The sequence below is a fragment of the Quercus suber genome, unplaced genomic scaffold, assembly GCF_002906115.3.
Source record: "Quercus suber isolate HL8 unplaced genomic scaffold, Cork oak 2.0 scaffold_262, whole genome shotgun sequence".
Taxonomy (NCBI): domain Eukaryota; kingdom Viridiplantae; phylum Streptophyta; class Magnoliopsida; order Fagales; family Fagaceae; genus Quercus; species Quercus suber.
The window spans coordinates 341,138-411,731 of record NW_027069718.1 but is presented as its reverse complement, the minus strand read 5'-3'; the positions used below and the strand labels follow the sequence as shown (position 1 = coordinate 411,731).

At 36.4% G+C, this 70,594-nt stretch overlaps 3 protein-coding genes across 5 annotated transcripts in view; all 3 read left to right on the top strand.

The window, feature by feature from the left end:
- Nucleotides 1-1,175: 1,175 nt before the first annotated feature.
- LOC112030414 (uncharacterized) lies at nt 1,176-7,536 on the top strand. 3 transcript variants are annotated; one of them, XM_065781289.1, is made up of 10 exons: nt 1,178-1,709; nt 2,656-2,753; nt 2,855-2,900; nt 3,460-3,542; nt 3,646-3,710; nt 3,886-3,947; nt 6,119-6,178; nt 6,396-6,428; nt 7,103-7,168; nt 7,261-7,536. In XM_065781289.1, the coding sequence occupies exons 1-10, from the start codon at nt 1,314-1,316 to the stop codon at nt 7,306-7,308; spliced, it is 957 nt and encodes a 318-aa protein (XP_065637361.1). In that variant the 5' UTR covers nt 1,178-1,313; the 3' UTR covers nt 7,309-7,536. The 3 variants fall into 3 exon arrangements, with proteins under 3 accessions (XP_065637360.1, XP_065637362.1, XP_065637361.1); XM_065781288.1 differs by lacking the exons at nt 7,103-7,168; nt 7,261-7,536 and adding an exon at nt 6,569-7,096 and having other exon boundaries at nt 1,176-1,709; XM_065781290.1 differs by lacking the exon at nt 6,396-6,428 and having other exon boundaries at nt 1,177-1,709.
- Nucleotides 7,537-21,146: 13,610 nt separating this feature from the next.
- Nucleotides 21,147-31,800, top strand: LOC111992850 (probable glucan 1,3-alpha-glucosidase). The gene is given in 7 exon segments (XM_065781287.1): nt 21,147-22,292; nt 22,295-22,953; nt 25,711-25,984; nt 26,196-26,331; nt 27,046-27,256; nt 28,586-28,792; nt 31,244-31,800. Coding segments are annotated over 7 exon segments (2,877 nt in total). The 5' UTR covers nt 21,147-21,271; the 3' UTR covers nt 31,613-31,800.
- Nucleotides 31,801-68,270: 36,470 nt separating this feature from the next.
- Nucleotides 68,271-70,594, top strand: part of LOC111992851 (amino acid permease 4) — a 7,251-nt gene continuing 4,927 nt past the window's right edge. Inside the window, exons 1-2 of the mRNA XM_065781286.1 lie at nt 68,271-68,409; nt 70,269-70,389. Of these exons, the coding sequence (XP_065637358.1) occupies nt 68,404-68,409; nt 70,269-70,389 (127 nt within the window). The 5' untranslated portion in view covers nt 68,271-68,403. The remainder of the gene's footprint in view (nt 68,410-70,268; nt 70,390-70,594) is intronic.

Here is a 70,594-nt window from a genome sequence, read left to right as displayed (position 1 = left end):
AATCCTGCTCTGCCAAAAGTAAGAAAAAGGGGTTTTTCTATGGGTACCAACCATTCAGATCCGCTTCCCTCAAAGTAATTAACTTCCACGGCAGGATCTTCCCTAGGAGGTTGATTGCGTTGAGAAGGAGCGTTCTTCCCTCTCTGGTCTTGGTCTTGTGGACTAGATTTGTTATAATTTCATTCTTCTCCTGATTAACCCATGAGTTGACCATTTATTAACTTATTGTCTTTATTAAAAATAATTATCATTATTGTGATTATCTCTTTTAAATTAAATATTAATTGTTCACTTTAGTTGAGAAGCCGAAGTACTCATTTTTTGTATTATTATCATGTTTGTCTGCCATAACTCATCTAAAATAGCTCTGCCTGCCGTAAGCATGTTCTTGGTAGACAAGACATAATTTGCGCACAAGCCGGACCAAGTTGAGTTGCAATTGGACCAATCTCAACTCCCTTACTCAGAACATTTAGGCCTAATACCGCAAGAGGCAGCCTAGCCCAACATAACAAAAAAGACCCCTACAAGCTGATTAGTGGGTGTCCCCCTAAGGTGATATTTGGTGTAAACGGCAATATAATTATTTATCACATTGAAGCTCACGTGAGATAATAAAAATTCCTCCTGGTAGGACATTTCCATTTTATAACAATCTTTTATATTAATTATTCTAATCCATATTATCATTTTAAAAACACCTTTTTTCTTTTAATTTAAAAATACTCAAACATAAGGAAAAAAAGAAAAGAAATTAACAATAATGTTAAAACCATAATTTTTGTTACAATTTATTAACGTGGTGAGTTGTGGGTAATGGAGTTGTGAACCTATCATTTTTATTTCACTGTTTACAACTTCCTAAGTGAACAAATTGCAGTAAAAATTGTGACAAAAATTATAATCATCTAATTTTCCTAAAATTAAATATAGAAGAAGAGAATCTTTAAGCATAAAAAACAAAAATAAAAATCTAAGGGGGTGTTAGGTAGAGTAGTTTGAAAATTGTTGTTTATTGTTTTTCGAAATACGTGTGGGTAAAAAAATATGTTGAAATGCGTGAAATGCTGTTTAAAAACTAAAAAATATTGTTTAAAATGGCAAGCCAAACGGGGCCTAATCCTCTGCACTTTGCAGTGTCTATCCAAATTTGCAGGCATATATATATATATATATATGTTCTTTGTGCCGCCAAACCCCAAACACAGCTTTATAGATTCATTCAGATTCTCACTCTCTCGTCAGATTCCAACCCCACAAAACACACACTGCAAAGCAACTAAGCTGAAGCTCAAACCAAACCAAACCAAACCATGTACTGTTCTTCCTCTTCTTCAATCTTCACCACACCATCTCCATCACCACGCTCTTCAAATCTCTCATTCTTCCCTTTCCCTCAATTCGCTCTCCAAATCCCAAGTCTCCAAACTCTCCGTCTCAGTCTCACTCCCTGCAACGCCGCCCCCAAGCCCCAAACGGGACCAAACAGCAAGACCAAGACGAAGGCGAAGACCAAGAAGAAGAAAAAGAGTAACAACAAGGGTTTGGATTTCTCCAATGTTGAGGTTGTGAATGATGATGATGATAATGGTGGAGGGGATTTGGGGTTAAGTGATGCTCCGCTGCCGAAACCGCCAGCTGGGTTTGTGGTGGACGATCATGGAAGACTTGTCATGGCTTCACCTCCTTCAAAGAGAATTACCACCATTGTAAGCTACTAACTTCTTGCTTTCCCACCATTTTCAATTGGGTTTTTGTTTATTGGTTAGTATAAAAAGGATGAATGGCTTTTTTTTTTTGGCATCAATGGAAGTTGGGTTGAGTGAAAATGGAACAAAATTTGTGTGTGTGTGTTTCCAATGCTCTTATTGTTTCATTATAGGAAATGAGTAATGGTGGTTGTAAAATATGAAGTTACTTGCAAATGAAATCTAGCTCAAATGGCAATCTTCCTTTTTTTTTTTTTTTTTTTTTTTTTCTCTTTTTTTTTTTTTTTGTTTAAGAACAAAACTTGTGTACAATTTCTTAATTGATTTGCATTAGGTGCCTCAATTAAATTCAAACACAAATTATATTTTAAGGAGGAGGATTCAAACCTTGGACTTTGAACAAATAATTCTTGCCTATGTTCCCCCCCCCCCCTTTTTTTTTTTACATTTTATGAATGGGGACTCGAATCTTGGAAATCAAACACATAATTTGTACTTAAGTTTCGCTCCCCTTTTAGTATACATTTTAAGAATGGGGACTTGAAACTGGACTTCGAACACATAATTCATACCTAAGTTCTCCCCCCCCCCCCCCCCCCCAACACCCCCCCATTTTTTTACATTTTAAGAAGCGGGGATTCGAACCTTGGACTTCTCTGTTAGGAACACTAGAAAATGCTATTTAATCTAATTATCTAAATATTATTATTAGCTAGCACTTTTCCCCTTGAAAGAAAAAAGTGAAGGGTGAGGTCATGCATTCAAGGTCCGCCAATTGCATGAGTATTTACTAATAAAGAAAACGTTACATCTTACAAAATTGGTTCTAAGGAGTGAATACATGCAGGGCGGGGGCTCTGGTTTATAAATTTAACTTTGGGTGTATTATGCTTTTCGCGAGTCTTCGGATTCATAAACTCAAAATTTCTAAAGAATTCATGATCAGGTTGATCCTATGAATAATCTTCCATTAGAGTGTGTTATAAGGAGAGTGTTCAGAAGTTCTCAAGGAGATGAATGCATGCTGCTTTGCCCAGTTGACACGTAAGAAATGTTCCTCCTATGTTTGTAGTATATCCATAAATGAATTCAAAGTTGTATACTTTTTTCTTTTATTATATTTAATAGATACATAATTGCTGCAGGCCTGTACAGATATTGAAGAGCACAAACATTGATGGGTGGTCAGCTGTATGTTTAATCTTCCAGCTTAAATTTTTAATTTAGTTTTGATTTATCCATGCTTGATCTGAAAATTTATCTTTTGAGTTTTGACAGTTGAACATCTAACATAGCTTAAATTTAGATATAGACAAGCTTTATATAATCAATAACCCTCAGATGTTGGAAATTCTCAACAACTGAATATGCCCTAAAATTTCTAAAAAAATAAAAATTCCCTAAAAGGATTCAGAAGAATATCTTCTTAAAGATTAAAATTTTAATAAAATTTCAAACTCATCGAGAATTAGTGAAAAGAAGAGATATAGGTGGTAATGTTGTATGATGTGGTAAGCATGGAAATTTTGCAATTCTTTTGGTAATAGAATATGTCCACTTTTCCTTTCTGTGTCATTGGCTCTATGTCCACCCCCCACCCCCCCCCCTCCCCCCCAAAAAAAAAAAAAAGGTTTTTATTAGTATTTTGCATTTGAGGTTTATTAATCAATGTTTTACTGAACACTTTCTTTCTTTTGCTTTCATGCTTCACTCTATACATTCTTATGATCAACATATTCTACAATTTTAGGTGAACGATGAAGAAGTTGAAGTCATTCTCCCATCTGCTGCTTATGCTCTTTCCAAGATAAATATGCATCTTGTACATAGTGGGTATGATGGTGTAGATCTGCTTATTTGGATTTTTAACGTTCATTTTATCTGCTTTTCCATATATCTTGATGTTATTTGTTTTTTCATTCTGTTTCTCCATCAGATTTTGTTATACAGCACGGGGAGGGTTTTGCTACTCAGAAGATGACATATTTGATTTCCGCACAGGCAGAGTCTTCTCTTTTTTTAATTAATTCATGCTCCGTGAAGCACTTTTATTTACACAATTGCCCCCCACCCTTTCCTCCCATCTCTCAGTATGAGATAATGAGATGTGAATAACAAAGTTCAGGTCTTTGAATGTTTGATTGGTTTTTAACATTTGATTCTTACTATTTTGCAGATGACGGTCAAGATGTAGATGGGTTGCCTACAGAAGGTGTAGAAATCACATTCTTCCATCTGGTAATGTGATTGCCATCTATTCTTTAAACATTGCTTCTTAAATTTTGTAAGAATTGTAGGCAAACATGTATCTTTTTTAATTTATATTTGAAAAATATAAAGTTACAGAAAACTGGCTTACGAATGTGCTGTGCTTGTTGCTTTAAAAAAAAAAAAAAAGTAATAAGAAGAATTAACATCAAAATAACAGATTATAACATTCTTTCGTATGGTTCTGTATATTTATGAAATCTACAATGTTGCTAGGTCTACCCTCATCTACTAATAGCCAATGAAATAGAGTTAGCCCTCATAATTGACAATTCCTGCCCTGAAAGTTCTTCTATTGCTTTCCTTCCACAAAATCCACATCAGACATGGGGGGGACTAAATTCCATCTTTGTTTCTGAAGGAGCTAGGTTTTCTTCTCCAGCTTTGCAGCATCATATGCTCGGATTTAGGTGTAACCCATCTAATGCCAAAATATCAATCTGCCATAGACATCTCCTGCTTAATAAACCTGCCTATTGTCAATATCTTCCCCTCAAAGCTTCTGTCCATACATAAAAATGTAACTTTGATCAGAGCCTTCACGTTCAATATGGCCTCCAAGGAAAATCCAAAGTGACAGTCCCTCTCAAAGCTTCATAGTAACATAGAAGTCTCCATTCCTATTCTTCTTATAGCACACTTTCTCTTCCATCTCAACCTGAATTCATACCAACTACAAAAAATTAAACTATTCATTGACAGACTCCTGTTCTCAATCTTGTATCTGCCTCACAAGTACAGGGTTCCAATGCACTACCCCCCTCCTGGCCTCCATATAGTCACTCGTCCTAGCATGTCTGTTGTTTACAATATAGAAGAGCTCAGGAAATAGCAAATTGGGTACAGAATCTGCACACCAAACATCATGTTGAAAGCTCACTCTCTTTCTATCCCCACTTTCAAATCTGACACAATTATAACAAGACTCCCATCCAGCTCCAATTCCTTTCCACGCTTCCAGGGTTCCACCCCATGTGTAGTTTTGACAACTCTTGAAGTCCAACTCACTTTTGCTCTCATATTTGACTGTCACTAGTTATCTCTACAAGTAATCTTTCTCCTGAGTGGAGTGCCATAATTATTTTTCCAACAACACATAACTGAACGTACTTCACTTTCTAATGCCTAGAACACCCACCTTCAATGGTAATGTCATCTTCCTCCAATCTACTAGATGTATCTTCGTTTCCTCGCCCATACTCCCCACAGTAAGTCTTGCCGCAATTTTTCCAACATGTTAGCTATAGATACTGGTAAAGTGAACTGTGACAAAATATATGGGCAAGCTTGATGTTGTGTTTTTTAGCAGTCTCAAGGATGAGAGTTTACTCAAGAAAAAAGTGCTTAGGCTCCAATGAGAGAAGTAAAATGTGAGGGCTTTGGTTATGGTGTTGGAATGCTGACTTTTCTCTCTTCCCTAGTTTCAGCAATGTCAAGGGGCATAGCTATTTATTGCACTTCTCACAACTTTAAATATTTATCTTTCTTGCCACCTTTTAATCCCAAATACATAACCCACTCTTTAGTCTTTACTACTTCAAAACCCTAAACCAACTTTAAGAGGTAGCACAATTGGTTGGGGATCACAACTCATAAAGTGGAGGTCATTAGTTTGAATTTCCCCTTCTCTCTTCCCTTAGACCAACAACAACAACAACAAAGTCTCAGTCCCCAAATTTTGGGGTCTCTCTCACCTTAAAAGCTTTAAAAAAATTCTTTAAAATCCTAAAACCCCCAATTTTTTTCTATCCTTTAGTCAAGTAGTCTTTAAACCCCAGCCTTTAAATCCTAATAGTTGCTACTTCCAGAAAATTCTTGCAGTCAGTATTCTTCAAATTTCAACACTATCTGTCTTTAAAGTTGATCCTTTCACATCCTTATTCAATCTAAAGGTCGTACCTAGGGCACAAAACTCTCAATTTTGCAGTTTTTTTTTTTTTTTTTTGGGAGAGGCTTATTGGTGGTCATTTATGTGGTAGTTTTGTAGCATTTTCTTGTCATTTTAAGGTTTGACAACATTTCAGACAAGAAAAGTTTTTACCGCCATATACACATGTATGCAATGACTGATGATATATACTAACGACCTTAAGTGGTTATTGATTCACTGCTTTTCTTTAACTTATTGCCTTTTCTTACAGGATGGTTCACAGTACATGATTTACACACCATCTGATCCCCTTCTTTTTGTTGTTGTTAAGGTACTTCTTGATTTTGACATCTACTCTTCCTTTCCTTTAAAAAATAAAAAATAAAATAAAAAAAAACCTAAGAAGAAGAAGGAAACCAAACCTATGGCAATTTACTATCCAAAATTGTTGACTTCCCAAAGATCTATAGTTCTGGCTTAAGAACTAGGAGTAGCTGGTGCATGAGCTGGAGGCAGAACTTAAAATAGGTTGTATTGTATTTTTGCAGAATCACACTGGAGTATTGCAAATTGCAGACGATGTAAGCAATCTCATTCTTTTCTTCTTTTGCTAATCATAAGAAATCTCATTTTGCAAGAGACCGTTACCCTTTCTACTATCTTATTCTATTTGTTGCATAAGCATTTTCCCATTTGAGTTTAACTTTTCTCTTTCATAAAGATTATAACAGTGTGTCATCTAACCAGTCTGGCCACAGGCACACACATTTTGCAGTATGGTTTATGCTGTGAAACCATTGAGGGAATTACTCCAATTCAAATGGAAATAATTTGTGAAAACCTGGGAAAGGTTGCCTAAAAACAGGATTTTTGAACTTCTCTGACTTGTGGACATGCAACTCTACATAGTCAATCCAGATATTTGCTGGGCCATGAGATGTTAATATGATGCAATTTTTTACTTGGTAGGCATCAGGCTAAAATGTTGGGATTTGTCCACCGGCCAAGCCTAGTAATAACTAATAAGTGATCAGTTCATCTATAAACGTTTGAGACTATACCTTGATAGTGTGTGGAATGATGTGTGTGATTTGTGAAATATTCTTGTCATTGCAGTTTACTATCCAAAAAAGGGAAGGGTGTTGGGTATTCTGAGTTCACAGATTTGAGTTTTGGAATCAGTAGACTGCATAATGTGTGTGCACATGATCTACATGAGGACTTGTGTTTACACTGGTTATATTCTTTGAAACAGGATCTACTTGAGGACCCTTCTATTATAAGCGCAATTGACGAGGAGACTGAATTTAATGCATTGGTGGTATATGTCACTGCCTTATGCCCAAACTTTTATTGCATTGGTGGTTATCTACAGCTAAATGGTTGCTTTGGTTTGTTTTATCATATGTGCAGGAGGAAGAGGCGGCTCTTCTTGAATCATTAAAGTTAGGGGAAAGCTAACTAGATGTTAGCTTATGTCAGCAGTTTTGTCAAATTGGCTTGTTTTGCATCATTGTAGGAGGACGCAAGAGTTCAATTTGGAAGGCACTTCACCAAGTGCATGGTTTTTTTTTAGGTGGGGAGGGAGGGTGTTTATAAGGATTATTGTTCCCCTTTTTGTGTATGTATTACAAATTTAGCCTGTATGTTCAATGTGTTGAGCAATGCACGATTGTAGGTTTGTTGGTCCATATTGTCATTTTTTTCCTACTCTGCTTTACCATCTCTTAAGAGTTTTTAATGTGGAGAAAAAGAGAAATTGCCTATGACAAAATAGTGCTATTTGAATGCAAGATAATGAAAATTTCCTCCTTTTAGAGAAGTAGTTTCATTAGCGATGTTGTCATGACTTATAAAGTTGGGTTTAAAATGACATAATTAAAAAGTCAGATTTAAATTTTCACAAGGGACAAATTTTTGGGTACCCCCACTCCCCCCTCCCTTTTATTTGGCTAGAATGTCCTCAAAATGGAAGCATGTATGAGGCAAGAAAATCTAGTCGAGGAGTGCAGATAAAGTAAGATAAGCATTCTCAAAGTTCACTTTACTTGTGTTGTTCCTAGTAGCAGACTATTCCTCTGCCAGGTTGATATACTCTTTACATGGACACGTTATAATTGGAGGTGTTAGGATGCAAGTTAAATTATTAGTGCAAGTCATAATATATCTTGGTTGGACACATTCATTCTCGGTGGATGTGTCATTTAGTAGGCATCACATGAACAGGTGTGTGTTTATCGCTCCACATTCTTTTGTGCGGCTTTTATTTTTCTTTTTTTGAAAACAAACGCATATAAGAGATAGGGAATTGAGTTCTAATAACAAAGTTTGGTTTCAAACTTGTTTGGGGTCTTAGGCTTCAAGTCCTAATAGGAAGATGACAAGTAAGTCATATGCATTGTACATGATAAGTAAGTCATTTGCATTGCACATAACAAGGACACGTCATCTTTCTATTGGGCGTTAAAGTCCAACTTTTTCCCTTTCGAGTTGAGGATGAGTTTCATTATTTTCCACTAGAAAAGATCAGGTCCAGTTCAGGTTAAGCACAAATCTGACTTGGACCGACCCATAGATACCCATACGAAGAAAAGAGAGATGTGGTGTAAACTTATGTTATGGCTATTAATGAGAGTTGGAAGATTGTAGAGAAACTATTTCAAAGGGGGGGTGCTACTTGGCAAAAGCTAATTAATGAGAGACTTGGAAGATTGTAGAGAATTTATTTTAAAGGGAGGCGTCACTTGACAAAAACTTAGACCATCACAAAATGATGTATTTGCTTTTATATATACTAGCTTTGTACTTGTAATATGCACTTCTTCATTCTTCTTTTTTTTTTTTTTTTTTTCTTTTTTGTATAATATAACAATGTTGCTATTGAAATTTTCTACATGCGTCCTCATAGTGACAAAAACTTAGACCATCACAAAATGATGTATTTGCTTTTATATATACTAGCTTTGTACTTGTAATATGCACTTCTTCATTCTTTTTTTTTTTTTTTTCTTTTTTGTATAATATAACAATGTTGCTATTGAAATTTTCTACATGCGTCCTCATTAGATAGCATTTCGTAAGACTTAGAAGCAGAGATGATGTTTAAATTAGCACAAATAGCTTGAAACAAAGACTCCTCATTTATATAATACTCTCAATTTATACAATGCTCTCAATAGATTATAACACTAACAATAAAATAAAAAATAAAAAATAAAAAAAATTTCAATACTAACGTTAAAGGTTTTTAAAATATAGTTTTAACTTATAAATGTCAACTTACCTTATTTGTTTATATATTGAGTCCCATACCCTTATAATTTTTCAATCACCTTATTCAATTTTCAAATCCAGGTAAATGAATTTAGGGTAAATTACAAATTACATCCTTAAAGTTTGGGAGAGTTTGAATTTTATACTTTAAAATTTCAAAATTTAGATTTTATCTCCTGAAGTTTGGAAGTATTTGGATTTTATACCATAACGTTTCAGAATTTAGATTTTACCCCCTAAAATTTGAGGGTGTTTAGATTTTACACTCCCATATTCTGAAATTTCAGGATGTAAAATCTAAATACTCCCAAACTTTGGAGAGTAAAATTCAAACACCCTTAAAATTTATGGCGTAAAATTCAAATTTTGAAATATCATGATGTAAAATCTAAATAACCCCAAATTTCAGGGAATAAAATTCAAATTCTGAAACTTCAAGGTATAAAATTCAAACACCTTTAAACTTTAAGGGTGTAATTTGCAATTTGCCTATCAATATATTAAATAATGATAATATTAAAAGAAGACAAAATAATCTAATATAATTTTCCGAGCACGTCAACATACTACAATTTGAAAACCAAAAGAATATATTACATACTATCATGATCTAAATTTTAATATATTCTTCTCATTTATCCTAGTAACTAAAATTAATAAAATACTTTCAGAGCAACATCTGACACACATCAATTCCAATACTTTCTCATCTAATTTGATGCTAGATTTATAAACTTTGATTAGGGCTATGAGTCAGTTGGGGTTAGGTTTGAGGTTAACCCACCCCTTGACCTAAGCACGTTGGGTCTAGGGTCTTGAAACCTGTCGTCAACCTCGAGAAATATGAGTCATCAACTGCAAAGGATTGGTTTTTTCGGCGGTCATATTAATTGAGACCACCTAAAAGTTGGTGACATCAACGCGTGGTGGCAACTCTTCAAAATTCGTTGAAGACTCATTCAATAAAGGTTAGGTAATAGGTATGCCAAAACGAGAGTTACTAATAGAGCTTTGGACAGCTTGGAGTAATAAAATCATTTTTAAGAGCCTTTACTTTAGAGGTCACTGGTCTCGAATTACTTGGGAAAGAATGAAAGAAGGCTTTTGCATTGTATATTTCCCACGGTATTTTCACAATGCACTACCCGGGTTTTCTTGTGGTAATTTTCAAAATTTATGTTCATAGCAAAGGCCCTCCAACATATTTTTGTAACCCTCATTCAAATGAGTACCCGACGTGACTTTGTTGAGGCAACTTAAGAGGTGACCAGCCTTGATGATAAAGTTTTCAATAATGTTGAACCATCGACAGTGTGTGCTAAACAAAGAAGTAAAGTAATGTCAACACAAGATGCTACTTCAACGGATTCCATTGTACTTGATGAAGAACAAGTTCAACAAGAGACTACTACACAATTATTGTTCCATAATTCAATTGCAATCAAAATTTGTTTACCGTTTATCAATAGTAAATTGTTATTAAGTTGGTAATGAATTGTAATATATATTCAATAAAGCTAATAATGTAAATTAATGTGGGTATTACTAAATGACATTATTCAACATATGAATAGCATAAAAGAAAATGGGCAATGAATATTCGTTGATCATATATTCAATATTTCTAATAAAAATAGTCCTTAAAAAAAAAATACTTCAATAGAGAGTTCACATGATGTGAGTGTTGAATTTGATGAATGTGTCTGTTTTTATTTATTTATACAAAATTTTTTTTTAACACATGTTCACTTTAAATCACATATTATTATCTTAATAGGCCTAATATAAGTCTCTGGATCAAAGTAAATCTCTGTCTCCTACACATTCCTTCCACTTGAAGGTGGCGTTGTAATAAATTAACTTTTGTTGGTAGTGGTGAATTATTCACGGTCTTGGTGGGCTGTTGCAACTTACAAGTATAGCCTTGGACTATTCCTTCTTTTCTACTAATATTAGCATTATGCTTGTGATGTACGGCTTAATTAAAATTCATATGTATATAATTTTTTTATTAATTTACTTAATATAAATGAATATTTTACTTTTAAGTTACATAATGAATGCACGTTGTGTGAGATTAAGGTATCATAAAATGCATATATGTATATATATATATATATATAATTGAATGGAAGATGGTAGAGATACCTAAAAAATATATATAAAATGATTTTCAATAATACATTGAACTTTAAGGCTTAATTAATCACATATATTTAAATGGAAAACCCTTGAATTTAATAGTTAGAAACTATCCAAAACAATAATTGAAATCATGTTTAAGTAGAAATTTCAATTCAATAATTAAGAATAATCTAAATTACTAAACATTTAAAAATTTGAAGTAGAGAGAGACTCACATGAGAATTTAATTTTTGTCCTTCAAAACAAGGAAGAAGACACTGAAACTTGAGTGAGTTTCACCCTACCAAGTTTAAGTTTAAATTTAAATTTTAAGTCCTATGCGTTGCATGCTACATGTGTGTGTATGTGCATAAAAAATTATTTGAATTTAACATTTATTGTAGAGAAGAGGTGGTGTAGTCTTAGGTGGTGTAGTCTTACCCTTGTCTAGCTAATTCTTATTATAATCTCTTTGTTTTGCAGGAAGAGAGAGAAACGCTTCTTTTGAAGGAAAGAAAAAAAAGGCAGCGTATAATATATAATAGCTAAGATATTAATCTTTGGAAGTGGTATCTCATACGGATTAGTATTTAAATTGTGGGTTTTGGTAGTTAGAAGCTAGCGCATAGTAGTTAATAATTAGAAAATTACTTAAAAATTTTTTTAAAACCAATCCCTTAAAAAAGTTTTAGTAGAGTTTAAATCATGTTAATAAATTAACTCCCTATTCAATTTTTTTTTTTTAAATCACATTAATAAAAATTTACTGATAAAACTATTATTAGTAAATGTTTATTAGGCTTATCTATTTTGCTTTGTTACCAAATTTATATAACCTCTTTTATTTTCTTGTTTTCTTTTTTTTTTCTTTTTTCTTTTTTGAAGAAAATAAAACAACCAAAAACCTATAAACAACAATTTAAATTCAAAATAAAGAATATAATCAAAATTATTCATAATTTAAAATTAAAAAATTAACACAAATTATAAATTAAGATATAAATATAGAAAAAAGAACAAAGAATAAACCTGTTTGTTTTCTCTATCACTTTGAGAAATGAAAGTGTGAGTATGTAACTAAAATCTGAACCAATTATTGTAGAAGAGAATAAATGAGTACAAGAGTTTAATATTATGAATTAGGTTTTTTTGAAGTTAAAGAAAAATAGTTTAAACAAAATGAAAAATTAATAATGAAGAAAGAATGCACACCTGTCATGGGATTTAGGCATTTACATATTGGAATAAACTTCACTTCAAAAAGGATATATATATATATATATGATGTTATAAAATGTAACCTCCAAAATCGTCCATATGGTTCGTCCTTGGAAAAGGAATGGAGGAAGGGTGCAACAAAAAAGCCGTCTGTCCTCATCAAACCTCGTCTGTCATAAATCAAGGACAGACGAGTCCTCGTCCGTCCCAGATGACGGACGAGGCAAACATTCTGAACTTGAGCCAAGGCTCGTCCGTCCTTAATTAAGGACGGACGAGGCAAATATTTTGAACTTGCAAATTTAGTTCTTTTTTTATTTTCTTGTTTTCCTTTTTTTTTTTTTTTTGAAGAAAATAAAACAACCAAAAACCTATAAACAACAATTTAAATTGAAAAAAAAAGAATATAATCAAAATTATTCATAATTTAAAATTAAAAAATTAACACAAATTATAAATTAAGATATAAATATAGAAAAAGAACAAAGAATAAACCTGTTTGTTTTCTCTATCACTTTGAGAAATGAAAGTGTGAGTATGTAACTAAAATTTGAACCAATTATCGTAGAAGAGAATAAATGAGTACAAGAGTTTAATATTATGAATTAGGTTTTTTTGAAGTTAAAGAAAAATAGCTTAAACAAAATGAAAAATTAATAATGAAGAAAGAATGCATACCTGTCATGGGATTTAGGCATTTACATATTGGAATAAACTTCACTTCAAAAATGATATGTGTATATATATATATATTAATATATAGGTAGAGTTTCATTTCATATAGAATTCAAATCCTATTGGAATTAAGATTTCTAATCAATTTGTTTGTTGATATCTCATAAATCCCATAAAAAGTAAAATGAAAAAAAATGTCATATGAGTAGAAAGAAAAAAGAAAACCTTTTTTTTTATCGAAAAAAGGAAACTTTTTTTTTTTATAACCAAAAAAAAAAAAAACAACAACAACAACAAACGTTTTTTTTTAGAAGAACAAACATTTATTAAAGACTAGTTGCTTAAAGACTGGTTGCTTGGATGTAGTTAGACTTATAAATATGTGAGTAGTTATACTTAAAAGGGAAGAAGAAAACGTATGTGTTTTTAAGTGTAATTATGGGGAAAGAGGATCAGGAGAGAGTTATGGCCATCTACAATTCGAAGTTGGTTCTTAAAAATTAGTTGCTTAGACGTAGTTAGACTTATAAAGATGTGAGTAGTTGGACTTAAAGAGGAATGTATGTATTTTAAGTGTAATTTGGGGAAAGAGGAAGAGGAAAGAGTTATAGCTGACTGCAATTCGAAGTTAATTCTTAAAGACTAGTTGCTTAAAGAGATGTACCCTGGACAGGTAAACAAATTGGGCAGTATACGGATTTGCTATGTCATTTAAAAGCACAAAACTTGAGATTCGTGAATTTAGTTTAGCTTATCCCTCTCCTCTCTGTTTCTCTCCCTCCCATCAAACCTAGATGACCTTACACCACCCCCTAATAATAAACTCCTTTGCTCAATTACATTGTAAAAATTTTCCGGGTCCCATATGTGGGGCCCATTCCCTTTATGAGAGCCTGGAGCAGTGCTCTAGGACTATCTAAGTTTTTTTTTTCCCTATTTCAGAGGGAGGTGCCACTTAACAAAAGCTTAGACCATCACAAATAATGTATTTGCTTTTATATATACTAGTTTTGTACTCATGTAATATGTGGACATTGTAATATGCATTTCATCATTCTTTTTTTGTTCAATGAAAAAAGTGGTATAAATTAGTCACAATATAATGATGTTGCTATTGAAATTTTCTGCATGCCTCCTTAGCATTTTTTATTTTTATTTTTTGATACCAGCCTCCTTAACATTTCGCAAGACTTAGAAGCAGAGATTGTATTCACATTAGCACAAATAGCTTGAACCAAAGATTCCTCATTTACATAATACTCTCAATTTATACAATGCTCTCAATAGATTGGAGAAATTACACTTTACCACTGTAAACTATGCACCAGATTACACTTTGCACCCTAAACTATCCGAGTGCACACTTTGCTCCCTAAACTATTATAGTTATCACACTTTGCACCCCGCTGTTACTTTTGCTGTTATGTTTAACAGAATCTTGTTGTATGTGACATGCTCATGCTTCTTGCTTAGGTGGAACAAACTTAAAAGACTGAAACACCCTTGTTCAAAATCAATTAAAACAAAAGCCAATTTTTTCTACATCTCTTTGTCTCTTCTCACGTGCATTCCAAAATCAATTAAAACCAAATTCCATGAAGACATCATGTTAAATCTCAGGCATAAAGACATGCTTCCTTTTGCCTTTCAAACCCAAGTGTCCATAACAAAACTTAATCCATGAAATACAATTCACAAAAGATAAGTAGGTAATAATAAAAATAAAAAAATAAAAAAAAAAGCTTGTTAAATTTCAGGCATAAAGACAGGACACACATAGTTTTTGTATCATGGCAAACATTGATCCATCAACTACAGCCTCCCCAACACCAACAACCAAGACACCATTGTTGGCAACAATATCAACCAATTTAGATCCATACCCACACCTTCAGCTGCCCTCTCACAAAAAATCCCTGGCAAAACTACCCCTCATCATGGCCATCATTGATTCCCTTATACCAAAACCCTTCATAACCCCCAACTGCCTTAAGAACACCTCAAATCAATCCCAACCACACGTTCATTCATATCAACGGTCAATTGAGTCTTAAAATTCCAATCCACAATCCAATTATCACTAATAAGCTAGTACATAATCAAATCATTCAACGTTGAAACTGTCAGAAGAAAAGGAAGAAAATCAGCTTACATTAAAAACATCTTCCCCTTTAGTAGTTGGTAGTTATTAACAATTTGGGTTTTGTAATGGTGGAAGTTTAGTCTATGATACCAAAACGAAAACAATCTTTTTTTTTGTTTTTGTTTTATGCTCATGTATTAGAATAAAAAAACAGTGGTGCATGAGAGAGAGAGAGAGAGAGATAAGAAGATAAATAAATGTTGTCACGGTGGTGGAGCATAAGCAATTTTCAAATTGGGGATTTAGGGTTTATAAGAATTGGAATTTAGGGAGAGGCATGCATGTGAGAGGGAGGGAGATGTAGAAAAAATTGGCTTTTGTTTTAATTAATTTTGAAGAAGGGTGTTTCAGTCTTTTAATTTTTTTTCCACCTAAGTAAGAAGTATATGCTTGTCACATGCAGCAAGATTCTATTAAACATAATAGCAAAAGTAACACCGGGGTGCAAAGTGTGATAAACGTAATAGTTTAGAGTGCAAAGTGTGCATTCGGATAGTTTATGGTGTAAAGTGTAATCGGGTGCATAGTTTAGGGTGGTAAAGTGTAATTTCCTCCTATAGATTATAACACTAACAGTATAAAAAATAAAAATAAAAATTGAAAATATTCAATACTAACGTTAGAAGTTTTAAAAACATAGCTATAAGTGTCAACTTCATGATTTGTTTATATCTTGAGTTCCATACCCTTACATTTTTCAAGCAGCTTATTCAATTTTCAAATCCAGGTATATGAAGTAATGGAAAATCCGAATGTAGGAAGCTAAATGTCGATTGTCTTGGAGAGTATAATCAATATATTCAAAATAATAATAAGAAGAAATTACAGTAAACCCACCTATGGTTTGGCCCAAAATCACTTTACCTACTCATGGTTTGAAAAGTGTCACTTTACTTAGCTAAGGTAAGTTCCGTTTGTCCCCCATAACCCACCTCCATTAAAAATAGGGGTAAATAGGTATTGTTGCTTCTCTTTTATGTCTCTCTCCTCCCAAAACATGAAAGAAAAAAAAAAAAAAAAAAAAAAAAAAAAAAAAAAAAAAAAAAAAAAAAAAGAAGAGAAAATGAGATCAAAAGATGCAATTTGTAAGAATTTAGAAACTTGTCTCAAGAACTCCAATAAATCACAAAATATTTTGTAACACACTCAAAAGAAAATAACACAAAAGGAAAATTTTACTTAACCCATTAACTTATTTTCTTCTCTATACATTAATTTATTCCTCATGCTCTTTCTACCTCTCTTTCTCTGTTTTGTCCATGTCTCTCTCATCTCTCACACTCCAGTTCAGATCGACGATAGCTTTGGGTCATGGTGGCTTGGGTGATGACTGTGGAGGAGCACGATTGGCCATGTTGGTTGGGTATGGGTTTTGAGGAAAGCATGACGTTGGGTTGGATTTGGGTTTTGAATTATGTTTTCTTCTTCTTTTTCACTTTCATTTCTTTCTTTTAGCTTTTCATTTTCTTTTCAACTTTACTGTGGATGGGTTGCATCTTGTGCATAATTATTTTGTTTTTGTTTAAATTCTTTCTCCATTGTTGAATATTTAAATGGGTACCTTGACTTGTTTTTTTCCTCTTAAGTAGATACGTTGATTTGCCATTGCCAAGAAAAGTAGATTTCATCAATGGAGGGCCTCCATGTCGGGTTTGTGCAAATTTGGCCTCTTTCCCACTTAATGTTCATGACTAATTTGTCTTGGAGACGTGGGAGGAAATTTAACCCACAACAATACCCCAAAGCATAGGATCACTCACGTCTTTTTAGATGACGTTTTCAATGAAATTATCATGGGGCTGCTGTTAGTGACCTAAGATGGACTCTTCTAAGGGAACATATAATTGAAATCAGTTGCTACATTCATCAATAAAAAAAAAAAAATCAAAAAAAAAAAAACTAGTTGCTACTTTTTGGCATTATAACTTGTCGTCATCATCTGGATATTAGAAACAACCATAGGAAGTGAAGATGATAACATCTCTTATTCATTTTGAGCTTTATCTATCTTTGTGTATCTATGAAGAAGAAGGTGAGTGTTCTATTTGTTGCTATCCTTTTGTTTGGGTGGAGGTTAATTTGGGTTTGATTTTTCCTAGGGTGTCTTTTTAGTGTTCAAGATTTCAGTGAATGGAGAGAGACCAATACCAATATTTTGATCTTGTTTCTCAAGTATTTTTATGTCCTTTTTTGGTTTGGGAGGAGAGATACATAAAAGGGGAGTAGAAATACACATTCACCCCTATTTTTAATTGAGGTAAAAGGTAGGTTACGAGAAACAAACAGAGTTTACCTTAAGTGGGTAAAGTGACATTTTTCAAATCATGGGTAGGTAAAGTGATTTTGGGTCAAACCACATGTCGGTTTACTGTAATTACTTCTAATAATAATAATAAAAGACAAAGTAAACTAATTTAATTGTCAGACTGCAACAACATACTACAATTTGAAAACCAAAAGAATATAAGGGCTGTTTGGTAATGTTATTCTAGTAACGTTATTTATATTTTTTGGAAATACGTGTAGGTGAAAAGGTATATGGAAATACATGTAATGTTGTTTAAATACTGTAAACTGTTGATCAAAACACCCTACCAAACTGCCCCACTATCAAGTATTAAGATCTAACTTCTAATATTTTCTTCTCATTTATCCTAGTCACCAATCATAGATAAAATTAAATAAAATAATTTAAGAGAAACATTTAACATGCATCAATTCCAATGCTTTGTCATCTAATTTGCGCTATATTTCTAAACTTTGATTAGGGTTGTCCATCTTGAAACCTGTCACCAATCATGAGAAATGCTAGTATCAACTGCAAGAATTGATTTTTCCAACAGTAAGATCAATTGAGACCGCCTAAATGTTGGTGGCGTCAACGCATGGTGGTAACTCTTCAAAATCTAGTGAAGACTTGTTGAATCTAAATGCTATCTCCCTAGATCTAGTGGGATCTCAATTGATTAGTGAAAAATACATCATTAAAGAGGGTTACGACATCTTATTTCACTAGATTTGTGAAAACGATGACATCAATGGAGGAAAACGACAACTTTAAGGGGAGACAGTGGCATGATGGCATTTTCAGTTGGAATCAAGTTACAGAAGACTAGAATTGCCACTCGATCTAATGTGATCAAATTTTAGAGTTGGGGACTCACTGTCGACCAATTTACTAATTGGATCAATTGGTTGTTGATTCGATTCACCTTGGGTCGAGTGGTTTAGTTGGGTTTGATTCTTGGATGGTTAGCCTTAACCTAGATTATCCAAAATCAAGTTAACCCAAATGCCCTACAATAAAGCCAAATCCAACACAAAATATGCAAATCCCAACCCAAATACATAAATCAATACCAATCCAACCTAATTACTAAAAACTAATCTAATTTAACGCCCTTAAAAAAAAAAAAAAACTTTACTATTAGCGATTCTGACTAACTAAAGGTAGCTGGAAGTTGACGATGAAGGCAAGCCATTTAACGGTGGTAATGGCCCTTGATGATGGATAAAATCAGTTTGGTTGAACACTTCGGCTTCGGTGGGCTACAACGTTTGCAGAGGCCTGTAAAAGAAGAAAAAGATCAAAGGATGACCGGGGTGGACCGGTCAAATATCCTCCGATGGTGAAGTTAGTGTCTTCCTTTGGTCTGGGATTCTAACTGTATTGTGTGTAAAGATCTCAGAATATCATACCTTTACATAGTTCAGACCGGTCCTTATATAGGGTACTTTAGGGCGGTTATTGGCCCAATAACTTCCCCCAAATTTGTGGAGTCCGGATGTAACTTCTTCAACGGCTATAGAAATCATAACCGCTGCTGGAAGTTACATACTTGGGAGAAATTGACGGCGATGAACACGGGTTGATTAACCGCTTCAGAATTTGCTAAGTATCGTATGGTCGTCCATGTGCAATGCTTATGGACGACCCTTTGTCATGCTGTTCTTTGGTCGTCCATGCGATTCATCCGTGGACGACCCTTTTTACTTGATTACGATGGTCTACCCAATTGGTCGACCTCTCAGGGAAGGGAGGTCTGGACGAATAGGAGACGGCCTAGTCGCTGGGCAAACTGCATGTCATGGACGACCCTTCTGGACGAACCACAGGTGCCATTTTTTGCTATCCCATCAGCCCTCAAATTTGTCCTTGCGCCTTACGGATGCTAACCACACACACACACACACACTCTCTCTCTCTCTCTCTCTCTTTCAACAATACTTAGGGCATGTTTGGTAGATTGTAATAGGTGCTGTAATGTAATAGTTATTCATATGATTTAGTTATTCTTTAGTTTGATTATGTTTTTATTACAAGGAATAATCATTCTTTATGAATAGCTATTCTTCAAAATGGAGAATAACTATTCCTCTTTAAAATGTTGTATTAGCTATTCCTTAGTAAGTGTAATAATTTCAAAACTTAATATATTTCTAAGTAAACAAACTTTCCATATACATCTAACAATTATAAAAATAAAAAATCATAAAAAATAACACATATCTCTCTTAAATTTAAAAATAATAATTTTTAAGAAAATATAATTGTATGAGTAAGAAATTTCCAAAAATAAATGTTAAGTTTCATTCTAATGTTATAACTCACAACCAAACTAATGAAGATATTTAGTTATTACATTACAACATATTTTATTCCTAATAATAAAGATTACAATTCCTGTCGTAATTTCCATTCAGTGTACCAAACGTACCTTTATTAAAGTTGTTTTTATAGTAGGAATATTAATTTTATCTATTTGTTTGTTTGTTTTGTTTTGGTTGGAAGATATAGAGGTTGTTTTAGAGGGTGTCTTTGGGACTAACAAATTACATTAGTTCACGATAGTACCATTACAACACTCGGAAGATTTTTAACATGTTAGATATGATGGTTGCCGGTAGAAATATAGAATTCACTTTCTCTCAACTTTTACTTTATATATATATATATATATATATAGATATATAAAACTAGATGATTAAAACACAAAGTATTAAAGGCCGTTTGGTAACGTTCTAATAACGTTGTTTGTATTTTTTAGAAATACGTGTGAATGAAAAAGTGTGTAAAAAATGTATATATTGTTATTTAAAAACTAAAAACATGTATTTAAATTCCTATACCAAATGACCCCTTATGTTCTACAAGTTTCAATTATGAATTTTGATCTATAAAATAGTTATTAAACCCAAGCCAGATGGTAAGTTGATCTAGGGACTGGGACATTGAATCGTGGGTTCAACAATATTACTAAATAAAAATTAAATAAATATATTATTATATATATATATAAAACTAGATATTGATATTGATGATTAAAACACAAAGTATTAAAAGCCGTTTGGTAACGTTTGTTTGTATTTTTTAAAAATATGCGTAAATGAAAAAGTGTATAAAAATGCGTATATTGTTATTTAAAAACTAAAAACATGTATCTAAATTCCTATACCAAACGATCCCTTATGTTCTACAAGTTTCAATTATGAATTTTGATCTATAAAATAGTTATTAAACCCAAGTCGGACGGTAACTTGATCTAGGAACCGGGACATTGAATCGTGGCTTCAACAATATTACTAAATAAAAATTAAATAAATATATTATTAAAAAAAAGTTGCCGGATCGGATATAATCATAACCCGATTCAGTGTCCAAACTCTCAAGTGTCCGTTTGATAAATATTATTTTTTATCAATTTATTTTATTATTAAACTAATTTTTACTATTATTTATAAATTTTATTATACTTTTTAATACTATTTATAAATTACTTTATTATATTTTTGATAATTTTTATTTTTTTCTGCAATCTTCACGGTAAAAAGTTTTAAATTTAAGCAAAATACACGGATCGAAACAGACTCTCAGTCCAGTCCACTGCAAAATCGCTCAGCTAGTCTATTCAGCCACTCCTATTCTTTCCTTTCTCCATTTCAAATCCCCCCCCTTCCATTTCCATTTCCATTTCCCATGCCAACTCTCCAATGAATCCACCCCAGATGAAAAACCTCACTCTCCTTCTCCTCCTCCTCCTTTTCCTCTTCTCTCTTCACCTCACCTCAGTCCTCTCATGGAAAAAAGACGAGTTCCGTAACTGCAACCAAACCCCTTTCTGCAAACGCGCCCGCTCCCGCAAACCCGCCCCCTCCTCCCTCATCGCCACCGACGTCTCCATCTCCGACGGTGACCTCGTCGCCAAGATCACCAACCGTCGCGACGATCAAATCAAGCCGTTGATTCTCTCCCTCTCCGCCTATCAAGACGGGATCCTACGGCTCAGAATCGACGAAGACCCTTCTTCGATCCCACCTCCGCCGAAGAAGCGCTTCGAAGTCCCGAACGTCGTCGTTCCCGAATTCACAAGCAAGAAGCTCTGGCTCCAAAACCTTGATACCAAGACTCTAGACGGAGATTCATCTCCGTCCTCGATTGTTTACTTGAATGAGGAATACGACGCCGTACTCCGCCTCGAACCGTTCGAGGTTTACGTCCGCGACAAATACGGTGGCAAACGCGTAATTTCCCTCAACTCCCATGGCTTGTTCGATTTCGAGCAGCTGAAGCACAAAAAACCGAAAAGCGATCAAGAAGAAGAAAAGCACGATCATGACCAATACCAAGACGACGATCAAGACCAAGACCAAGTCCAAGTCAAGGAAGAGAAAGACGAAGATGAGGATTGGGCTGAGAGGTTTCGAGGTCACACCGACTCGCGGCCGTACGGTCCACAGTCGATCAGCTTCGACGTGTCGTTTTACGGCGCCGATTTCGTCTACGGCATACCCGAACACGCTACCAGCTTCGCTCTCAAGCCGACCCGAGGCCCGGGGCTCGAAGACCACTCCGAACCCTACCGTCTCTTCAATCTCGACGTGTTCGAATACGTACACGAGGCTCCTTTCGGCCTCTACGGCTCGATTCCCTTCATGATCTCGCACGGCAAGTCTCACGGAACTTCCGGATTCTTCTGGCTGAACGCGGCGGAGATGCAGATCGATGTGTTGACTGCCGTTGGGACGCGGATTCCGGGATCTCATTGCCGTCGGATAGGTCTAGAATCGACACATTGTGGATGAGCGAGGCCGGGATTGTGGACGCCTTCTTCTTCGTCGGTCCAAAGCCTAAAGACGTCGTTAGACAGTACACTAGTGTGACTGGAACTCCCGCGATGCCTCAATTGTTCGCCACGGCTTATCACCAATGTAGGTGGAATTATAGGGATGAGGAGGATGTGGAGAATGTGGACGCCAAATTTGACGAAAACAACATTCCTTATGACGTTTTGTGGCTTGATATCGAGCATACGGATGGGAAGAGGTATTTTACTTGGGATAGAGCGCTGTTCCCACACCCGGAAGAGATGCAAAACAAGCTGGCCGCGAAGGGAAGGCATATGGTTACCATTGTGGATCCTCATACTAAGAGAGACGACGGGTATTTTTTGCATAAGGAGGCGACTCAGAAGGGGTACTATGTGAAGGATGCGAATGGGAATGATTTCGATGGTTGGTGCTGGCCTGGTTCCTCGTCTTACCCTGATACTTTGAACCCGGAGATTAGGTCGTGGTGGGCTGACAGATTCTCTTATGAAAACTATGTTGGATCCACGCCTTCGCTGTATATTTGGAATGACATGAATGAGCCTTCTGTGTTTAATGGTCCTGAGGTTTGCCACTCAACTCACATGCTTTTACTTTTGTTTGTTGAGGTTTTACATTTTTAATTGGTTATTTACTTTTATCATTAATTTATGCTTACTGTTATACGATAATGGAAATGAATTGCTTGAGATTGAATGAGTTTGTAGTCTCCATCAATGAAATGCTTAATAATGAATATACGATGGTTGTCGTATGACAATGTATGCAACTGATCAGACTGATCGTGGGCTTGCTAGAATGCTTAAAATTTAAATTAGTTATGTAACTCTATCCTTTTATGATATGTTTTTGTGCTTTGGTAGATGGAATTTGGTTCCTTACTACATCTCTTTGTTCCCTCCTGTTATTTCAAAAGGCAGTTAATTGGTTTTTACAATATTACACTATTTTTTAGTTTGAAAAACAAATGATGAAGAACAAACACCAAGAGGCATAGATTATGTCTAAATAGTAAAACTAAGTTAGGAGATATAAGTAACTAAGTTGGGAGTGTGTTTGAGAACCTTAGGATATAAAATACTACTAAGTTGTTTACCCATGAGCTCCAAATGTGTTGAACGTGGCATGTGATATGTGAGAACACCACCCTTTGATGGGTCCCCCATAGACCTCACCATGAAACTTATGGCATGTTTGGATGTTTAAAAAAGGAGGGGGAGTAGAGTAGAGGGAGGGAGAGTAATGCAATTACCTTGTTTGGAAGTTTTTTAAAGAATGAGGGGGAGGGGTTTGGAGGAGTTTGGAGGGGTTTGGACTCCCTCTAGCCCCCCAATTTTAATTCCCCCAAATTGGAGAGATTTGAAGGGGGAGTAGAATACATAAACTATTGACCAAGTAAATTACCTAATTTACCCTTATTATATTAACAAAATTACATAAGGGGAAGGGCTAATTACTCCCTTCCCCCTTACTAATTTTAAAAACATCCAAATAAGGTTAGATGCAAAACAAGCTGGCCGCGAAGGGAAGGCATATGGTTACCATTGTGGATCCTCATACTAAGAGAGACGACGGGTATTTTTTGCATAAGGAGGCGACTCAGAAGGGGTACTATGTGAAGGATGCGAATGGGAATGATTTCGATGGTTGGTGCTGGCCTGGTTCCTCGTCTTACCCTGATACTTTGAACCCGGAGATTAGGTCGTGGTGGGCTGACAGATTCTCTTATGAAAACTATGTTGGATCCACGCCTTCGCTGTATATTTGGAATGACATGAATGAGCCTTCTGTGTTTAATGGTCCTGAGGTTTGTCACTCAACTCACATGCTTTTACTTTTGTTTGTTGAGGTTTTACATTTTTAATTGGTTATTTACTTTTATCATTAATTTATGCTTACTGTTATACGATAATGGAAATGAATTGCTTGAGATTGAATGAGTTCGTAGTCTCCATCAATGAAATGCTTAATAATGAATATACGACGGTTGTTGTATGACAATGTATGCAACTGATCAGACTGATCGTGGGCTTGCTAGAACGCTTAAAATTTAAATTAGTTATGTAACTCTATCCTTTTATGATATGTTTTTGTGTTTTGGTAGATGGAATTTGGTTCCTTACTACATCTCATTGTTCCCTCCTGTTATTTCAAAAGGCAGTTAATTGGTTTTTACAATATTACACTATTTTTTAGTTTGAAAAACAAATGATGAAGAACAAACACCAAGAGGCATCGATTATGTCTAAATAGTAAAACTAAGTTAGGAGATATAAGTAACTAAGTTGGGTGTTGTGTTTGAGAACCTTAGGATATAAAATACTACTAAGTTGTTTACCCATGAGCTCCAAATGTGTTGTACGTGGCATGTGGTATGTGAGAACACCACCCTTTGATGGGTCCCCCATAGACCTCACCATGCAACTTATTAACATGTGACTGTTAGGTGTAGCACTTCTATAGGATTAAAGGAAATGCTTATAATGAACAATTGCATGCTTAAACTTAGGATTTATTGTTTTCTATTTTGCAAGTAATGAACCACTGGTACATGTGCGTTTGCAATTTTTCAAGGTGATGTTCTGGTTCTGAAAAGTGTTTACTCAATTGATATTTGTGGCTGTTTGAAGACTATGGAAAGAAGAACCCTCAAATTCAGATCAATGCTTTTTAGTTTTGAACCTCTCTCTCTCTCTCTCTCTCTCTCTCTCTCTCTCTCTCTCTTATAAATTTGTTTGTTTTATAGGAGAGATTAAAGAAAATATGGGATGTTCATTATTGGTTCTCAGGTATAGTGACAAGAAAGTTGTTTGGAGCTTGAAGGACAAGTATTAGCAGAGTATAAAATTAAGATTTGTTATAGTATATTAAAACATTACAATAACCTTATCTTCTTTATGATATTCTCTTGTTTGAAAGAGTTGAATACAGAATCTTTCGAGATTGTCACTCATTAAACATATCAGACCTATTCTATGTCTTTTTACATTGTCCTTATTAACACAAATTTACATTTAGGAGGAAATGACCGTATGATTGAGTGAGAGATTGAAGTTCTCAACTTTTACTGGTGTTGGCATTGAATAATCTAAACAAATTCATAGGTCAATAGGAGACATTTGATAAATGGTGACTGATTCGTAGAAGATTATATGACCTTGTATTCTGATAAGAAATATTTTTAAGAATATATCTCACATGATTGTTATTACTAGTCAATGACACTGTTTGTAAAGTAGAATAGCTTGAGATAACTCTGCTAGAGCTTACTCACCGAAATAAAAAATTCTGAAGGTAATACATTAACAATTTTTTATGATCAGTTGACAATGCCAAGAGATGCTTTACATTATGGAGGTGTGGAGCACAGGGAATTACATAATGTCTATGGGTACTACTTCCACATGGCAACAGCTGATGGGCTTCAAAAACGTGGAAATGGGAAGGATAGGCCTTTTGTTTTGTCAAGAGCTATATTTGCTGGAAGTCAAAGGTATGGAGCAATTTGGACGGGAGATAACACAGCAGAATGGGAGCATCTCCGGGTTTCAGTCCCAATGATTTTGTCACTTGGTCTTACTGGAATTTCGTTCTCTGGTAAGTGTTGTTGATTTGTGTAAAAAGAAAAAACCTGCTTATTTTCACTTATAAACTCTAGTTCAACCGATACCTCGTACCCTATGGGAACAAAGGTCGAGGTCATGGACAAGACTTTACTTTGTGAGAGTGTTTTTACTTGCCAAAAAAGAAAAAAGAACCCAACTTTTTACTCCGTAAAAAGGGTCATAGTTGATTTTCTTTTCTGCAGGTGCGGATGTTGGTGGGTTTTTTGGCAATCCAGAGCCTGAGTTATTAGTTCGCTGGTATCAAGTTGGTGCTTTCTATCCTTTCTTTAGAGCCCATGCCCATCATGACACGAAAAGACGTGAACCATGGTTATTTGGGTAGGTAGCCCTCTTCTTTTGAAGTAAACTACCCCCCCTCCTTCCTCTCTCTCTCTCTCTCTGTCTCTCTCTCTCTCTCTCGTCTAGCATACTATTGAACTAACTTAAAATTTGCAATCAAAATAATATTAGTAGTAGATATATTTTGTTGGTAAATGGTGAGAATCAGAAGTAAGACTCCACGCCACCCAATAGGCACCTTTAGTAATGTGCCATGACGGTTGTCTTGTATTCTATATTTCATTTCACGAAGTTTCTGACTTAATAAAAATTTCTTTAGTTCAATGAGATAACGTGCTTTAATTATCTGGGAGAACATAAATTTAAAAAATATAAATATGAAGACTGCAGGCATAAGGTTTTCAGGTAAATTTGTTATCTTAAAATGTTTGATACCAAAATTATAATCTTCATGGACTCTTGAGACTATTACAGGGGCTAAAATTGAGCCGAGCAGACTTGGCATTTTTTATTACTGTCTTTGCTACCCTTTGTGCAAGTGTTTGACACAAACAGAACTCATTGAAAGATATTCAAAAACCTGATTTTAAATGTTTGCAGTTGTACATGCAACAAATATCTCAATATGCGCATCTGTTTGATACAACTTTCAGTCATATTCTCACCTTGAATGCTTTGGTTTCAATACCAGCTAGCCTAGTGTTGTGATCTGTTTTTGATAATTTAAATCCATGGACTTTTACATAACTGCAGAGAGCGAAATACAGAACTTATAAGAGATGCCATACATGTCCGTTATATGTTGCTGCCATATTTCTACACATTATTCAGAGAGGCAAACACTAGTGGTGTTCCTGTCGTGCGACCATTGTGGATGGAATTCCCTTCTGAGGAAGCTACTTTCAACAATGATGAGGCTTTCATGGTTGGAAACAGTATTCTGGTGCAAGGGATTTATACCGAGGTACAGCTGTGAGCCTATTATATTATTTCTAGTAGAAAATTATCCTCCAGTTTGAATCACTAGTCATTTGGCAGGAAATAGTATTTTAATATAAAAGTATAATTTGAAATGTAACCTGAGAATATAACACTTGCATATTTAAAATGAAAGTTGTAGTGAAATCTCATTTCCAAGATGCAATTTCATGCTGAGGCGTCACAAGTGAATTTCCTATTCCAATTGGTTTGTATAAAGGATCGGCTTTAAGTCTGTCTCCCGTAGCATTGGTTATGGATGAACTCACTAGATCAATTTAAGATGAAGTCTCTTGTTGTATCTTGTATGCTTTTTGCAAAAAATATAGTTTAGTGGATGAACTAGACTTGGAGTTAACACCAAATTGAAATTTGGAGGGATGCTTTGGAATCTAAAGGTTTTAGGTTGAGTGATTGCTATAAGGCTAGCTCCTATTAAGTTAAATAGTAAGTTTTATAAGATTGCTATAAGACTAGCTAAGCCATATGGTACCAAATGTTGGGATATTAGAAGCAACATGCTAATGAAATATAAGCGCATCTGAAATGAGAATATGAAGAAAGATACAATACCAAGTACAAAAATTCATTTAAAGATAGGGATTACTCTTGTTGATGAAAGGATGAGGGAGAGTCGCTTGAGATGGTTTGGTCATGTGTAAAGAGCAATTAGTGCACCAATGAGAAAGTGATACGATTCAAGTCAAGGGAACAAAAAGAGGTAGAGAGGAAGACTTAAAAATAAAACTAGTAAGGGTTGTAAAAAGAACACATTAACTAAGGTGGTAGCAATGAGTATGGTTTTGGCGAGGATATAATGGTAGAGCCGTAGAGGAGAATACATGCTAACCCTAATTAGTCTATGAGGATTCATAATTGAAGTTTTGGGACTAAGGCATCATTGTTGTTGCTGCTGCTGCCGTTGTTAGAGCTGGAAACCTACCAAATGTGCACCTGACAACTAAGCATTAACTGGCGTTTTCAAAATGCGAGTTCAAGTTTGTTGCTATAGGTGGACTTTGCCTACCAAATGTGCACCAGACACTAAGCATTAACTGCCATTTTCAAAATGCGGGCTTTACCTACCATATGTGCACCAGACACTAAGCAGTAACTGGCATTTTCAAAATGCGATTTCACTTGAACTTGCATTTTGAAGATGCAAGTTCAAAAAGTACCATATTCTTACATTTTTTTCTAGCATTCCGGTATTTTTGCATTTTTATATTAAGAATACTATTTCCTGCCAAATTACTCTTGTCTCCTTTCTTCTCATTTTGTTTTATCACGAACTAATTTATTGGTATCTTCTTAGCGTGCTAAACATGCATCAGTGTATTTACCTGGGAAACAATCTTGGTATGACCTGAGAACTGGAACTACTTATAAGGGAAGCATGACCTACAAGCTGGATATCTCAGAAGACAGTATCCCTGCCTTCCAAAGGGCAGGAACAATCATTCCAAGAAAAGACCGGTTTCGGCGAAGCTCCACGCAGATGGTGAACGATCCTTACACTCTGGTATGTATTTAATGCTGATCTGACCTCCATAGATTCATGATATAGCAATCATACCCTCATGAACATGTCCAAGTTACCAATGTCCATATGTTTTGACCTTGCTGCTTAGCTCCTTCAACTTTGTTACAAGTGTTGGCATTAGATTGAAAACTTATTATCTTTTTGGTTCCTAAGGTATCTTTTGGGTAATTAAGGAAACTTTACTGTTCATTCAAAACCTAATTGAAATTCAGCAGGCTATTTTGAAAATTGGAAAATAACTATGTTATATGGCATATGACTGATTTATATTTTCCATTCATATTTAAGAAATAAGTATATAGACACCATGCCAATGACCTTCAAGTCAAATGGCATTTCCTAGTATTTCTAATGGAGACGTCCATACTTCGAATACCTAAGAAAAAGGTCCATATTATAATTTCCCCACTTAAAATGTCCATAGTCAATACTTAGCTTTACATTCTTTTTCTTTTTCTTCTCTTCCTATTTTGATTGATCATTGTTTTTTGGGATCTTAATTGTATTGCACCCATAGTATTTTTCCTGTGTACATGGGTCTGTTATTTTGATTGCAATAAATTTTTTATTACTTATCCAAAAAAAAAAAGGTATAAAAAAAGAAAAGAAAAGGAAATAATAAGAATATAGAAGTCAGATGTGGGTGTATGTCGTAGCTTTTGGTTTGTTTACCGCATGCTAAGAGTTAGGATACATGTTTAGTGATAGTAGGGTACATTATTTACTTTTAGTTAAAGAAGAAGAAAGTAGTTGTCTTTGCTTTCCACTTTACAAAACATATAATTGCAAAACAAAATGAGATTTTAAGGAATGATTATATATGTATATATATATATAGGATAAAACTTAGGTACAGTACTTTAGGTGCTATTCGTTAGGTCCCTCTCTTAAAATTCAGCTATATGGCTATTTAATTAAAAAATATACTTCCATCTCATGAGAAAAAATCTACATGGCAAAATCTTAAAAGGGAAACCTAAAGAATAGCACCTAAATACTGTACCTAAGTATTAGATTTATGGTTAAGTGATTAAATTCACAATTTCCTAACAGCTTAAGCTTTTAGGACAATCAGTAATTTAACATAATATCAGAGCAGGAGATCTTGAATTCGATTCCTGACTTTACTCTACCTCTTATTTAAAATGTTAAATTCCCACTTGTTGGGCCCCCACTTATTAAGGGGAAATTTAGACCCACAAGTGAGGGAGAGTATTAAATTTATGATTAAGTGATTAAATTCACAATTACCTAATAGTTTAAGATTTTGGGACAATCAGTAATTTAACACTAAGTTTTGCCCATATATATATACTTATATAGATAGATAGTGGGGGAGGGGGAAATTAACGTTCAAATCACTCAAACACCACAAGTGGTGTCATTATCACTGGGCTGTTACTTGAATCCATGAATTTAAGGAATGATGTTCAATAGTTACATGGGAGAAATCAGGTTTTGTCTATATCAAGTGGTTCCTTTAATTAGGTGCCTACTTTGATATTTGACATATTCAATTTAGCAAAAATTGTGTGCAAAATGAGATGTAGCCATAAAGTGGGGGAGACATATTGTAACAACACCTATGCCTTGTCATTTCAGCCATTGAAATGAAATATGAAAAGTGTGGTTACCAATTTAATTCACTGACAAGGCTAGCAGTGTTGAATGTTTTGATGATAAATGTGATAATTCGCCAAAGAGGTCCTAAACAATATTCAGAATGCTAGTTTACCTGTCATATTTAACATAAAACCAAGAAAATTTTGAGGCTGTCTTATGATGAATGTTTTTAGACAAACTTGTTATTGTTATTTCACTTCTTCGAATATTGTGACTGTGATGCCCAATATTGATTGGATCTTGAATTAAATTAGTTGATTGGTGTGCGTGCTAAATCCCACATCAGGCATACAAATGGTCTATCTGGGCTATATATACAATTACAAGGAGCTTCAATTGTGATTAGACTGGTCTTTTTGGGATATAGCATAGATGTGGCTGGCACTTTTTCGTGGGTCGTTATAGTGACAATTGAAAATTGTGGTTTATATTATGGATCAACATAATGAAGACCTATTAGATTCTACAGCTACTTCTTTCTATCTCTTTGCACATTTGTTTGATTATTATGTTACTTACTATAGAAACATCTTTAGAAATCTGGGAGAGAGATTGAATAAAATGTGCACTGCTCTTTAGTTCCTCTCTTAAAATGCATTGCAACGATTATTTATCATGCAATAGCAACACTTAGCTTGATTCAGAATAATGATTTTGAAGTTGGGGCTTGGAAGAGCACTTCTCTTTTCTGCATGAGTTCTGCTAGCTACAATGTTACTACTAACTTGTTTTGTCATAAATTGCTAGCTTTATTAATAGCATAAGCCACAAGCAACTGATTGCTGAATTCTCTTATGTCTACTTTAGGTGATAGCTCTTAATAGTTCCCAAGCAGCTGAGGGTGAACTCTATGTTGACGATGGCAAAAGCTTTGATTTTAAGCACGGGGCCTACATTCATCGTCGCTTTGTGTTTGCAGATGGCAAACTGACATCTGTAAACCTGGCACCCACTTCCTCAGGTAATTCCCGATTTTCAACATCATCAGTTGTTGAGAGGATTATCCTGCTAGGAAATGCTTCTAGACCAAAGAGCGCTCATATTGAGTCAACAAATCTAAATGTTGACATTGAACTGGGGCCACTGTGGCTTCAACGGGGACGTGGCTCGGCTGTTGTAACTATCCGCAAGCCAGGTGTCCGGATTGCAGATGACTGGACCATAAAAATTTTGTAAGAACCATTGAGTTCAGGACTTACTCGCGGGAGGAAAAATCTCCTTTGTTGCCAGTAGTAGAATATCGTTGTCAGCTGTGAAGTTAGATTTATTTCCCCCATTTTGACTTTTTGAGTGAACATGGAGAAATCTAAAACTCAATTATGTTTGAAGGTGAAATGTTAGTTACATGATACACATTGACAGAAGGTTTTAGGGCATTATCTCTTCTTTGATTGTTGCTATTCTGTGGGGGCATTTTGAAAAAATCAAAAGAAATGGAAAAAGGAACAGAGCCTTGTTGGATCAGATGGTAAAAGACAAGATGCCATGTTAGAGCCTCTCCAAGAGGATCTCTAAATTCTCACCCAAATTTTAAGAAAAAAACCACTTTTTATATGTTTACCTAATCACTTTCAAAATACAATCCTAACAAAGCCTCTTTCCTTTTTCTGTTTTATTTAAATAAACCCTCTTTTCTTATTTTAACCCTTTCCATCAGATTTCTTCTTTTTTCTACTCCAATCTTCATTTGCATCACGAACTCACTACACTAATAAATTTTGAAAGGCATTGAATTTGAGGCGCTGAAAACTCTGCGAAGTCTTCAAGAAACTAGTGGTTGCTGTTGTTCTAGCCTTTTTTAATATTCTGGGTACCACATTAGTACGCTTGTAGGAAAAGACATGAAAATTTTGGAAAGACAAATTGAGCAGTGCCAGTCAGTGAGACAGTGAGCACTGTGCGTTTAACAGTGATTGCAGTTCCATGAAGGAAAGGGGCGAGGGGGCGCAGCGAACTGCTTCCCAAGTTGCATTGCATGGGGAGTAGTAATTCCACTTTCACTGGCTTCTGTTTCTACACTGCCACTTCTACCAATGATTCCATTGAAGGTGGATCCTATTCTTCTTACACTTCTAAGTACACCATTCAGGAAAGGTTGTTAGTAAATGTTCCATTGAAAGTCAACTTAGCTCTTTATAAATAGAGGCAAGACAACTTATTGTATTTTGTAATCTAATTAAAAGATTTTTTTGGTTGATATATAAACTCAAACAATGATGACTCAATTTGCCAAACAAATGATTTATTCCGTAGAAAGAAAAGCTTTGCCAAACAATAACAATTTAAAGTTTAAACGAATTACTTATCAAAACACATAATTATATTTAAATTAGAATTTTCTAACCAATTAAAAATTCAATGAGTACTCTAGCTTCTAAAGTTACTTGCCATGTTTGGTTTAGTTGTTCTCATCACTCAAATCTCAATTTTCATTACTCATCACTCAAAATTTGTGAGCTCCACGAGTGAAAGTATTGTTTGGCTAGATTCTTATTACTCAATTCTCATCACTCATTACTCAAAACATTGAGAATGAGTGACGAGAAATGAGAATATATATATATAATATATATTTGTTTTCAAATATTTAAGTTATGAGTTAAATAACAATTTAGTAATTAAATAAAACTCGTGGGACCCAATGCATTGTGTTGTCACATTAGACATCAAGACCCTCATCTACTCCTCTCCATAATTACTTAGAGTGCATATGTGGCTAGCATTCCCTTAAGTTGTGACAAACTCACATCTTCTGAAGGACGAGGGGTCTAAGGACAATTTCAACACTACTAAATCACCTTACATGTCAATTATAGACACTTTATTTTGTTTTGATCTATATCTAAAGTTCTAAGTGTTGATGATAATAAGCCTCAATTTTTATCAAAATGATCAACATTGTGCGTCAACCCAATGTTTATCCTCAAGGGTTAAACCCCATTTAAAGCTCATTTAGTAACTTCTTGAAAAGTACGCTACTTTCAAACAAGTATATGAGTATTGGAAGTGGCGTACGTCACTTAGCATTAAGAACCCTAAAATCACTCATTTCATATAGTGATTGATTGTAATTATCTAGCTTGACCAAAACATTCACCGATGGGGTTTCCCCCTCTTAGCCTATAAATAAGATCATTCACCCCCATTTCAAACCATCTATTCACTATTTGCACACTCCATACTGAAACTCTCTTGGTTTTACTATAGGCCAAGTTTCTCTCTTTACCAAATTTATAGGACATAATCTCTTGAAAGTTGGATTAGATGTCAAATTATCTTTCATTCAAAAGCTTGTCTCTCACTCACATAATCCCAAATATCACCACCATTTCCACCATTCCTATCTCCCCTCGTTTTTAGTCCCCGTGAAGTTATTGAATATTTCTTCGGAGTCTTGTTAGGTTTTAACCATTTCTATTCAATTAAACACACAAGGTTGCAATAGATATTTGATTGACGGACATGTCAAAAGATCACTTCAAGTGTAGATGGAAGGAGGTATGGATCTTTTCAATGATCCATACTTTTCGGCTTAAATTTACGTTTTCCTTACGTTCACATGTTTTGGATTATGTATTTTGGTGATAACATGTGCACTATATAATTGATTTTTCAAGTTTCATTTGATTTCGCAAACTTAGAACTCTTTGCCCAAAGCAACGTACGCCCGATATTGTTCTTGCATGTGCTTGTGTTCTTCATGCCTCCAAGTTACTATTTGAAGTCTCGTAGCGTCCGTCGCCATTGGAAAACAACCTTAGGCTCATTTTAATTTCTTGTATTTGTTTGTATGGTTTCTTCTTTTTAATTTTCAATATCTTTCGAATTTTAATTAATTTAAATGTCATAAAAAAAAAACTATAATTAAAGGTGTTTTATTTTAAATAGTGTAGCTTTCCTTCTTTAGAATGGAATAATTAAGAATAAATAAAGTCAGAAAAATCACCAAAAATTAATTCTTTAAAATCATAATGGGAAAAAGAAATCTATAATAGCGGAAGAAAATAAACATAGAAGCAGCCATAGTTATTCAAGTTATTGTTAGAGAAAAACTCACTACAAGATAATGAATATAGAAAGGAGTTCTTCAAATCTATAACCTACATACACTTCATATATCCTTTTTATGGAGAACACAAGCTATTTATAGGCTAGACTAGGGATCCCTTCAACTTAATGTTTTTTTTTTCTTTAACACTCCTTCCATCAAGGAGTTCAATCAAGACTTCAAGAGTAACTTCAAAGTGTACTCACCATAGGAGTTACATCAAGGTGTTGTTCAATATATGAGAGTTATCTAAAAATGTTATTTGCCATAACTTCTAACTTTTCACAAACAAAATATTTCTAAAGGCGGTTTTTCATCTGTCACTTAAATGTGGGCCACATTAACCTAATGGAAATAATCTTACAGCCAAATAAAAAAGAATTTAAATATGAATGGTCAATGTAGGAACAATCTTAAATGTAATATTGAAGATAAAATTTAAGCTAAAATGTAAATAACACTCTCTAAATTTGACTGAAATTTATTTTACGGCTCTAACTTTACTTTCATTCAATTGAGTCCTCTAAATTTCAAGTTTATTAAATTTAGGAATTTCATCTAGTTTCATTAAAAAATTGTAGTTAAGTATGCAATTAACTAATTAAAAAACATTATTTGAAAAAATAAAATAAAATTTCTCCATGAATATATATATATATATATAATTAATAAAAATAATTTTTGAAAAAACAAACATAATTCCTTAATTTTATTAATAGAAAATTTTAACAGAATTAGAAGAAGGAATGCCTAAATTGAATAAATTTGAATTTAAAGACTCAATCGAATGAAAGTAAAGTTAGAGGTTTAAAATAAATTTTAGTCAAATTTAAAAAGTGTAATTTGTATTTTAACCTAAAACCTAAAATAATTAATGAGAATTAGATCCCATGTCAACTATCTTATGATTCAAATTTTGAATTTTGGAGGGAAAAATAAGGTCTTAAATCTTAATGACTAAATCAATAAAATATTTTTCCTAAAAGACACAAAAGTTTGAATTTAAAAGGATAGTTAACATCTTGAATAAGAATATAAATTGAATCATTTGATTAAAAAAAAAATGAATTAAGGTTGAATGTGAAATTTGAATCTCAAGAGTCAAATTGGAAAAGACAAAAGCATTAATGATGAAGTTTTCCCTTAAGATTGGATCTTTAAATTCAAATCTTTAATTGAAGTTTTTAATTAGGAAAGAAACTTAAGTGAAACATTAATGGCAAAGATATTTCTTCTTGAGGATTATTTAGGGCTCGTTTGGTTAGGGAGATGGAAAAGTGAGAGAATAGAAAATGGTGAGAAGATGAAAAAGTGGGAAGTTAAAAAAGATTTATAGTTTTGCTTCATTTATGTTTGGTTGGAGGGATGAAAAACTTTTTTGTTTGTTGAAGAGAAAAATGGGAAGATAGAAAATAGAGTTTGTATAAATTTACTTTTATGCCCCTATTAGATAAAAAAAAATCACATCATATTTTTATTAAAAATTTATATATAGATAGACACTTCATTAAAAAAAAAAGAAAAAAAAAAAGATGAGCACAAGAACCCAAAACAAATGACAAAAAAAAAAATAAATAAATAAATAAATAAAGATGAAAGCCAAATAAGAAAAAAGAAATAGATAGCGAACCAACCAAAACAACAAAGACAAACGTTCTATCAAAAAAATTATATAAAAAAAATAAAAACAGTGTACACAGTAAAAAAACAAATACAAATGTTTCTATCAAAAATAAAAATAAAAAGACAAACACAAACACAAACGTGTACACACTATACAGTAGCCTAAGAAGTTATCATCAGAAATAGATGTCATAGATTGAAATTCTTTAAAAAAAAATTTAGGGAGATTATATTTTGGTAGGCTATGAGAGAAAACTCTTAGACCCCACCAAAATCTCTCCCATTTTTCATCATCAACCAAACACTATTTTCTCTCAATTTTTCTCTTAGCCATTTTCCATTCACCCTAAAAGTGAAGAGCATATTTGATTTTGAATTGTAAAACTAATTTGGCAAGAAATGTAGGAGTTATGAAGATATTCATTTAATTTAAAAAAAAAAAACTAAAATTTTTAATTTGAACAAGGCAAAGCATTGAAAGTAAGAATTTGCGATTGATTCTCACATGCTTTTATTTATTTATTTATTTATTTTTATTATTTTTATAATAAAGATACTCACATGCTTAGTAAATCTCACACGTTTTATTGAGTCTCACATAATTGGTTGACCATAACGTTAGATGGCTAGTCTCTGCATTTCCTTCTTCACTTATTGCTTTCTTTTATTGTGAGATTTCCTTTCATAGTTTAGTATTTTTAGGTTAAGGTTGTGAATGCATGTTTCGTAGAACTTTTATAGGAGTAATGCTATGTCCATAATGTTTTTACTGCTTCTTATTAGCCCACNGCCACAGCACCAAAAACCCATCAACCCACCATCACCACGGCAACCCCCCACCTTTACCACCATGAACCCACATATGACCCATAATAAAAACCCCACCCCCTTCCACCACCACCACCACCACGGCAACCCCCAACTTCACCACCATGAACCCACAAAAAAAATTCATCCCAAAATCAAATCAAACCAATAGCAAATTCCAAATCCAAAAGATGACCTACAAAAAAAAAAAAATCAAGTCAAAATTTACACAAACCCAGCTACAAACCGATCTCGACGCTGCAAACCACACCGGAAACCCATGAACACGCCGCCGCAAACCACCATACCATGCCATCACATACCCATGAACCTAGAAAATGTACCCAAAAATACCCAGAAATTGCCACCATACCACGCCGAACTGACTTCCCAGTCTCACCTCTACGCTGGACCCACGACCCACGCCAGAATAGCCCACCGTGAGAGAGAGATGTGATGAGAGAAAGAGACACCGTTGTGGAGAGAGGAATGAGAAGAGAAACAAAGTGAGAGAGAAAGTCAAAAAATGGAAAATAAAGAAATATTATAAGTTTTAGAATTGTGCTACAGTACAATTCTACCTTTAAAATTGTACTGTAGCACAATTCTAAATATTTTTGCAATACTCCCTTTTGACATTTCCTGATGCAGTGGTTATTTGGTGCATTTATGCTAAAATGCTCTAAGATATCGCATTAGCATCTCCTGATGCTAATGCTCTTAGATTATTTGTTTTCAAGGTTGGTAAAATCAACCTTTGCTAGACTTTGTACAGGTTTTCCCGTTTGTTTTGTGCAACAAAAATCTTTTCACTCATTAAAAAATATATTAAATAAATAAAAGCAAAAACCTAATGAGTGGGTCATGTAGGTTCTTTAATAAAAAAAACACATTCATAAACTTCAGGAAGGTACTAGATATAGTTATAGTTGTGAATGAAATAATTAAGCACAAAGCCTTTCGTCCCCAACCCTCAATAATCATATAAATAAAGTGACAATAGATAGCCACCTGCACGGGACACCCACTTTTCTTTACGTTGCAAGGCCTACAATTAAAAATTTTGAAAAATATATGGGCCTACAATCATTTTTTTTCTTTTTCATTTTTTATTTTAAAAAAAAAAGGTTTGATACCTGATGATGCCAAAAAATCACCAGTGAGTCACGCGGTACCCGCACACTCGAAATGTCACCTGCACAACAAAAAAGAGAAGACCTACAGAGAGCACTAGTGTGGTGCCGACCAAGTACCCTCCGAAGGTCAAGTTAGAACTTCTCATAACTCTAGAGTGCTAGAGAGGGTTAATTATGCATACCTCGATTTATGAGAGTATTGGGGCTTTTATAGTAGTCGAAGGTTGACCTCTTTTCCTTGGAATCGAAGTCCTTTCCTTATAGGAATCCTCCTAAGCAGTCCTAAACATGATGAACAAGTCTTTTCCTTACAGAGAAGATCTTTATTAATGAGCGCAACTTCTGGAATCTTCTTTGCGCTAGAACTCTATTTACTTTAGGAGTCTATGGCATGCGCTGCAAGTATTTCCCATCTAGGATTTCTGACTGCCATATGGACAATTTATCCGTCTATGTTGTGACCGTCCATGATGGCTCCGTCCACAATAGGTCTTGCGCGTAATGGACTGTCCCTCATCGGCCCATGGATGATGAATTGTCATGCCCACTCCATGGGGATCCGTTAGACTATATTTTTCCTCTTCAGTTGCCCCCTCACCCTATGGGTTCGTCATCTTTGAGCAGAAGGACCCATGGGGTGACAGTTCAAGGCTGGGATGACAGTTCGAAGACATAAGGGTTGACAGTTTCGATACGAACTCCGTGAACTATGCTTATATCCTGATAGTTTGTTCGAAAGGCATTTATAACTCATGACACGTGTCGTCCTTCTATTGGTTGTTGTCTCAGATCGAAGCGTCGCTTCGTCTTCCGTGCACTTCCCTCTATAAATATCACTCCCTTCCCTTCTCATTTCTCTACTTTTCCGCAGAAACACACTGTCAGAGCACATCTGTCATCCTTGTCAGAGATCACTCCGTCCAGTTTTTGCACCCGTTGTTAACACCTTTCATCCGTTCATTCTTTAACTTGGTGAGTATTCTTTCCTCCTCCTTTGCAAGTCTCTTTTACCTTCTGATATTCTTTATTTTCATTAGACTTTATTCCCCGTCACCCTTTCTAGACTCGTCAGAGTCTTAGGTTTTATCGTCACGTATAGGCAATGTCTATGCGTCAAGTAACCAGTCGGTTATCTGTGACGGGGGCGGATTACGAGGAAGTATACCCATCTGGTCATAAAGACCAAGAGAGTCAAAGCGAGGATAGGAGTCCGTCTACATCTTCCCCGTCTCAACAAATGAGGATATGGAGATGGTTGTCCCAGAAGAGGGTTCTGAAGATGGCGAGGATCAACCAAACAGGCCCGTTGTAGGTGCTGATGGACTTAGGGAGTTCATCATGTAACCAGAATAGATGGTGAATGAGTTCATGTCCAAAATTAAGGAGAAACATTTTGGTACTCTTAGGGCCAATTACCAAATTCCAGATTACATTCCAATCCGTCTACCTTATAAGTCAAAAAAGTGTTATTATAAAGGGGTAGAAGGTGTCAGAGTGTACGAACAGATGTTTAAGGCAGGCCTTAGGTTCCCACTTAGTTCCCTCCACTGTGAACTTCTAAAATATTTGGGATTGTCCATCAACCAAGTATCACCAAATGCCTGGAGGGTCTTTATTGCAATAAAGGTCCTGTACGGCGCCATGTCAAATGGCGCTAGAAGGTTGACGGTGTGGGAATTTCTTTACTGCTACCGTCCAGATGAAATAGATAAGTTAAGGGAGATGTACAGTTTTGTACCCAGGAGTCCGTTGTTGAAGGTTATATATGAAACCCCAAACTCCAATAAGGATTGGAAGAGTCGTTATTTCTTCCTTGAGGGAGATGGGTGGATGTGTCGTCCAGAAGACATGGAGTACATGCCCATTGATACGACATGGGGCATATTATATCCGTCTAGTACACACCCGTCGTAGTATATATAAAATCATAATAACCGTTCAGTTTATTTAAGCTTCTTCAATACTTTTAATCGTCCCTTCTTTTTCTTTTTCTTTTTAGCAGTATGATGGCGCCCACAAATTGACCTTGAAGAGTTTAATTTTCTTGAGAAAATTTTTGCCAAGTCCAAGCCAGAGGAACGGACTTGGGCTAAGCTAGTCAGCCTTAACACTGTCCACTGGTATTATGACAGTCCTGAACCATCACCCGCAGCAATCAGATACAAGAAGCGAATTCGACAACATAAGCCCGTCATTCTTACTACGTTTAGACTGATAAGTATTTTTATTAATCTTATCTGTCAACCTTTACAGAAATGGACGATGCCAAGAGGAGAGCAGCTATTAGATTACAGGCTACCAAGAATATGGAAGCTGGCCTGGATCCTAAGGGGACAAGTTCAAGCAACCCATCTATCAAAAGAAACTGCCTTAGAGAGGCTCTCGTCCATCATGACTACTGAAGATTATGAGGACTTAAGTAATCATTCAACGAAGGCTATTGAGGAGACGGGCCTTTTCAGTATTGCCCAGGTAACTTATCCATCATCTTCTCATCCGTCTGTAATTATTTGTTTGAAATTAATTCATTCCCTTTTTTAGGCCATGGTCATGATGAAGGGTTTAATGGGACAGTGTCTCAATCATGAAATGACGTTAGACCAGGTTTGTAAGAAGGCAAGGTTGATGGAGGATGAGCTGATTGAACTTAAAACCTGGACGGTGACCCAGGAGAAGAAACTCAAATTGGTAGAAGAAGCCAGGGATGAGTATTGTAAGTTGGCGGAAGGCCTAAAGAAAGTTCTGGAGGACAAGGAAACAAAAATCCGTCAGTCTAAGGTAGCGGTACAAGAATACCATGACTTCGAAGCCCTTTTGTCTAAGCTAGGAGTTTCATATAATGACGGTTTTGATGATGCACTCCGTGAAGTGAAGTCCTTGTATCCAGAGCTTGATGTGTCAACCGTCACCATCAATGTCCCAGAGCAAATGTCCGACCAACCTATTCAATCAGAAGATACAGATAATCTTTTTGGTGAAGATGCCCCCGTCAACAATGCCCCTAGTGATCGGACTATAGTTGAAAGTGATCACAGAGATGGTCAAGTTCGTCATGATAAGGAGAAGGAAGCCCCTGCTGCAAATGAAATTTTCTTTTATCATTTTTATTATTATTTTTCTTTACGTAAGATTATTTGGAGAAAAATTTGTGATTCCTTCATCATATTTTTGGATTATGTAGACATCTCCCTTCGAGGGCTTTTATTATTTCTGCTTAACTTTGCTTGGTCCATCCACTATAACGATATGTTTGATATTTTGTATGTGGAATGCACCCGTCTACTATTGGTTTTTATGTTCCCCTTTCTAGGACCTAATAAGGTTTTTCGTGGTCTGCAGAAGGTCCGTTCACTAGACTTGATGGGGGTTTTTCCTCTATTTAATTATAGAGTCCGTCTATTTATAGTTATGTCTTTTTACGAATGAGGCCGTTTACCTTGTGGACTTTGAATCTTGTCAATTTAATGATAGACTCCATCTATTTTGTGGACTTGGGTTACATCCATCCACTTTTGGAATTTGAATTTTCATCCTCTTAGGATGATCATCCATTTTGTGGACATAGATTACATTCGTCCACTTTTGGCCTTAGAATTTTCATCCTCTTGGGATGACCGTTCATTTTGAGGAATTAGATTATATCCGTCCATTTTTGGACTTAGAATTTTCATCCTCTTGGGATGACCGTCCATTTTGTGGACTTAGATTATATCTGTCCACTTTTGGACTTAGAATTAAAGTAGAAAAAAAATAGTTGTGTCTGAATATTCCTTTTATTATTTAAAAAAGAAAACCATGTGTTCGTAGAAAAAAGTACCTACCCTTTGGGCTTAAAAAGGCACTTGTAGAAAGAATTGTTCGAAGTAAAAGCTAGTAATAGTAAAAATTAAATATTAAACTGGGAAATTGGGAAATGCTGATGCTCTTCATATGGTCTCTATTGGTAGTATTTCTGAAGGTGCTCTGTGTTCTATGGATGCTGCAGTTTTCGTTCGCCCAGAGTCTCGAGGTGGTAGGTGCCCTTCCTCTGTCATGATGCAATCCTGTAGGGTCCTTCCCAGTTGGGGCCGAGCTTTCCTTGCGAAGGATCTCTAGTAGCACCCATTACCTTCCGTAGTACAAGATCTCCAATTTGAAAGTCTCTATGCTTGGCATTGGAGTTGTAGTGTTTGGTCATGAGATTTTGATACCGCGCCAATCTTTGCTCTGCTGCCCCCTGGACTTCGTCCACCAGGTCGAGCTGAAGGTGCATGGCCTCTTCGTTCTTAACCTCATTGTAGTTCTCCACCCGATAGCTTGTGAGCCCCACCTCCGCTGGGATGACAGCATCACTTCTGTACTCTGGTTGAAACGGCGTTTCTTTAGTGGGTGTTCTTGTTGTAGTACGGTATGCCTATAGGACGCTTGGCACTTCGTCAGGCCAGATGCCCTTTGCCCCCTCAAGCCGAGTCTTGATGATTTTGAGCAAAGACCGATTCGTGACTTCGACTTGCCCAATGGCCTGTGAGTGTGCGGGCGACGAGTAGTGATTCTTAATACCTAGCTCCGAATAGAAGTCCCTGAATGCGCTGTTGTCGAATTGCTTTCCGTTGTCGGAGACGAGCACTCTGAGTATCTCGTACCTACAAATGATATTCCTCCATACAAAACTTTGGATGTTATTCTCTGTGATAGTGGCTAAGGCCTCTGCTTCCACTCACTTAGTGAAGTAATCAACACCAACTACCAGAAATTTTAGCTGCCTTACTGCCATTGGGAAGGGGCCCATGATGTCTAGTCCCCATTGGGCGAACGACTAAGGGGCCATCATAGGGGTCAGCTCTTCGGACGGTTGCCTAATCAAATTACTGAATCTTTGACATTTGTCACAGGTCTTGATGTAAGCTTGTGTGTCCTTTAACATAGTAGGCCAATAGTATCTTGCTCGGATCAGTTTGTGCACTAATGATCGTGCCTCTGATTGGTTTCCACAGATACCTTCGTGGACTTCTCTCATTATGTAATCTGCTTCTTCGGGGCTTAAACACCTTAGATATGGCCTATAGAATCCTCTTTTGTACAAGACGTTATTTATCAGTACAAATCGTGATGCTTGGACTTTCAACTTCCTAGCGACATCTTTCCCGTCTGGTACTTCACCAATTCTTAAGTAGGATATCAGTGGCGTAGTCCAATTCCTTTTGGAATCTACTTCCTGCATACTTGATCCGTCATCAATAAGTGAGGAGGTTTGAACAAATGATAATACCTATTCGGGGACAACCATAAATTTTGCTGAGGCGGCTTTTGCTAGCCATCGGCACATTCGTTTTCCTCCCTCGAGATTTGAATGAATCTGACTTCGAGGCTACTAATCCGATTCTTCACCTCCTCTAGATACCTTTTCATCCTCTCATTCTTGCATTCGTAGCCGCCATATATCTGACTTGTTACCACCTGAGAGTCGCAATGTGCGACTACTTTTTCAGATCCCACTACCTTAGCGAGATCTAACCCCCCCACCAATGCTTCATATTCGACCTCATTGTTGGTTATGGGGAAGTCTAGTCGGATCATGCACTTGATCTTATCTCCTTCTGGGATATGGATTACCATCTTGGCTCCTCCAGCTCGTTTGTTTAAAGATCCATCCGTGTGGATTATACACTGTGCGGCGTTTTGTGCCCCCTTGCCTTCCGTTTGAGCAAACTCGACGATGAAGTCAGCCATAGCTTGCCCTTTTATCACAGTTTGGGGTCGGTACTATATGTTAAATTCACTCAACTCAACTGCCTATAATGCCATTCGTCCAGCAGCATCAGGGTTGTTCATGGCTTTTCTTAAGGGCTCATCCATCAAGACTACGATGGTATATACTTGAAAGTATAGCTTAAGCTTTAGTGCCGCCGTCACCAGTGCGAAACCCAACTTCTCCATTTGCATGTACCTCTCTTTCGCTCCTCAGAACGCCCGGCTCACAAAGTAGACGGGTCTTTGAGATCCCTCTTCTTCTTTTATTAAAGTCACGCTGACTGTCGCTTGCGAAATTGCTAAGTAGAGGTAGAGTTCCTCCCCGGGTTTGGACGAGCTGAGCAATAGTGGAGATGAAAGGTATTTCTTCAATTCTTTAAAAGCCTTTTGACATTCGTTTGTCCATTCGAAGGATTTTATTAGAGTGCGGAAGAAGGGTAGACATTTATCTGTTGCTTTCAAGACAAACTTGTTTAGCGCTACAATTTTGCCATTCAAGCTTTGCACCTAACCGTCCTTGGCGGTTCTAACTCCATTATTGCCGGTATCTTCTCCAGGTTGCCGTTCAAGCTTTGCACCTAACTGTCCTTGGCGGTTCTAACTCCATTATTGCCCGTATCTTCTCCAGGTTAACCTCTATACCTCTTTGGGATATCATGTAGCCCAAGAATTTTTCCGCCGTCACTCTGAACGAGCACTTGTTCGGATTTAGCTTCATGTTGTATGAGTGGAGGGTTTTGAACGTCTCTCGGAGGTCGTCTAGGTGATCATCTTCACGCATGCTCTTTACTAACATATCATCAATATAGACTTGCACATTCCTCCCAATCTGGTGCGTGAACATCTTGTTCATTAGTCTCTGGTACATTGTCCCTGCGTTCTTGAGCCCAAACGACATCACTTTGTAACAAAAGAGTCCTTGGCTGGTGACAAAGGAAGTTTTCTCTTGAGCAGCCTCCTCCATCTTGATTTGATTGTAACCTGAAAAGGCATCCATGAAACTTAGCAGCTGGTGTCTAGCCGTCGAGTCTACCAAGGAATCTATCTAAAAAAGTGGGTAGCTGTCCTTCAAGCACGCCCTGTTGAGGTTCGTGAAGTCAACACACATTCGCCACTTTCTATTAACTTTCTTGGCCATGACTACATTTGCCAACCAGTCAGGGTAGTATACTTCTCAAATAAAGTTTGCTTCTAGTGGCTTCCTGACTTCTTCCGCTATTGCTCTATCTCGCTCCTAAGCAAATACTCGTTTTTTTTTACGGATGAGCGAGGATGGGGGGTTTACATTCAGCAAATGAACTATGACCGAGGGATCAATCCTTGGCATGTTCTCGTGGCTCCACGCGAACACATCTTGATTCATCATAAGGAAAGCTGCGAAGGCTTGACGCGTTGGCTGGCTGGACAACGTCCCCATCCTAGTCATCTATTCAAGTCTCGATTCATCAAGGACTACCTCTTCCAGCTCTTCAACCGGTTTCGCTATGGTCCGTTGCTCTTCTATACACATGATCTACTGGTGATCTTCCATCTTTAGCATGGTAATATAGCATTCACGTGTAGCCACTTAGTCTCTTCGTAACTCACCGATCCCATATTCCGTAGGAAACTTGATCATTAGGTGGTACGTTGATATTGCCGCCTTCCACGAGTTAAGCGTGGGTTGCCTGAGGATAACATTGTAAGCGAATGAGCAGTCGACCACAAGGAATGTTACGTCCCTAATGATCTGCTAAGGATAATCGTCCACCGTTACCAAAAGTGTGACTATGCCTAATGTGAATACCTTGTTCCTCCAAAACCAACTAGCAGAGCGTTCATTGGTATCAACCGTGCTCTGTCAATCCCCATTTGCTGGAATGCTGGGTAGTATAGGATGTCTGCTAAGCTGCCATTGTCAACCAACACCTGATGCACATTGTAGTCTCCTACTCGTATGCTGACAACAAGCGCATCATCGTGCGGGTGGTAAAGACGTCATGCATCTTCTTCTGAGAACCCGATGACGGGGCACTCCTTCCACACTATCTTTGGTACAGAGCCTGTTAGCTGGATGTTCTAAACCACCTTAAGGTACGTCTTCCGGGCCTTTCTGGACGATCTAGCAGTTGCTGCCCCCCTATAATCATCCTTATGTCTCCGATTGGGGGTCTAGGGTGATCATTATCCCGTCGGTTCAACTGCTCTTGAGGAGGTAGATCCGTCCTCTCCCTGCTGACGAACTTCTACAACTTCCCTTGCTTGATAAAGGTCTCTATCTGCTACTTCAAGTCGTAGCAATCAGTTGTGTTATGACTGTGGTCGCGGTGGAAGCGGCAGTACTTGTCTCTAGACCATTTTTTTGGATCTCCCTTAGCTTTCAAGGAAGGTTAGATTCCCCTCGTCCTTGATTTGCATAAAGACTTGGTCTATCGGGCTGTTAACGAGGTGAAGCTTGTAAATCTCCCTCCTGGGGGCTAGAGTGTCTTTCATCTCTTCTGTCTTCAGTTCTTAGCTTTTTTCGCCCTTGGTCTTGCAGTATGTCTTCCTATCGCTCCCCTTTCCTGGATTTTTCTTCCCGAGCCAACAGTGCGTCTTTAGCATTCATGTACTTTGTGGCTCTATAGAGGACTTTCGACATGGTCTTTAGATCATTCTTGTATAAAGAGAACAAAAACTTACCCTTTCACAACCCATTTGTAAAGGTTGCCACAAGTATCTTGTCGTCGGCTTTATCAATAGAGAGCGCTTCCTTATTGAAGTGGGTTATGTAGGATCTCAGCGTTTCGTCTTCTCGCTGCCTGATACTCTTCAAGCATGTCGATGGACTTCTTATATCTATGTCCTCCAATAAAGTGTGCAGGAATTGAGCGCTTAACTCCTTGAAAGTGCTGATGGAGTTTGGCGTTAGTTGGCTGAACCATACCCTGGCAAGGCCCTTCAGCGATTGTGGGAAGCTGCACTGATCTTGCTACGCCTTGAAGGTGCATCAAAGTCTTGAAGGTCTCTAGGTGATCTAGAGGGTCATTACCCTTCGTAACTATCTATGTGTGGCATGCGGAACTTATGTGGCAGGGGAAGGAATTGACGATTGTAGTGAATGGTAAATCTGATTGATTGACTAGGTCGTCAAGATCGCTGGACAAATGTCCCTTGAAGGCGTTAATCATTACTTCCATCTGTTCCTTCATCACCTGCATCTCCACGACGATTGGAGGTGGTGTCGTATCCATGAGGGATAGGAGGCTCATATTTTGCCTTTCTGGTCTGCTTAGGGCGTTACTACCTTTGGGCCCCTCTCGGTCTCTTCGCTCGACACTAGTACCTTCTTAGTCCTCCCTTTGATTATTTGGTGCTACGTTTTCTGGCGCAGCTGTTCTTCCAGATCGTGGTTTTGTTTGGTAAGGCATTCCACACGACAGTGAGGGTTTGGACTTGTCTCTCGAGGGCAGTCATGGGTGGTTCCTTCTTTTGGATGTTGTTGGTGGTTGCCATCGAGCAGTTAGCACCATGCAACTCTTTTGTCCGGGAAGCGATAATATGGCTTACAATCACAAAGATCCTTTGGGCCCTCTCGGTCTCTTCGCTCGACACTAGTACCTTCTTAGTCCTCCCTTTGATTATTTGGTGCTACGTTTTCTGGCGCAGCTATTCTTCCAGATCGTGGTTTTGTTTGGTAAGGCGTTCCACAGCGGCAGTGAGGGTTTGGACTTGTCTCTCGAGGGCAGTCATGGGTGGTTCCTTCTTTTGGATGTTGTTGGTGGTTGCCATCGAGCAGTTAGCACCATGCAACTCTTTTGTTCGGGAAGCGATAATATGGCTTACAAATCACAAAGATCATCTCTAGCTTCCCATAGACGGCGCCAACTGATGATGCTGAAAAATCACCAGTGAGTCACATGGTACCCGCACACTCGAAATGTCACCTGCACAACAAAAAAGAGAAAACCTACAGAGAGCACCGGTGTGGTGCCGGCCAAGTACTCTTTGAAGGTCAAGTTAGAACTTCTCACAACTCTAAAGTGCTAGAGATGGTTAATTATGCGTACCTTGATTTATGAAAGTATTGGGGCTTTTATAGTAATCGAAAGTTGACATCTTTTCCTTTGAGTCGAAGTCCTTTCCTTATAGGAATCCTCCTAAGCAGTCCTAAATGTGATGGATAAGTATTTTCCTTACAGAGAAGATCTTTACTAATGAGCATAGCTTCTGGAATCCTCTTTGCGCTTGGACTCTATTTACTTTAGGAGTCTATGGCGTGCGCTACAAGTATTTCCCATCTAGGTTTCTGACTGCCGTATGGACAATTTATTTGTCTATGTTGTGATTGTCCATGATGGCTCCGTCCACAATAGGTCTTACGCGTAATGGACTGTCCCTCATCGGCCCATGGATGATGAATCGTCAGGCCCACTCCATAGGGATCCGTCAGCCTATATTTTTCCTCTTCAATACCTAACACTCACAAATCCACCTCAACTTATATTTCAGTCTTCTCTTTATTTCCAGAATCAGTCCTTGAGAACTTCTTCTAAGTTTTTCTTACAAACTTAATTTTTGAATAATTGAAAAGAAATTTATGATTGAAGGAATAAATGTTGGGCAGTGTATAGTTTCTTAAAAGAAATTAAAAAGATAAAAAAAGAGAGAAAAAGAAACATAGAGTCTTGTGAAATTTAAAAGCATATGTTATCGTATTTTTAATAACTTTATCTTGATTTACTTTCACAATATAGATATTTATGTTTTATGTAATCCAATTACATATATATATATATATATATATATATATATATATATATATATATTTTTTGAATATAAAAGAAATCAAATTGCTTTCGTGTTGATGTTTTTGAGATATATTACAATTTCAGTCTCTAAATTTTGGAGTAAGTTTTGATTTTGGTCCTTTAAATATGTGGTTGGTTGATTTGGTCCCTAAATTGGTATGATGCATCAGCATTCTATTAGTCACATAAACATGAGAATAGATGAAAGGACCAAACTATTCCTTATTTGAAATTTCAGAAACCGAATATGAACTTTTTAAATTTGAGGTACCAAAAGTGAATCTACATGATATTTCATGGACAAAAATGTGTATTTTACTCATTCATTTTTCCTTTTTATTGCTAATATATGAATTATTTTTATATCATTATATTAAATATAAATATGTACTTGTAATTATCTCAAATAATAGAAAAACTTAAGCATAATAATGATTGTACAGATCTTAATCAAATTATATCACAGTTAAAAATTTTTATTTTACTTAACATAAAAATGATTATCTTAAGCATAACATATAATTCTTCAGGATTTTTAATATTAAAAAAAAAACCCTATAATTTTATTCCTTGTGGAAAAAAAAAATTAAACCACATACTTTTAAATATACAACTTCAACTTCAAACGCCACATTTTTATTATTGTGTTAAGCACTTGAAAACCCAAAAAAAAAAAAAAAAAAAAAAAAAAAAAAAAACTTGAGACTCTGTGGAGTTTTGTTTAGCACAATAATGATTGTATGAGCTTTAATTCGTTACTAGGATAAAACCAAAGCTTTAAAAAAGAAAATTCCTATTTTTTTTATTATATGCATATTAAAGTTATATTCAAGGCTATCATCAATGAAAAAAAAAAATCATGCAAGAGTGATTAAGTTGATACTGCTTTCTAAAAAAAAAGTAGGTTGATACTAAGCATGACAAATAAATTATAGTTTGAATTGAAATTAAATTTGTGGCTACATTCCTATCCAAAAATAAATAAATAAATAAATAATTGTGGTTGCATATTTTTGTTATATTATTGTTTCTATTTAATAAAATTTCATATCACTGTAGCCACTAAGAAGATACTCAAAGTAGTGGGGCACCTAATAGAAGCTTGATCCACCTATACTGAAGCTACCCTTCCACCCAGTGATGAAACATTGATACAATTGGTTGGTACAAAAATGATTTATAAACATGGTTACAATGTTTTAGTGGTCTTGGTCCACCTGATTCTTTACGATTGGTAGGCTTTAGCATACTGTAGCTCAATCATCACAGTGCCAATTGAGATCTGAAGTCTAAACTAAGCCTAACATTCTGCAATGGACCCGCCACTCAATTCTGTGGTTAATCTCTTAAAACCCCACTTTCAATGGTTCTTCTTCTAACTTAAATTCCCCAGAATATAATGTCTTCCCAACGTGCATTGCCACCCTCATAATGAATATATCTATTGCAACAAAAAGGAGAATCTGTTTTTATTTTTATTTTTTATGATTGCCTCAGAAAAGGAAAAACAATTGTCATGGAAACGAACTTGTTCCAAATTCCAACCTTGAAATGCATTTATAGTTTTAAAAAAATTGAAGATAATTTAACATCTAAAAGTTTACTATTACTTTCTTATTAGTTCCAATCTATTTAGAATCAGTTCTGGAAAATATACCTGCGGGAACAAAAAATTCCTTCTCAAATAAATGAAATTTAATACTTTGAGTTTGATTTGATAGTATGACCAATGTTTTTGTTCATTTGTGCATTGCTTTTCAATTGATTTTATAATTATTTAAATTATCTCTTTTGATTTTCTCTGAATTAATCTCAACATCTTTGACTAATTCTTAAGTTGTTGAAGAGACTCTGATATTTTTGCCATTAAGTGTGCATATTTGGATTGACTGATTTGCTCATGAAAGTGGTTCAGAAATAAGTTATGGTTTGAAAAAAGTAAACTAGATATATATATATATAGGAAAAATAAACTAGCGTATTTTCTTATTTGTAAGGTGACTTTTTTTTTTTTCTTTTTTTTCTTTTTTTGAGTTTCAACCTAGCAACATGAAAAGAAAAGAGGACCCATAAAAATTAGTTTCAAAAACTAAAAAATCTCTCCAAAACGCAAAACCAAATGCATGGTAATTAATATATAAATCTTATAGGTATCCATGTAATTTACTGAGAAAGTTATAATTATTTTTGAAAATTTTGGGATATTATCACTCCTTATAAGTTCTAAGGTAGTATCTAAACATGGTGAAATTGGACCCAAACTTGATAAACCACCTAAACCTAGAGTATAAAAATTAGAATAGATCCCATCAAAAAAATAAAAAAAATAAATAAAAATTAGAATAGGTAATTATTTTCTAGACCCATGAAGAATGGGTCAACCAGAATCCAACCCACTATTTCGGCGGGTTAAACTCTTTTTCTTTTTTTAAAAAAAGTTAATTTAGACCCTTTTGTTAATTATGCAGATTAATTAAAAATTTATTAATTAAATCAAATCAATGATTAGGTTTTTTTTTATCAATAAACCATAGCCACAATGTGCCGGTTTGGATAGCACTGAAAGTCGCACGTTTTGGTACCTTTTTTTTTTTCAACGCATGAACAGTAAAATTACTATTCAGAAGACATTTATTACTGTTCACGCACTGTAGTGCATTGTTCACATACTGTAGCAGTACTGTTCATGTATTAAAAAAATATTAAAAATGAGTCTCACGATACTATTTACACATTTAAAAATTATTTTGCTACAGTGTTTTCAGCAACAATAAATTGTATCCAAACGAATCCAATATAAACAAATTAGAAAAAGTAAAACAACCAATCATACGAGCACCAGATTTGGTGATAAAGTGCAAAACAGATGAAGAACACTCCTAAAAAATAAAAAATAAAATAAAACTCTAAGATACTTCTATTCCAATAAAGGAATCCACTATATGAAGAGAAGGTTTTCAGTCTAATTCATATCCTTCACACTAGACTCTATTTGGTAGATAAACTTACTTATGTGACCCTACACCAATTTTAGACGTTATAAACTTTTTTACATCAATTCCTTCTCTCACGAATTGCATATATATATGTGATCACGATCAGACTCTCAGAACAACTCTAATGACCATCTTGAAGATTTGACTTCCACAACAATGATACTGGGATCACAGACTATGTAGTTTCAGCTTTTGAACACCAAAATGGTAAAATTGTTGTTTGAATTTCAATTTCTGAATCACGAGTTGATCAAAACTAAATTTTTAGGTTTTCTCTCCCTTTGAGGCACATGAAAATATTCTTGAAAACCTATATTGAAGTTGTGCTACGATAAGCCTTTTAAATGTTTGCATGTATTGCAAAAATAGGCAAAATTTGCTGAAGAGCATCTTTTTAGAAAAATATTGGATGAATGGCATGCGGATGAAACTATTTAGTTAGTTTGACTATTTTTGGAGCTCGAGTTTGTTAAACTCAAGTTACAACCCAAAATTGAGTTTCCCAAACTCGATTTCCTCTTGTTAGGTCGTCTAACATGGAATAATTTTTTTTAAAAAAAAAAAAGTGGAACTCGAGTCTAGGAAACTCGAGTATTTACTAGATTGGAACTCGAGTTCTACCTTTTTTTTTTCCACGTCAGACGACCTACCAAAAGGAAATCGAGTTTGGAAAACTCGATTTTGGGTTGAAACTCGAGTTTAACAAACTCAAGTTCCAAAAACAGTCCAACTAACTAAATAGTTTCATCTGCATGCTGTTTGGCTAATATTTTTCTAAAAAAATGCTATTCAGCAAATTTTGCCGTAAAAATAAGAAGCTTAAGCAGCAACTGAATGAATAAAATCACATCATAATCAACATTGATGATTTTTCAATCAATCAAAAGTCTAAACTAAGTCTATGGGTAGTCAAAATACTTCCTTCAACCAATCAAATAGCAATCAAATTGTTGTTGAAATTGCATATTATGTTGGACGTATTTTAGTGAATAAACAAGTTTTGATACAAAAATAATATCTCAAATAATTAGCAAGAACATAAAATAAAAAGGAGTTTACAACAATCTTACAATGCTATAGAATCACACTGCGAAAGCGTTATCCTTAAAGGTTGATTCATGCCACTTGGAGTAAAACTCGGTGTGATTAGTTTTTTTGGCCAAACAACCCCTTGGATTAGACTATAGTGTCAACCTTTGTGATGGATGCACTTCCACTCATGAAGGTTTAAGAACGACCATCTATTGCCTTTCCTTAGAACAAATATAAATTGTAGAAAAATTGTAAAAGAGCCATATAATAGGATTGTGTATATCTAAATATATAGTAGTAAAAAACTTACTTATAAAGAAGGGTGTGATGATGAGTATTATATAGGCTATTCATGACAATAATAACCTAAAGTTATTGGTAACTAATAACCCATAAAACCGCAACAGCTATATTATCCATTATTGCCCAATGGCTATTTTACTCATAATTGCCAACAGCTACAATCCCCCATACCAACAATCCCCCACATGTTACAAACACAAAATAGGAAAGGCAAGCAACTAAAAAAAGCATGCATCAATATGGTACCAAAAGGTTTTAACCATACATAGGATAAATAAGTAGGAACTAAAAGACAATGGTAGAGTTAAAACTCTTTTAAACAAGCTATTGGTAATCCAAACTTACCACTTACATAACTTTCTTTACCAAGGTTGTTCTTAAGCGGGTTGGCACCTTATCCAGGCCATGCGCCACTGGGTTTCATAAGAGCTCTAGAGACCTACCCAAAAAGTTTCATAAGAAGCGACACAAGTTCCACTCACACATAGGTGGCATCCATCAAGAGTGCGTGCAAAATATCCCATCCTAACAGGTAGGGAGTATGGATTCATTAAGAGCCTAAAGCTCAACCTCTAATAATCTGCAACCTAGTTTGTGGCATCCATTAGGAGTGTGTGCAGATACACCCCATCCCAACAAGTAGGGATATAGATCCATTAAGAGCCTAAAACTCAACCTCCAATAATCTGTAACTTAGTCGATGGCATCTATCAAGAGTGCGTGCAGATACACCCCATCCCAACAGGTAGGGATATGGATCCATTAAGAGCCTAAAACTGCAACTTAGTCGGTGGCATCCATCAGGAGTGCATGCAAATACACCCCAACCCAACAGGTAGGGATATGAATCCATTAAGAGCCTAAAGCTCAACCTCACCAAATTTTGCAACTTAGCATTATCTCACACCATAGAAATGGATTCATCACTAATCTCCTTACTGAGATAGCGAAAAACACATAACAAATGACAGTGCCTATAGACCACTAATGACTTCTACCCATTTAACCTCTTGCGTGAAATCACCCATCATAGAAGTTGGGCATTAGCTACAGTGTCGTAACTTGAGTATCAGTCCAATCCCCCTAGATGTCTCACTCACCAACCTTCTTGCCAATGGTTTGGTCAAAGGACCGGCCAAGTTCCTTGACCTCGCAAAGTCCAATGACATAGCATCATTATCAATAAGCTGCCTCAGTCTCAATTGGATATGTCGACTTTTCCCATTTCACAAAGTCCAATGACATAACATCATTATCAATAAGCTACCTCAGCCTCAGTTGGATATGTAAACTTTTCCCATTATAAACTTTGCTCTTAACACATGTTATGGTAGTTTGGCAATCACAAGGAAAGCAAACAAAGACAATAGAGTTAGTAAAATGAGGCATATCAGTTAATATACTCCTAAGCTATACAGTTCTGGACCTAGCCTTCTCTAAGGCCACTAACTCTTTTTTCATATTAGATCTCACTATGCAAGTCTTCTTGGATGACTTCCAAGAGACAGCCCTTCCAACTATTGTGAACACATATCCACTAATGGGTTTTAAATAATCTGTATCAGAGATCCAGTTAGCATCACAACATCTTTTTAAAACAACAGGATAACCACAATATGACAAACAAAAATAAAATGTCCCCTTTGAATATATCAATAATATAGATATTGTATCACAACGCTTAACACTAGGACTATGAGTGTATCGACTTAATCTATTAACATCATATGCAATATTAGGGCGACTACAGTTTGTCAAAAATATTAAACAACTAATAATTTGTGCTTATTTATCTTGTGAAACATTATCACCACAATTTTTGACCAAGTGCACCTTTATGTCATACATAATAGACATAAGTCACATATCAAAGTGTTTATTTATTTATTTATTTTCCACCTAATGAGATTGTGATCGTACACTGTAATCATTATCCTTAAGGATCTTGATGCCTAAAATAACATTTGCCTCAACCAAAATTTTCATATCAAATTTAGAGGCAAGAAAACATTTAGTATCATGCACAATATTATGGCTAGTTCCAAATATAAGTAAGTCATCAACATATAAACAAATAATGACACCTTCATTATTATTTAACTTATTATATGACCATAAGTCACAAATCCATGTGTAAGCATCATATATCAAAATTTCCATGTCATCGTATAGGTGCTTGTTTTAATCCATACAATGATTTAACCAATTTACAAACTTTACGTTATTGTCCAAGGACAACACACCCATGGGTTGCTCCATATAATTTTTTTTTTTCTTTCTAATTCACCTATTAGAAAAACAGTTTTAACATCCATATGATGTATAATAGGTTTTTAAATAGATACAATGACAAACAACATTCTTATAGATGCAATTCTAATAATCTATGATCACATTCAGTTATAAGTTTCTTTTAAAAACTCACTTGCAACCATACAAATTTTGTTTTAAACACCCATTTGCAACCAATAGGCTTAACCTTAGGTGGAAGCTCAACCCATTCTAAGTGTGATTAGACATTATCTAGTAATTTTTTAAAAGCTTCCAACAATAATGGTGCATCAAAAAATTTAATTGCATCATAATAACTTACATGTTCATCTTCAACAATATAGGTAAGAAAATTGTTACCGTAACTCTTTTTCTCCCTAGTTCGCTTACTTCCTCTCAATTCTTGCACATCACGATAAGATCATTAGAAGTATCAATAGGTTCATGAAACATATTTTTCTTATTTTTCAAAGGAAACTCAAACTTAAAGAAAGTATTTTTAAGATTTAACAATAGTATTAAATTCTAAATACATCACTATTGATAAAAAATAATTCTATATCATGAACTATAACAAACATAACCAATAAACGCACAATCACATATTTAAGAATCAAGTTTCCTTCTTTTAGGTTCATGTAGCATGACCTTAGGTAAGTACCCCCACACTTTGAGGTATTCTCTTTTTAGATTTGGGTAACAACTTAGCCAACCACCCCCACAATTCGAGGTATACCAAGTTAGGCTTATGCCATTCTCAACTTCATTTTGTATATTTTATAAAAATTTCCAAGACCTCAGCTTCGATTCCTAATACACAAATTTAAATAAATATAGAATGGTCATCAACAAAATTACATAAAAAATTTTACCATCTCTAGTCATTGTGTGTTTTAAATCTTCCAAATTATTATGTACCAAACTAAGGAGTTTGGTTCCTCTTGTTATGGATTTGCATGGTCTTTTTGTTTCAAATTCATAAAACCTTATCTACAATCTCAAAACAACACATATAGCCATAAAAATATGTATGTGTGTGTCTATATATATATATATATATATTGCAAGGACCGGGTTTGAGCACTTCTACTGTTGAGTGAGTGGACTCAAGCCCAGTTAGCCTAATACAATGAATTTGTAGAGAGCAGGTTCAAGAACTAGGCCCCAGCAGGCAGGCAGTGGACGGTGAAGCGTTCGCCACCGTCAGACGTCAGCGGATCAAGATCATCCTCCAAGATTTGTCCTCGGCACCGGTCCGAGGAGCTTGATAGCGATCTCTCCTAGGGGAATCATCCCCCGCTTTGCCTCATCTGTATCTTCCCCTTATATAGTCCATTTCCCTAACCTTTTTCTTCCACTTGTTGATCATCCATGCCCCCTCCTCCTGACTGCCCGTCCTATCAGCCACTTTACCAGCCCTTCTGTGAGTTGCGATGACCGAGGCAGCCTTGTTCAAAGGTCACATCACCATTAATATGGCTAGGGGGTGAGGTGAGCGCACTTAATACGGAAGTGACAATTCATCCTGAACTTGCTCTTCCACCGAGCTGCCATGGCTAAAGTGTTAGGCTCGGTTGGCCGAGGACAGGGTCTTCCTCGGCAAGATTCCTGGAGATTTAGGCTTTTGTACTTCTCCCTCGGGCCTTCTTTCCTCCTCAACATGGGCCTTGGGCCAGATATAAAATGGACCGAGATTGCCAAGTTCTTAGACCCCACAATAGCCCCTCAAAATCCTGTTATCTGTATCCTCAACTGGGAGGAGGATTTTGACATCCTCGGGCCTTCGTCGTGGCTCGCCCAACCTTGGCCTACATCAGTGTTGGAGTCTTTTCACTTACCCAATGCACGTTTCTGACGCCTCGATATGCGGCACGCACCCGCATTAAATTCTGGCAGCTCCATACCCCCCACGCTCCACGGTGTGATGGTAATCAATCAGTGGAGGTTCTCTGCCTTTATGGGTGGGAAACTCTGCCTAGTTGTCTTTTATTGAGGATATAAATACTCATTTGGACCGATTCGCCTCCTTACCTTTGCATTCAAGAACTCTGGCGCACATACTCTGAATCCGGTCAAACCTCCAACTGCACTCAGCGTCATTTTCCAGCACAAAAAGCCTGTCTGAGGAGCTTTTCCTCATTTTTGTAAGTCTTCCTTTCTTTCTCTAGTTCAAATTTTCTCTCTGAGTCTTCTCTTTCCTGCGCCCTTTCTTAAGTCCCTTAGCCGTTGTTAGGGATGGGTAGGTTTAAGAAGTTAGTTGAGTCTGAAGATGTGATGGAGAAATTCATTACCGATTATAGGATACCTAGTAACGTGGGCTTGAGCTACTGTGAGGAAGGGGAAGGGTATATTAAGAGGAGAGAGGGCGAAGTTGTAATTCCCATAATCACTTTCTTAGAAGGGGGTATGAGAATCCCTATGGGGCTGGTGACACGTGACTACCTTAGGCATTTCCAGCTGACTCCCACCCAATGCGTCGTCAATGTGTTTAGGATACTTGGATGCGTAGACGCGTTGAATAAGAAGATGGGGCTGAGGTTAACCCACCATGACGTAAACTGGTGCTATAACCTCCAACACCTGAAGGGTAAGTCCTACTACATGAAGACAAGGGACGATAGGCTTCGACTTATCCAGTGCCTCCCCGAGTCTAGCAAGGGGTTAAATCTAGACTTCCTTATTGTGTCAGGGGAGTGGCACGACGACCTCCATTGCCCGACAAAAGAGGGAGAGCCAGGTAGGGCACTCGGAGTAGAGGAGGGCTGACAAGCCATGTTTTCGTAATTTGCTTCATAATTTGTACCGTTTGGTTACTGATTAGCACATACTTTCTCTTTTGCAGATCCACACGCCTTTGAATAGCATTTCCACCTAGTCAACAAGGAGGACCTGGAGTCCGTTCTCAGGGCGGAGATTTTCGTGAACGAGGCCGCCGATCAAGTTAGGGCTGCTCACAAGATCCTCGGGTATGATCTGACCCAGAAGTCATTCCCTGCTCCGAAGCACGTGATCAGAGCTCGCAATCCTCGGCTTCGACAAATTACTGTGGTAAAGTACAGGTTCGCATTTTTTGAAGGATCTTCCATCCCAGAGGGTATCCCATTGGCCGGTTCTTCCTTGTCCCATCAAGCTGCGGAGGTTGAGGGAGGAAGTTTGGAAAGGGAGGGAGAAGTAGTTGATCTAGGCTCGTCCGAGGACGAATTTGGTGTATTCAACCAATTCCATCTGTCCGAGGATCCCTCTTTGTTCGAAGCGGATCCTTTGCCTTTGCTGATTGCTATTCCGACTAAAATGGGTTTCAAGAGACGACCACAAATCAATTTGCTTGATTTGCTCAAGGGCCAGCTGGGGAAGGACACGCCGAGGGAGTCACAACCTAAGCTTCCTACACCTCTACCCAAGCTTCCTCCTCCCCCACCTAAGCCTTTACCGGCGCAGACCAGGTCGTCTTCCACTTTGTCATTCTCGGACCCTCGGCTCGAGCCCAACGATCCAAAAAGGAAGAGGCCTTCCAAGGGCAAAGACCCAGTAGATGAAGGGAGATCTCGTTCCCCCTAAGAGAAAGATGAAGCCCGCCAACCTTCTAAGCAGTTGAGGATTAGTGGCCAAGGTAAGGGGAAAGAGGTCATTCAGCAGTCCGAGCCCCAGGCCTGGCTGCCCGCCACCATTCTTCATGGGAAGCCTTTGATGGACGACGCCACCCTTAGGGACTTTCGAGGGGGCGAGGGGGCTCGCGTAGCCGACGCTCTGGGGAGGTCCCTGCTTCTCCCCACCGACATGGCTGAGCTGGGGGACATGAGGAGGCAGGAAGTTGCCCGTAACCTTAAAAGGTACTTTGGCATGGTAAGCCTTCTGATACTTGTTCTTTTGTTTGAATCTTATTGCTCAGCACCCAACTTACAGTGTATTTGTTTTGGTTGGTAGGCTATCCAGGCCACTTTTAGGCTGGAGGAGGAGGCCGATAACCAGGATAAAGTCGCGGGTCAGAAGCGCGACAAATACCTAAAGTCTACGAATACCCTTAGGAGATCTGAGGCTGATCTCAAGAAGGCGAGGGAGGACTTGGAGGAGATGACGAAGGCCAGAGACAATGCAGTATCTGACCTAGCCGGCGTCATGAAATAGGCTGAGGATCAAACGTCGAGCTTACGCGATGCCGAGGGTCAGCTGTAGGTTGCCGAAGAGCATATTGCTGACCTAAAGTAAAAGTTGGCCGAGGCGGTAAGGGCCAAAGGCGTTGCCGAGTATGCCAAGGATGAGGCCCTAAGGGCTAAAGAAGAAGCCGTGTTTGCGAGAACAGATGCTGAGCACTCTGTAAAGCAAGCGAAGGAAGAGGCCTTTGCCGAGGGAGTAGCCAAGACTGAGGCTGCCCTCAGGGCTCAAGTCCTTGAGGTATGCAGGCTTTACTGCTCCCAAACTTGGACTGAGGCCCTTAACCAAGCGGGAGTCGAGGCCTCGTCCGAACTCAGGAGGGCTGAGAGAGTGTACTACAGCCCCAAAATTCGCGAGACTACTCTCATCGCCTCCGAAACGGGCTTTGACTTACGAACGACAGATGGAAGCCAAGCCAGTGCCACCAAGGACCCAGCTTCATCTAATAAGCCTGTCGAGGAGACTGTGCATCAAGGGGCATTGGAGGGGGCAGGAATCGATAACCTAGAAGTGTCCCGGGATGTGGTAAGGCCTCCTGCTGACTCCCAAGCCACACTTGCTGTCCCTCAGGTCCCTCCTACTGAGGGAGGGTCCTCTGAAGTAGCCCCTCTGAGCCAGGGTCCTGAAGCTCCAATTAAAGCCCCTCATCAGACCCCTTAGGACAAGTTGTCCACCGAGCTGGGGAACTAGGCCATCTTGACAGGCAACCCCATCTTAACGGCTTGGGTTACTCTGCTCTTGCTTTCTTTTTCATTTTACTTTACTTTATGTCTTAATTCATCACTGTATACCTTGTTTTGGTTTTAAACACTGTAATATTACTTTTTAAACTGAATGCATGGATCTCCTTTTCTTTTTACTTGGCGTCTATCGTTGTTGCGATGAGTTTGGCTACTTATATAACCTAAGCTTCACAATCTCCGAAACTCAACACGTTTTTCATTCTAAACTGGCAACCAAACAAAACGTAGAGCCCCTAGCAATAGTTCTCATTTGGATTTTGATCGACAATCGAATCACCTTAACACCACGACCTATTTTTGCCGGATTGAATGCTGAGGGAACGGTTCCATAATATTGGCTCCACAGCGCATAAATGAGATACGGTAAATAGTACAAAATGCTTAGGAAAGCCGTTAGTTGCTGACTGTGTTAAGGGGTTAGGTTCAATGTGCCTCAGAATGCTTTAAGTGGCGCTCATGGGCTTGAGTTTGTTTACTCCTTTGCTGAACGTAGCTAGTTTCGCCAGAGGTCTGAGTCTGAGGACCATGCAAGACCTTGGTTCTGTCCAACCCTTAGATTCTTCTATAAGCGACTATTTTCCCCATAGGCTTGAGTCCGAGGACCATGCAGTACCTTGGTTCTGTCTAGCACTTATGTTCTTCTGAAAGTAACTAGTTTCCCCATAGGTTTAAGTTCGAGGACCATGCAATACCTTGGTTCAGCCTAGTACCTAGGTTCTCCTTGCAGTGGTTAGCTTTCCCGTAGGCTTGAGTCTGAAGACCATACAAGGCCTTGGTTCTGTCTAACGCTTATGTTCTTCTGTAAGCAGCTAGTTTACCCATAAGTTTGAGTCCGTGGACTATGCAAGACCTTTGTTTAGCCTAGTACCTAGGTTCTCCTTGCAGTGGTTAGCTTTCCCATAGGCTTGAGTCTAAGGACCATGCAAGGCCTTGGTTCTGTCTAACGCTTATGTTCTTCTGTAAGTAGCTAGTTTCCCCATAGGTTTGAGTCCGTGGATCATGCAAGATCTTGGTTCAGTCTAGTACCCAGGTGTTCTTCTGTAAGTAACTAGTTTCACCGAAGGTTTGGGTCCGAGGACCGCGGAAGACCTTGGTCTAGTCTAGTACCCAGGTGTTCTTCTGTAAGTAATTAGCTTCACTGAAGGTTTGGGTCCGAGGACCACGGAAGACCTTGGTTCAGTCTAGTACCCAGGTGTTCTTCTGTAAGTAACTAGCTTCACCGAAGGTTTGGGTCCAAGGATCATGGAAGACCTTGGTTCAGTCTAGTACCCAAGTGTTCTTCTGTAAGTAACTAGCTTCACCGAAGGTTTGAGTCCGAGGACCACGAAAGACCTTGGTTCAATCTAGTACCCAGGTGTTCTTTCGCTTGGGGTGAAGGGAGTTTGCCCTTGACGCTAGAATGTCCACTTTTAGAGCGATAATGGTATCGGCTGTGTTTTGCCGAGGGTGGATTCCTCCTTAGTCTAGGCAATTGGCCCCGTAATGACCTGGACGAGGGTGACCTATCCCTCTTTCGCTCCACTTTTTTTTTTTTTTTGCCCTTTTCGATTACGAGGCTTCTTTTGACTGTTCGCGTTCCACGCTTGACGCTTCGTTGTGCGAGGCACGCCCTCATTAATATCCTCGTGGATTAATGCAGATCCAGCGATTGATGGCTTCTTTGGAATTCGATCAGGATTAATGTCACTGATAATTCTTCTTTCGAATTCTAGGCGGTCCAATTCCCACCAACCTTCGCCCTCCATATAAGGCTTTCTGGAGGAATCGTCTTTCCACATTTCACGAACCCTCTAGTTAAACAGGAAACATGGTTCTCCCACCCTCTAAGCCCCTTCAATAACCTTGCCAAGATTGTGATCAGAGCTTGGCGGAATGGGATGGCTCTGGATAAGGGCGGGGGTGAGCAAGCCAAAGGTCCTCCTCCCTCGATCGAGATCCGCTGCGATTGCGGTCCGCGTCAGACTTCCAGCGCGGCAAGGCTTGGGCGTCATCCCGGTGGTATTGTGCCTGGCAATCAAGAGAAAGGTCCATGAAGTACATAATGCTTTTCTTCGGTGCGTGTCCATGCCTGCCCTTCAAGCTAGTGGTGACTCGCGCCCAGCTTACTTGCCGATGGAGGCTCGCAAGATTACGTCATGTTTAGTACCCGGGTGTTACCGCCTCCAATGCTTAATCATCATGAGGCTAGGGGAGCATCAAGGGAACATCATGGGCTGAGGCCCTCAGGCGCTTTTGCATCTACTCCTCTCTTCTCGCCGGTACTATCATGGGGCAGGGTTGTTGGTAGCCTTAAAACAAGCCTGCCTCAGCCTCCTTTTCTTTAGGGTTAGCTTTTGAATAAGTCCGTCTGGGCCTCTGTTTGTAGAGTTAGCTTTAAAACAAGCCTGTCTGAGCCTCTGTTTGTATCATGTATTTATTTTTGTTTAATAAAATGTTGCAATGTTTGTTCACTTTTCCTTTTCTCTGAATCTTTTTATTTTTCTACTATAACCGTTTCTTGAGCAAATGCGTCGTTGTTTGTTGCTTTTTTTTTTTTATGGGATCCGGCATCGGTGCTGTTGGTTATGATGAGAGACTGCCTAGCTCTGCGTGAGCTAGCATCGTTGGAACGATTGCCCTCTGTGCCTGCTAGCACACAAGTTCTTCCCACAGACGGTGCCAATTGTAGGGATCGGATTTGAGCACTTCTACTGTTGAGTGAGTGGACTCAAACCCAGCTAGCCCAATACAATGAATTTGTAGAGAGCGGGTTCAAGAACTAAGCCCCAACAGGCGGGTAATGGGCGGTGAAGCGTTCGCCATCGTCAGACGTCGGCGGATCAAGATTTTCCTCCAAGATCTGTCCTCGACACCGGTCCGAGGAGCTTGACAGCGGTCTCTCCCAAGGGAATCATCCCCCACTTTGCCTCATTTGTATCTTCCCCTTATATAGTCCCTTTCCCTAACCTCTTTCTTCCACTTGTTGATCATCCATGCCCCCTTCTCCTGACTACCCGTCCTATCAGCCGTTTTACCAACCCTTCTGTGAGTTGCGGCGACCGAGGCAGCCTTGTTCAGAGGTCACATCACCATTAATGTGGCCAGGGGGTTAGGTGAGTGCACTTAATGCGAAGGTGACAATTCATCTTGAACTTGCTCTTCCACCAAGCCGCCATGGCTAAAGTGTTGGGCTCGCTTGGCCGAGGACAGGGTCATCCTCAGTAGGATTACTGGCGATTTAGGCTTTCGTACTTCTCCCTCGGGCCTTCCTTCCTCCTCGGCATGGGCCTTGGGCCAGATATAAAATAGACCGGAGTTGCCAAGTTCTTAGGCCCCACATATATTAATATCATTCTTGCACTTGGTGGATAAAAGGAATATTTATTCCCACTAAATCTTATCCACTAGCCCAAAATACTAGTTGGATCATTTTTTTTTTAATATATATAAAGAAAATTTTAATTATTTTCCATAATTTCTCATTTCATATATTTGTGTCAAAGATGTAAAAATAATAACTTTTGTACATATAGCCAATAGCCTCTAGCTACTAGAGACCACTCTTAGGAATGTCCAAAATTTTACAAGAATAAGACACTTAATATTTTGTATAATTTGACATCATTATACCACAATTGTATAATACAAACGTTTAATCATCTATAATTTCTTTTTCACGACCATAAATGATTATTTGAATACTTTAGCAAGGAAAATAAAATTTAATTAAATTATAGTATCATTGTATCTTCATTATACAAAAGGAGTACCAAGTTGACACGGCACTATTGATTCCACTTAACAATAGGAATGCCTTCACCATAAGTCTACACCTTTTTTTTTTTTTCTCTTCAGGATTCTACCAAAAAAATATAATTTTACCTCATTTCTCATAAAAATTATTGCTAACATTTTTTTTTATTTGAATTCCAAAAAACATTTCTCAAAACACATACGTTTTTCTTCAATCTCATGTTCCTCATATTTCAATAGACATAAAACAATTTCACAAAATATAATGCACATATAGTATCACATAATTGCAAATGCAATAAGTTGATATCCACATATCAAGACAACGTTACATAATATTATTCACATATTAATTTAGATTAGAGAATCAAAATCACATTTGGATGGATGTCATTTATGTTTTCTTCTAAAATATTAGTCCACCAAATTGTTTAGATAAACCAGATAGCAAAATAAACTCCACAAAAGATATAAGTAATTATATCTAAGAATATAACTACTAGCATTTTTTCTTTATAAACATAATATCATATCACAATATAAAATTTCATGATCAATAACTTATTTATCCATTTTGAAGCATGAAATCAACCTTTAAGATTATTGGAAATATTTTAGTGAATAAACAAGTTTTGATACAAAAATAATATCCCAATTAATTAGCAAGAACATAAAATAAAAAGAAGTTTAGAACAATCTTACAATGCTATAGAATCACACTGCGAAAGCGTTTTTCTTAAAGGTTGATTTGTGCCACCCGGAGTAAAACTCGGTGTGATTGGTTTTCTTGGCCAAACAACCCCCTAATATTAGACTAGCGTCAAATTTCGTGATGGACGCACTTTCACTCACGAAGGTTCAAGAACAACTCTCTATTGCCTTTCTTTAGAACAAATATAAATTGTAGAAAAATATGTGAAAGAGCCATATAATAGGATTGTGTATATTTAAATATATAGTAGTAAAAAAACTTACTTATAGGGAAGGGTGTGATGATGGGTATTATATAGGCTATTCAGGACAATAATAATTTATAGTTATTGATAACTAATAACCTATAAAACCCCAACGGCTATATTATCCATTATTGCCCAACAGCTATTTTTTTCATAATTGCCAACAACTATTTTACTCATAAATTTCCAATGGCTAGAAAATAAATACTAATAAAAGTGTTTGGAACACACACCCGCACCAACATATTGTTCTTGAAAAAAATGCCTTCTTTTAAGCTACATCTTGGGCCTTTTAAGCTCGTACTTTGACACATGTTATTTATTCAAATATATATATATATATATATTATGTCATCGAATTTTCCAACCTAAATTCTAACAATTTATTTTTTTAGGAAAGAAAAATATTTGTTTCTTGTATGGTGCATATGACTTAGTTTGTTTCACAATTTCAGACTCTCCTCTTTCTCTATAATTTTCACTTTATCGATTTTTTATCTTCACTCTCAATTTTTCTCCCTCTCATTCTCACTTTCTTAAAGATAGCCTCCCTTTACTAGAAAATTAATTGAGCTAAACAAATACTTCTCTACACATCATATGTGCACTCCTATAATGACATTTTGGATAAAATCTAAAAATCTTGTTATTATCAAGTTATTAAAATGCTTTAATTTTGATAGAATTGTATTTGTATGCTATCAATTATCAAACTTTTTCCAAGAATTTCATAGCTCAATGACATAATTTGCTCCCAATTATGAGGAGACCCATGATTCTCGTCTCCCTTCTCCAATGTTGTTACAATCCAATTATATATGTGTGTGTGTGTATATATATATATCAAACTTTTAATTCCAAGTGCCAACACAAGATCTATGAATTCGGAAATATTGGATACTAATGAAGAAAATTTTACTATGGAGTATACTCCACCTTCTCCATTTTCTAGTTTATTTTCTTATGAAATTATTAGACTAGTGCACAAATTTATGTATTAACATTTAAGTTTTAAGTATTTTCATTTCTTTGTTGTCTTATTTGAATTGGAGGGAAGACGACAAGAATATGCTGAAGTTTCTTTCTTGTTTCTTTATTATTTTGTTATATGAAAAAAATAAAAATAAAAATAAAAATAAAAAAAGATCATACCGTGTTGATACAACTCGCCAAAGATCGAATAAGAGCCATAGCTTTTTAACCAGTTTCAGTCTGCTGACATTTTTCTAACCTATATCCAATTTGACCCTATTAGGTTTAGATTTTGGCTAATTCCATGTGACATAGTATTTAAGAGTTGTAATTTATGATAGTAAAGTTTGGTAAAATCAAAAGTCTATCAAGAGTTGAAAAGCTGAAGAACAAAATTATGCTCAAGTGAACTTGAACTCCCCTCAAATGATCGAATGAATCTCGCTCGGGCAGAACCAAGACTTATTGAGTAAAATACTAAAATTAGTCAAATAGTTTGCAACTATTTTTCTTGGGTGAAACCATCAAGTTTGCAATCCGAAACTAAAAAGCTACTTTGTGTCTAACCTAACCTACCATATAAGATCATATTAAAATAAACAGAGAAAAATAGATTCCTAAGTAGATCTTGAAACTTTTTACCTTGAGACTAAACAGAGAAAAAATAATTCTTATACCTAGTCCATTGTAATCGTTCCTTTATAGTGAATTTTCTAACCGAATTAGACTCCTAAGTAATTTTTCCCTTTAAGAGGTTCTTAAATATTGGTTTTTGACTTCATCACCGAATCTTAGTCCTTGTGTATTGTTTATTGCTTAGATTTGGTGATTATAAAGTTAAGTTAATTACTTTTGGTATGTGTTGGAATAAATCATATAACTTGTTGAATTAATTGGTTTAATTTGCTGTATAAGTTCCTAGAGGTCTACATAAGAAATGATTATAACTACTCAATAGGTTTCTAAATGGTGGAAGATTAAAATATGCTTGGATCACATAGTGCTCTTAGCAATAAACAAATATATATAAATAAATAAATAAATTAAAATTCCTAACATATATAATTTCTTCATCTAATTCAGCTGTTATTTAAACCACGTGTCACTTCTGTACTGCTTGACGCTGTTAATAATTGACTGACCACTTAATCTTAACACCACTAAACAAGATTAATGAATAGATAATTGAAAAAGGTAGAATTCAACCCTTCAAAGTTCAAACATACCGATCTTGTAATGATAGGAGTATTTTGGTTCTCCAATACCTTTCTTTTTCCGCAGTCTTTGGGCAATATCAGATACTGTTCAACAGTAAATAAATTTTTTGTTTTCATCATGGAAGATTGAACGGTCATCACTTATTTTGATTTTTTAAAGGGAAAGTTGTATGCACCTTTTTGTGGCATTCTACCTGTATGTACCTTTTTAAAGGGAAAGTTGATTTTTTAAAGGGAAAGTTTTAAACCATTACTTTCTTATTTATTAAAGACTATATGTTGGTACGCATGTACTTTAGGCGATCCAGATATTTTCTAATCATAAAGTGGGTTTGAGATATCCTAGCTAGGCTAAGGTAAAAAATTCTCCTTAAACCTACAAGCAACCACTTTATGGTATATGTCAATCAAATTTTGAATGTATATTTTTATTTTATTACTTATTGTTTTCAGCAATGAGATAGGATTTTTGGCATTAAGTCTGGATCAAGTAATGGAACATCTAAAAGTATTAATCTATTGCTTGAGTTTATAGCTAATCCATCTTCCTAATGGTATGTTTGGAACGAAAAGAGGTGAGAGGAAATGACTTTGACAGATCCCATATGAGGTTAATTAAAATTTCTCCTTAAACTTACAATTAGCAAGCAATTTATGGGATGTCAAACAAATTTGGAACGTATATATATTGCTAGTATATATTTAATTTTCATATTATTTTCAATGAATGTGGACTTAGCTTTGGGTTTGGATGAAGTAATGCAACACTAATGTCAACCAACGTAACCTCATAACATTGCATTGACAAGAACTTGTAAAAGGACCGATCTATCGCTTGAGTTTACAGTAAATTTATAGACTTTAAAGATCATGAGGGTTGAAGTTTCTTAGGATATATGTTTGGGAAGGAAAATAGAGAGCCCTCCATCCAAACATTAGCTTAGCTATATCATTCAATATAGGGACAAAATAATTACATTTGATCATAGAAATGGTTGAGTGGCCTCACCTTTCTTAGTTATGTGTGTGTTTTTGTCCACAAGTCTGTAATTACTATAAATAACAAAGGGGGACCAAAATCGCACCCTTCAGTACACGAACATGACCATGAATCATGATGATACAATTTTTATTCTTGCACTTGCATTAGCATCCAATCAAACACATAAAGATACATATTCATCAAAGGTACGGAGGAGAAGGAAGGAGCATCAATTCTTCTCTTTCAATAAGGATGGACGAGAGGCAATACACGTGAGAAAGCAATACAAAAGTAATAATCTAATCTTCAGCATTATAAAATTTAGTACGTCATTGCCAACAGCCTAGCTATATATAAGCTTGAAACACTAAACCAAAAGAAACTGCAGCAATAGGTTCATAAACCCATCGATCTCGATCTTTTTTTCTTTTAATAAAGCCCTCTTTTGTACATATTTTTGAGTTCCTTGTTTTGAGGAAGCAATAGGGGACTTGAATAATGCAGGTGAGACACTTTCATATATGAGTAATCACTTAAGCATCAAGCAACATTGGTGGCCAATAGTGCGATCAATTGTTATATTTTGTCTTTTGTTACATTTTTTTTCCTTCAAATTGTCAGACGGCTCACTTTATTGTATGTTGTATTTTGTTTGCTATATGTTAGTTGTAACAAGGACCAGTAAAATTTCTTAATCATAAGACTGGTGATCATGTTGCAAATGCAAGCTTGAGGTCATGTTGAGTCAAGCTAGATTGATTTGAATTCTATTCCAATTTAAACATTCGATTAAGGTTGTTATTACATTAGGTCCAATAATAAGCCTCATTAACTTAAACCAACCTTAGCTCAAGCCATATTAGGTATGGATACACCATTCACCAGGCCAAGCTCGCCTAAATATTAGTTCCTCTCCCTTTCTCCCCACCCCACTCTTCCACACACACAACCACAAAAGAAAGTCGATTTTTTTTTTTTTTTTTAAATATGAATATGCAAGATATTTAGAAGGTAGGCCTATTCTGCAACCCGATGCTGCATGGGAAACCATAAACTTTTTCTTTTCTTAACTTTTAGGTAATGATTCTGAACGATTCACACAGACCACAATTTGATTCCAAAAAAGATAGAAAGTAATAAACTTTCTTATATTTTAGAAATTAGTAGAAATGATTTTCTTCCTTTTTTTTTCTTTATTATGTGGATGCTAAGAAGAAGAAAAAAATCAAAACTGCATCATTTTTTTGTTTGACGGAAATTCATTAATTGATGGGAGTAAGCAGAAGGACCACATGAAATTAAACATGTAGCAGAAGTTGATGGACAAAATTGAAACAATCAAAAGTTTATGAATGAAATTGAAATAGTGTCAAATTTAGAAAGTATGGTTTATAATTAAGATACCATTTTTTAATAACTTTTTAAAGCTAAATAATACCAAAATCTTTAATCCCACCAACCCAAAAATTTTCAATAAATTAACTTTCTTGAGTTTTCCGTTCTCCTCCTCCCATTTTGTCTTGTTTTTCTTCTTGATCTTGATAAATGATATTCTTAAGTTAGGCCAGTTTTTTTTTTTTTTTTTGGCAGATCGCTCTCATTCTCACTCTCACCAAGATCACTTGATTTTAGTTCTTTTTGGTAGGTCCTCTGAGTTAGATACTTATGCATCTGTCTAATGTTCTCGAATATGGGGATAATTCACTGATAAAATAGTGTTGACTGTTAAGTCATAAAGTAGATCTAGAGAGAGAGAGAGAGTTGACTCAATATGTTCTTTCCTGAGATTGATGGGGTTGTTGAAAATATCAACTTCAGTCGGTCCTTGACTACCCAGTCATATTGGGTCATAGTATTACGTGGCACCTTTACTTTCTAAACCTTTTTTTTTTTTAAATTTTTAATTATCATTATTATTATTTTTCAATTTCAAGAAAACCGTTATATATATCCCCAACCCCTCATTCATTTCCCTCCATTCCCAACGCTTTCTGCTATCTCCTGCATTTCCTCTTCCCAACGCTCCTCTCTCTCTCTCTCTCTCTGGGTTAAGTTTTAGGTGGTGCATACAAAGACTCTCCTTCCTCTCTCTCTCTTGCTTGGGGCTTTAAGTTTAGCTAGTGCATACAAAGAAAATCCTCATTCACTCTATATATGTCTTTGGGTTAGGTTTTGAATGCAAGTGAGACATACCATATTATTGACTAACTTGCTACTTTTTCTCGTTCATATTTGGCTCTCCATTTGAATCTTTGACATTAAAAACAAAAACCCATTTCCAACTTTTGTTTGTTTTTTGTTCTTTTTCACCAACATATATACATCTTCTTTGTTTGGTTTTTTTTTTTGTTGAGTACTCAAAGATGGGTGAGAACGCTGCCACAAAGAACAACCAGCACCACCAAGTGTTTGACGTCTCTATAGATGTGCTTGGTCAGAATGGCTCCAAATGCTTCGATGATGATGGCCGTCTCAAACGATCTGGTAAATATCCTCAGTACCCTGTTTGGCTGCTTCCAAAACCTTTTTCTTTTCTTTTTTAAGAATCAAATCTACATGCAGAACCTTTTTTATAATTATTTCACAAGGATAGCAAATTCTTAGTATTAGACAATAAAACCGTGTCTCATGTAAAAACCAATGACAATTCATAACCTCAATTATTATTGTGAAGAAAATTGTGGAAGGT

Bases quoted from the DNA above. Each gene is read 5' to 3' on its own strand.
- LOC112030414 (XM_065781288.1), top strand. From the start codon at position 1,314: ATGTACTGTTCTTCCTCTTCTTCAATCTTCACCACACCATCTCCATCA. The intron at 1,710-2,655 runs GTAAGCTACTAA...ATTCATGATCAG, and splicing joins CAAAGAGAATTACCACCATT to GTTGATCCTATGAATAATCT. The intron at 6,179-6,395 runs GTACTTCTTGAT...GTATTTTTGCAG, and splicing joins TTCTTTTTGTTGTTGTTAAG to AATCACACTGGAGTATTGCA.